Source organism: Lepus europaeus, chromosome X (assembly GCF_033115175.1).
Source record: "Lepus europaeus isolate LE1 chromosome X, mLepTim1.pri, whole genome shotgun sequence".
In the NCBI taxonomy this organism is placed as follows: domain Eukaryota; kingdom Metazoa; phylum Chordata; class Mammalia; order Lagomorpha; family Leporidae; genus Lepus; species Lepus europaeus.
In genome coordinates, this window is record NC_084850.1 from 100,838,221 (window position 1) to 100,894,450 (window position 56,230).

At 53.5% G+C, this 56,230-nt stretch overlaps 4 protein-coding genes and 2 pseudogenes across 13 annotated transcripts; 3 read left to right on the forward strand and 3 right to left on the reverse strand.

Annotated features, from left to right (window-relative positions):
* Positions 1-5,943: 5,943 nt before the first annotated feature.
* On the forward strand, positions 5,944-11,329 carry WDR45 (WD repeat domain 45). 5 transcript variants are annotated; one of them, XM_062184483.1, is made up of 11 exons: positions 5,944-6,111; positions 7,464-7,598; positions 7,709-7,805; positions 7,890-7,994; positions 8,752-8,857; positions 8,964-9,058; positions 9,509-9,588; positions 9,709-9,917; positions 9,996-10,097; positions 10,184-10,329; positions 10,583-11,329. In XM_062184483.1, exons 3-11 carry the CDS (start codon positions 7,748-7,750, stop codon positions 10,690-10,692), a joined length of 1,011 nt encoding a protein of 336 aa, XP_062040467.1. In that variant the 5' UTR covers positions 5,944-6,111; positions 7,464-7,598; positions 7,709-7,747; the 3' UTR covers positions 10,693-11,329. The 5 variants fall into 5 exon arrangements, with proteins under 5 accessions (XP_062040467.1, XP_062040465.1, XP_062040466.1 ...); XM_062184481.1 differs by having other exon boundaries at positions 7,731-7,805; XM_062184482.1 differs by having other exon boundaries at positions 7,473-7,598; positions 7,731-7,805.
* A 71-nt stretch (positions 11,330-11,400) lies between these two features.
* Positions 11,401-14,103, forward strand: PRAF2 (PRA1 domain family member 2). Its single transcript, XM_062184485.1, has 3 exons — positions 11,401-11,656; positions 12,689-12,906; positions 13,331-14,103. The coding sequence occupies exons 1-3, from the start codon at positions 11,478-11,480 to the stop codon at positions 13,468-13,470; spliced, it is 537 nt and encodes a 178-aa protein (XP_062040469.1). The 5' UTR covers positions 11,401-11,477; the 3' UTR covers positions 13,471-14,103.
* A 1,452-nt stretch (positions 14,104-15,555) lies between these two features.
* CCDC120 (coiled-coil domain containing 120) lies at positions 15,556-30,458 on the reverse strand. 6 transcript variants are annotated; one of them, XM_062184478.1, is made up of 11 exons: positions 30,353-30,458; positions 22,111-22,210; positions 21,880-21,934; positions 21,567-21,700; positions 20,745-20,885; positions 20,107-20,401; positions 19,696-19,758; positions 19,184-19,358; positions 18,953-19,051; positions 17,093-18,007; positions 15,556-16,662 (listed from the first exon to the last, which is right to left on the reverse strand). In XM_062184478.1, exons 3-11 carry the CDS (start codon positions 21,890-21,892, stop codon positions 16,548-16,550), a joined length of 1,950 nt encoding a protein of 649 aa, XP_062040462.1. In that variant the 5' UTR covers positions 21,893-21,934; positions 22,111-22,210; positions 30,353-30,458; the 3' UTR covers positions 15,556-16,547. The 6 variants fall into 6 exon arrangements, with proteins under 6 accessions (XP_062040462.1, XP_062040461.1, XP_062040460.1 ...); XM_062184477.1 differs by having other exon boundaries at positions 20,745-20,909; XM_062184476.1 differs by having other exon boundaries at positions 21,844-21,934.
* Positions 30,459-31,308: 850 nt separating this feature from the next.
* On the reverse strand, positions 31,309-31,429 carry LOC133753900 (small nucleolar RNA SNORA31; annotated as a pseudogene).
* Positions 31,430-39,008: 7,579 nt separating this feature from the next.
* On the reverse strand, positions 39,009-41,860 carry LOC133752799 (small ribosomal subunit protein eS7-like; annotated as a pseudogene).
* On the forward strand, positions 41,731-53,592 carry TFE3 (transcription factor binding to IGHM enhancer 3). The gene is given in 11 exon segments (XM_062183409.1): positions 41,731-41,974; positions 44,170-44,209; positions 44,212-44,285; positions 45,299-45,602; positions 46,275-46,520; positions 46,600-46,704; positions 49,156-49,273; positions 49,903-49,959; positions 50,105-50,180; positions 51,259-51,406; positions 51,783-53,592. Coding segments are annotated over 11 exon segments (1,728 nt in total). The 5' UTR covers positions 41,731-41,858; the 3' UTR covers positions 52,227-53,592.
* Positions 53,593-56,230: the final 2,638 nt, after the last annotated feature.

Consider the following 56,230-nt stretch of genomic DNA (forward strand, 5'->3'; position numbering starts at 1 on the left):
TCACTGGCACTCAGGCTTTGGAGCACCAATTGAGAGTTACACTCTCAGCTTCTCTGCTGCTCAGGCCCTTGGACTTGGACTGAACCACGCCACCAGCCTGGCAGCATCTCTGGCCTGTGGACGCTCTGGTTTGGCAATAAAGGACCTAAAAACTCCCTTTCTGGCATCCTGCAAGGCTTGTATTCCATTTATATGCACCTTGCCCTGTCCTCAGGCCTCTAACTTCTGCCTGGAGTTGCGTAGAACTGTGGATTCTAGTTTCTCTTAAATCAGTCCTGGGCTCCAAACAGGGTGCTACATTTTTTTAAAATTTTTATTTATTTCTTGACAGGCAGAGTGGATAGTGAGACAGAGAGAGAGACAGAGAGAAAGGTCTTCCTTTTTGCTGTTGGTTCACCCTCCAATGGCCGCTGCGGCCGGCGCATCGCACTGATCCGAAGCCAGGAGCCAGGTGCTTCTCCTGGTCTCCCTTGCAGGTGCAGGGCCCAAGCACTTGGGCCATCCTCCACTGCCTTCCTGGGCCATAGCAGAGAGCTGGCCTGGAAGAGGGGCAACCGGGATAGAATCCGGCGCCCCGACTGGGACTAGAACCCGGTGTGCCGGCTCCGCAAGGTGGAGGATTAGCCTGTTAAGCCATGGCGCCAGCCGGGTGCTACATTTTTTAATCAACAACCAGGTTACTGGCCATCCATCCAGCTACTCACAAGATTTTCTTTGTATCACTGATTTGGTTTTTTTTAAACTTTTGTCTTATTTTATTCAATATATTTTAAATAATCATTCACAAATTTAACCTATCCTTAAAAATAGCCACTACTCACTCATTTAGTGTGATCCTATTTATGTACAAAACAAACCCTTTACATATTCACACGTAGGTAAGTGCTCAAAACCCATGGATGAGCATGTTAAACTCACACTGGTAACCTCTTGAAGGGTAATGAAGGACGGTCATTTTTTATTCTGTATATTTCTGTAGATTTGAATCTTTCATAAGTAAATATTTGTGGATTATTAACATCAATTTTGTTTAGAACATCTATTCAGTTAAGCCATACTTTCCATCCATTTTTACATATTAAGGCTGCTTTTATCAAAGAGTTCTAAAATTCTGTCATTTCCATACTTCCTCTCTATTTTGCTTGCCCCATTAATATGTTTAATAAAACCTTCCTTACTCATAGGTTAATTCCAGTTCTGTGCTTTAGTTGCAAATACAACTAAAAGTGGTTTCGGCCCCAAGTATCCTGCTGTTCAGACTCAGGAACTTAAAATGTTTGTATCACTGAATCTTAGCAATTGGATTACAATGTATCTGTGTTGGATCCTTCCTGTTTCTTGTGCTACAGTTCTTAGATGAGTGGGTTTCTTTTTTTTAAACTAGCATGGGATGTTGTAGACTTTATTCCTTCACATACTTTTTCTGTAGGTACCCACAGCCTTTCCTTGGAGGGATTCGATTTACCTGTAGGTTGTGTTAGGTCAAATGAAATTGTCCAACAGCTCCTTGATGCTTTTTTTCCGGGATTCTTTTTCACTGTTTCATTTGGTTAGAGTATTCATTATCCTCAGGCCACTTTGTTTCTTCTGAGGTGTCAGAAGTGTGGGGGCCAGCGCTGTGGCACAGCAGGTTAATGACCTGGCCTGAAGTGCCAGCATCCCATATGGGCACTGGCTCTAGTCCCGGCTGCTCCACTTCCGATCCAGCTCTCTGCTATGGCCTGGGAAGGCAGTAGAAGATGGCCCAAGTCCTTGGACCCCTGCACCCACGTGGGAGACCTGGAAGAAGCTCCTGGCCCCTGGCTTCAGATCGGCGCAACTCCTGCCGTTGTGGCTTTCTGCTTTCTGGGAATGAGCCATCGGATGGAAGATCTCTCTCTCTCTCTCTCTCTCTCTCTCTCTCTCTCTCTCTCTCCTCTCTCTGTGTAACTCTGACTTTCAAATAAATAAGTCTTTAAAAAAAAGAAGTCTGGTTTTCATCTGGCACTGTTTTTCGTCTTTAGAAATTCAATTCTTTTTATATCTCCCATGTCTCTATTTAACTTTTTTTTTAAGATTTTTTTTATTTGAAAGGCAGTTACAGAGAGAGATGGAGAGATGGAGAGATGAGAGAGAGAGAGAATCTTCCATCTGCTGGTTCACTCCCCAAATGGCCACAACAGCTGGAGCTTGGCCAGACTGAAGCCAGGAGCTGGGAGTTTCTTCCAGGCTTCCCAGGTGGGTGCAGAGGCCAAGGGACTTGGACCATCTTCCACTGCTTTCCTAGGTGCACTGGATTGAAAGTGGAGCAGCTAGGACTTGAACCAGCGCTCATATGGAATGCCAGCACTGCAGACGGTGGCTTAACCTGCTACACCACAGTGCCGGCCCCTCCATTCATTTATTGTCATGTTTTCCTGCTTAAAAAAAAGTTTTATTCCGATATAAGCCACAAATCACACAATTTAGCCTTGAAAGTGAACAATAAAATGTATTTTCGTATATTCAGTGTCGTGTACCCATTGCCACAAAAAAATTTTAGAACATATTCTTCCCTCCAAGGAAACCCTAGAGCCCTTAGCAGTTACTATGCTATAAATGTACTCCCTGTCTCAGAATTTGTCTATTTTGGGTATTTGCTATAAATGTAACCCTACTGTATACAGTCCTTTGCTATTAGCTTCTTTCACTTAGCATAATACTTTCAAGGTTCACTAATACTGTTGCATGTATCTCCTTCTAATGTCTAGTCATCACTGGATAGCAGACATCATAAATTTGACATTTCTAGGTGTTGGGAGCTTTTCCCCCTAGAGATATTTTGGAGCCTTCCAATGGTTTAAGTGGGTCTGAAGCAGTAAAATTTAGAGCTAAGTATGACCCGTGACTGAGGCAAGACCTTCCGTGTATGTGAGATCCTGTGAGTCAGGAGTTTTTCCAGTCTGGCTGGTGAGAGTAGGTACCAGCGTCGACCTCGGGTGCGTGCCAGGCTGTGTTCCCTCTAATCCACTTGGATGAGTCTTCCATGCATGTATTGACAAGTACTCCGCGGAATGCTGAAGGGGAACCCTCCACAGACATCTGTGGCTCTCCATGCGCGGCTCTCCTGCTACTCCGTCCTTTGAACTCTAGCTGCCGCAGTCTTTCTGGAACATCTCAGCTCAGGGAATACCCCAGGCTCTGCCTGTTTCCTCTTCTGTAGCCACAGTAAGGAAACTCTCTAGACAGTACACGGGGCAATTGTAGGGTTCACCTGGCTTTTTATCTTTCAAGAGTCATTTCCCTTCTGTACCAGATGTTCAGTGTCTTAACAACCATTGCTTTGTGTATTCTGTTTTATTTGGGTATTTGGGGGGTGAGTGTTTCATGACAGAGCCATTTTGGTCTCTGTTACTCCACCTTGACTATAAGTGCATGGTTTTTCACAGTGGGACCAAGAAAATTTGACCATGGAGGGGAATTAGCATGATGTGACTGCTCTTTTTCATTTTTTAAAGATTTATTTATTTATTTATTTATTTGAAAGTCAGAGTTACACAGAGAAGGAGAGGCAGAGAGGGAGAGAGAGGTCTTCCATCCGCTGGTTCACTCCCCAACTGGCTGCAACAGCCGGAGCTGGGCCAATCCAAAGCCAGGAGCTAGGAGCCAGAAGCTTTTTCCGGGTCTCCCACGTGGGTGCATGGGCCCAAGGACTTGGGCCATCTTCCACTGGTTTCTCAGGCCACAGCAGAGAGCTGGATAGGAAGTGGAGCAGCCAGGTCTCAAACTGCCACCCATATGGGATGGAGGCACTGCAGGCTTAACCCGTAACACCACAGCACCATCCCATAACTTCTCAAAAGCTTGAGTGACAAACTGGGTGTTCTGGTGCCAGTGGGTAAGATGAAGAGGACAGGAGGAAGGTGCTTGAAGGAAATGAGAGATCTGCTTGGATGGATAAGCTTTAAAACATCGACAGGAATGTGTCCAAGAGGTCATCACGGTATATGAGTGTGCTGTTCAGGAGGGAGGTCTACTCTAGGGGGCCTACCTTTGCAACAATTAAGACTACCATAGAAGATGAAGTCACCGGCTGGCGCTGCGGCTCACTAGGCTAATCTTCCACCTGTGGCACCAGCACCCCAGGTTCTAGCCCCGGTTGGAGCGCCGGAAACTGTCCCGGTTGCTCCTCTTCCAGGCCAGCTCTCTGCTGTGGCCCGGGAAGGCAGTGGAGGATGGCCCAAGTACTTGGGCCCTGCACCCGCATGGGAGACCGGGAGAAAACACCTGGCTCCTGGCTTTGGATCGGCGCTGTTTGCCGGCAGTAGCAGCCATTTGGGGGGTGAACCAACGGAAGGAAGACCTTTCTCTCTGTCTCTCTCTCTCTCTCTCTCACTATCTAACTCTGCCTGCCAAAAAAAAAAAAGAAGATGGAGTCACCTAGGAAGAGACTATTGGCTCCGAAAGTAAAGGGGGCAGAGTCATAGCTATCTTAGTCTGTTTTCTGTTGCTATCACAAAATACCTGAGACCAGGTCATTTGTAAGAATAGAAATTTGGTTCACAGTTCTGGAAGCTGGGAAATCCAATAGCATGGCACTGACATGTGCTCAGCATTCAGGGAGCGACAGGAATCACATGCAGAGACCAAACAAGAGATCAGGTATGCCCGACACAGCCATTCCCAAAATAACCAATTAATTTCTGAAGCGACTAATCCTGTCCTGAAGGTAGATTCCTCAACATGTAACATCAACATGAATTTGAGGGCTAAGTTCCCACCACATGGATCTAGGAGACATTTTAAAACTACAGGAATACTCAAGATACCATGATATTTGGAAACTGGATGCAAATGGAAGGATAACCAGAGATGGAACAGAAAACCAAGCAAGTGAGAGCAAGAAACTGGATCAGAGCATAGGGTAGAGAAGTTCCCGCTGTTTTGCAAGCTCATTATTCGTCAGTGATTTGGTTAAGAGCAGTCTCAGAGATGTGGGAGGGGCAGAAGCGAAACTGAATTAAGCTAAACAGAGGCTGAGTATGGGGAAGGAGATTGAAGCAGAGCAATGGGGTCATGCCCAGGAGGGTTCTGGGACCAAACTTCACAAGGAAATGTGTTCAGAAGTGTTGACAACACAGGACCTGACATCAATAGGGGGAACAGTGCTACATTGATACCATGAGCCAGTTACAAAGAATGAATTAAACAGATGTCAAATTATGCATTAAGGAACCATCAACAACACTGGGAAAAAAGTAAAGGATGGGTGGGTGTATCCGTGTTAATACCTGATAGTAATAGAAGTGCAGGATTTTCCTGTATTTTTCTTACAGCTGCATGTAATTTGCACTTACCTCAAAAAAGTCAAATGATGAATTAAACACTTCCAGTACCTACAGAATTTGGCACCTTTTGTTTCCACAGTAAGCATTCAGACTTTTTACCAGCAAAGAGCTATTTCTTTCTTTTTTTTTTCTTTTGTAAAGAAGACAGCGAAGGATGGGGTGGGGAGCGCAAAATCCCATCCCTGTCTTTCGCTAGACAAAGAGAGCAAGTCTCACTCAGCCTTCCGGGTCTGCAGGCCCCACTCCCGAGCCGCCCCGCTAGAAGTCTAGAACTCTGTACGTCAATCTGGGGGCGGCTACTCTAGTGCACCTCGGAGGTCCAAGCCTAGTTAGTCCAGAAAGTTAACACATCGAGCTCTCCGTGGGTACCGAATTGGATGCTCCGCCCTTTCCCACTTAGCGAGAGGGTTTCTCTCTTTCTCCTTCCCTTCCTCCCTCCCCCACCTCATCCCTCCTCGGGTATTTCTGTCCAGCCCTGGAGGAGCTTCCCCCGCCTCTGAACCCCCAGCCGCCCTCCCTGCACTTCCCGCGCCTTCCTTAGGAGGAGACAGTTGCTCGCGATGCTCCCAAACCGGCAAAACGGGCGAGAGAGCCGCGGGCTTCTTTTCTGACCAGGGTGCATCATTTCCGGTCACAGCCTCCCTCCCCCGGAAGTAGGGCCTGATGTAAACACGGGAGCCGGGCGCCAAGGCCCGGGAGGTCAGGGAAGCCGGGCCGCGGGCGGCGCCGAGAACCGGGCTTGGGAATCAGAGACGCGGGAGATCAGGACAGAGAAGGCAGAAGGGAGCTGGACCACGATCCCGGGGTAGGATGGCGTCTAGGGGAGGGGAGGGATCTTTGGGAATAGGGGTCTTTGTAGATGGTGGGTTTCAGACCAGGGGTATTGAAAGGAGTATAAGGGTGGTCTTGAAAGGGGTGAGGCATCCCTGGCAGGAGTCCAGAGATAGTGCAGGCATTGGGAATGGGAGGGGGGCAGGGGCGTGGAAACAATGGGGCTTGGGAGAGTGAGGCTGTCCGGTGGAGGATGTTACAGGGGGAGACCCAGGTGGTTTGGGCTTTTGGAGGGTGGAGAGGGGGTGCACCTGGACAGAGGTCTTAGAGGGATGGGGTTTGAAAGGGAGGATGGAGCTCCAGGGCAGGAATCTTAAGGACTGGGTCCTGGGCAGCAGTCTCAGGTTGGTGTTTTCCTAGGCAGGTGTTTTGGGCGCTGTGCCTTTGGCAAGGGTCTTTAAAAAAAAAAAGATTTATTTATTTATTTGAAAGTTAGAATTACACAGAGAGAGAAGAGACAGAGACAGAGACAGAGAGAGAGAGAGAGAGAGGTCTTCCATCCACTGGCTCACTCCCCAATTGGCCGCAATGGCCGGAGCTGCATCGATCCAAAGCCAGAAGCCAGAAGCTTCTTCCTGGTCTCCCATGCAGATGCAGGGTTCCAAGGACTTGGACTGGCTCCTACTGCTTTGGCGGGCCATAGCAGAGAGCTGGTTCAGAAGTGGACCAGCCGGGACTCTGGGGCAGGGTCTTGGGGAGGGAATGGGGGTCTAGGAGGGGAATCTTAGGGAGATGGGGTGGAAGTCAGAATGAAGGAACAGGACACCCCAGCGGTGGGGGATTTAGAGTGCCAGGGAAATGGTGAGGTAAGGTCTTCAGGGCATAAAGGGATGGGGAGGCATCCATGCAAGAAGTTAGAAAGGTGTGAGAAGGGCTTGGGGAAGCCTGTGAGGGAGAAAGGTGTTCAGGTAGAGTTAGAACCACGGGAGGAGGTGTTGGACCAGTCATCTCAGGGAGATGCTGTAAGAGGTGACTTGTCCTAGCACCATTCTCTTCTGTTGACAGGTGAAATTGAGTGCTAGGTTCAGCTGTGAAGCTGGGGAGTGACTCCAGGCCAAGTCACGCATTGGGGCCAAGATTGACTGCGGGTGGGGAGGGACGATTACTGGGGCACCCTCGACCCCATTACCTCCTGATGAGTTAGTGAGAGCCAGCAAGTAAGGAGAAGGGGAGGTTTTCCAGGTCAGTGTGAGAAGACAGAGTTCCTATCCATGCTGTTGGGAGCTTAGAGCAGAGATCTCAGGACTGTCCTCATTGTTGTCGACTTGGGAGTTCTGCTGGGGCCAAGAGGTAGCAGAGTGGAGGAAGAAAATCTGTTGGGGACAGGACTTGGAGGACTTGGAGGGGAGACCCCAGGACACTTCTCGACTGTATGCCATTTGTGACCAGAGGAACAATCTTGGACCATGAGTCAGCAGCCACTTCGAGGAGTGACCAGCTTGCGTTTCAACCAAGACCAAAGTGAGAGAGGCTTCCACCTGTATCCTTGTGGGAGGGGAGAAGGGAGGGAGTGAAGGGTCCCAGGTAGGTCATGGGCCCCCAGCTTCCCACCTGGGCCTTCTTTGAGGCAGTACGGATTCCTACCACCCCCAGGCTGCTTTTGCTGTGCCATGGAGACAGGTGTGCGGATCTACAATGTGGAGCCATTGATGGAAAAGGGGCATCTTGGTGAGCCTTTGACGAGGGAGGAGCAAAGGGCAGAAGGGCTGGGTGTTGGCTGCCACCTCCACTGACACCCTGGTCCCTGTCCAGACCACGAGCAGGTGGGCAGCATGGGCCTGGTGGAGATGCTACACCGCTCTAACCTGCTGGCCCTGGTGGGCGGTGGGAGCAGCCCCAAGTTCTCAGAGATCTCAGGTAAGTGCCCGCGTCACTCCCATGCCCCAGATTCCCCGGATTCCCGGCCTCCCACAGATGCCCCGAGGCATGGAGATGTCAGAGCGTGGAAGCCATGGATCTTGTAGCTTGAGATGCTGGATGTTTTGTTTTTATTAAAAAGGAAAAAAAAAACAACCTGTCTCCTGTATGCCATGTCCTTCCTTAGGTAGTGTTTACTTCCTGTGAGTCTGGTCCTGTTGCCAGCACTTGGCTTGCTTGTCTGAACTCATGGACTCCTCACAGCAACTCTGTTGCAGGAAGTATCATTCATCTCCATTTTTACCAAAGAGGAAACTGAGGCCCAGTGGGGTTAAGTGACTTATCCAAGGTCACCAAACCAATAGGTTTTAAAATCTTGGGACATGGCAAGAGATACTGTAGGAGAGCCACTGAGCCCTAGAAGGCCTCATGGAAATCTCCTGGGACTATGGACTGGGACCCTGGAGGCAGAAATAGTTGCTGAGGGGAGATTACAGACCTGGATATGGGTCCCTACTTTGCCAGACACTCAACCCTTTCAAAGCTCCATTTCCATAGCTGGCAGTAAGTATTCTGCTTCTAGACCTGGTTCTCTGAGGCGTCAACAAGCATTTATGCTGTGGGAGGCTCATCTTAGGTGTTTTCGGTGAAAGGTTAAACAAGGGAGTTAAGGTTCTGTGGGGGAGTAGAGGTGTGCCCTGTGTCCCCTCACCATAAACCTTGGCTTCCCAAACCCACCCACCTACCTGCCCGGCAGTGCTGATCTGGGACGATGCCCGGGAGGGCAAGGACTCCAAGGACAAGCTGGTGCTGGAGTTCACCTTCACTAAGCCCGTGCTGGCTGTGCGCATGCGCCATGACAAGTGAGCCTGAGGCAGAGTGGGGTGGAGGGTAGGAGGTCCTTCCCTGCCCTCCCAACACCCTCCCCCTCACGGCTCGTGGCCACGCTGTGTTGTGTGATGCCCCCAGGATTGTGATCGTGCTGAGGAACCGCATCTACGTGTATTCCTTCCCCGACAATCCTCGAAAGCTGTTTGAGTTTGACACCCGGGACAACCCCAAGGGTGAGAGGGCCCAGATGTGTGGGTGTAAGGGCAGGAGACAGCGCATGGAGCAAAAATGAGCGAGAGGAAGAGACACACATGCTAGAAACAAAGAGGCAGGAAGTGTCACTGCAGAGATGCCCACACTCAGTCTACCCGTCTCTCTGTCCTCAGCCAGTTCCCTCTCCCCATCCAAGACCCCGCCCCACCCCTAGGTGCCCCAGATGGCAGAGCAGAAGCACCTGGTGAGGACACGGGTGGGTGTGTCAGAGAGCCCTGGGCCTCCAAGGAGCTCACAGCAGCTTCCTGGAATCCACAGTGGCATGGGGGGGATAATTCGCCTTGCTTGTGGAGAAATGGCAGCTGACCTAAAGTCCCTGAGGGTTGAAGTCTGGCCCATAACCTAGCTCTGTCCATTCTGAAGCCCTGCCAAGCCCCTGCTTCCCTTTGATCTCCCCCTCCCCCCACCAGGGCTCTGTGACCTCTGCCCCAGCCTGGAGAAACAACTACTCGTGTTCCCAGGACACAAGTGTGGGAGTCTACAACTTGTGGTGAGCTGTGCAGTAGCTGAGGGGACCGGCCGGGTAGGTGGGCAGGCTGGCTCCACCTGTTGACTCTCAGCCCCTCTCCTCCATGCCCCTCCAAGTCCCAACTGCTCCCTCCTACCCCAGGACCTGGCAAGCACCAAGCCTGGCACCTCCTCCGCTCCATTCACCATCAATGCCCATCAGAGTGACGTGGCCTGCATGTCCCTGAACCAGCCAGGTACCGTAGTGGCCTCGGCCTCCCAGAAGGGCACCCTTATTCGCCTTTTTGACACACAGTCCAAGGAGAAACTGGTGGAGCTGCGCCGAGGCACTGACCCTGCCACCCTTTACTGGTGAGCACAGGGTACACATGGTGAGCTGGTGACCCCACTCATGTGACACATGGACATCACTGCTGGTCTGTCTTCCAGCATTAACTTCAGCCATGACTCCTCCTTCCTCTGCGCTTCCAGCGATAAGGGCACAGTCCATATCTTTGCTCTCAAGGATACCCGCCTCAACCGCCGCTCCGCGTGAGTACCCACCTGCCCCCCGACCCGCCATGCCCCCATCCCCCTGCCTGTATACCACACCTGGGCTTAGCCAGTACTGCCTGCAGGCTGGCTCGCGTGGGCAAGGTGGGGCCCATGATTGGGCAGTACGTGGACTCTCAGTGGAGCCTGGCGAGCTTCACTGTGCCTGCTGAGTCAGCCTGCATCTGCGCTTTCGGTCGGAATACTTCCAAGAATGTCAACTCTGTGATTGGTGAGTGGGAACCGCCGCTCGTTTGGGGGTACTGCATGGGCAAAAGGCCTGCAGGTTGGACCTCAAAGAATTCTAGGGCCATGGGAAGCCTGAGGGGGATAGTGTGTGACTCAGCTCCATCAGTAAGGGGTAAGGGGTACTTTGGCAAAGATCTGGATGTAGACCCTAGGCTATGGGACACCTGAGGGGGCTGGACTGTGTGTCTGTGCATCTGTGCCGTCTCTAACCTTGTACCACCTCTCCCCCTCCCCAGCCATCTGTGTAGATGGGACCTTCCACAAATACGTCTTCACTCCCGATGGAAACTGCAACCGAGAGGCTTTCGACGTGTACCTTGACATTTGTGATGATGATGACTTTTAAGGACCTTAGGGGCTGTGTTAGGGACCTGCCGTGGCAGGTTGTGGGAGCTGAGCCTTGGGGGCGGGGTTTGCTGTGGAAGCCACCAGCTAGCAAGCATTAATGGGGCCTGTGCCCACTGCCCCCCTCAGCAGAGCTGTGTCTAAATAAAACAGCTCACTTCCCCAAGTATTTCTTGATGACTGTGTGCCCAAAGGGCCAGGCCAGGAACTCGGGGAGGCACCAGAACCGCCTGGAGAATTGCGGGAAACCTAGAGGGCAGAGCCTAATCCAACCTGGGGATTTTTAAAAGCTTCCCAGAAAGAGATGATCTCTGATGCAATGAATATGAATAAAAGGTTCTTTAATGGCATTTATGGCTTGTGCTCAAGGGTGGGGCATGGAGTTTCCAGGAGAGGCGTGACCCTCTTGGACTCTGACAGGAAGGAAGTAAAATCCCGCCCTGGTCCTTCTGACAGTCCCTGCTGTCTTTTCTTTGCCTGTCTGGAAACTTTGAGCCGCCGCCCAGAACTGTCCTGCGTGGCGCCTCACCCGGGAACGGCTAGGAATTTGAAGAGCTGGGAGCGTCCCGCCTCGTGGCTGAGGTTTGATTTCCCGGCAACCCTTGCTGCCTCACTATACGCCGTTGTTTACGTTTCCCGTCACGTGGGTAACGGCGCCTGCGCAGCTCACCTAGGTCACTAAGCCCGCCCAGTCCAGACTTCATTTCCCAGTGTGCCTCGCGGCGTGCGGGGACTAACGGATGTTGTAGTCCGGCGGCCTTTCAGGCTGGTCCAGCAACCGGCAGGATGTCGGAGGTACGGCTGCCACCGTTACGCGCCCTGGACGACTTTGTTCTGGGGCCGGCGCGTCTGGCGGTTCCTGATCCATGCGACCCACAACGGTGGTGTCACCGTGTCATCAACAACCTGCTCTACTATCAAACCAACTATCTTCTGTGCTTCGGCTTCACGCTCGCAGTGGCCGGGTGAGGGGAGGGAGCGAGGCGCCGGTTGGTCGGAGACGCCTTAGAGGACGGGGAGGGGGAACCTGGTGAGGGAGGGGGAGAGGGAAGGGGCCACCAGGCCGGGAAGAGCGAAATTGGTAGGGATGGAGGGTCTGAGGGCTTTTGAAGGAGGTGGAACCTGGTTATGAGAGGGCCTGGTGGGGATGGATCGTGGCCGGGGAAGGCCTGTGGAGAACGGAGGGTCTGGTGGGAAGACCCGGGAGGGATGGAAAAAGTGAGGAACTGAAGGGGGGAAGTGGGCTGGGAGGCGGACCTGAAAACAAGGAGGCTCCGAAAGAGGGGTTGAGAGTCTGTAGGGGACGGCGGGGAGGAGTCAGGGCAGGACCAGGGACGCGGTGAAGTTGAAGGGTTTGTGGGAGGTGGACCTGTGTGGTATCCGGACCTGGAGGGGGAGCCTAGCTGTGACCGGAATGCACCTCGAGCCAGTGCCTGGGGGGGAACTTGGGCCCAGAGGGAAGACCAGATAAGGCTGGAGGATCTGGAGGAGGGACTTGGGCGGGAACCCAAAGCCAGGAGAGGATTCTAGCAGTGCTGGGGGGGGGGGTGGAATCTCTAGGGAAATGCGAGACTGGAGGGGGCGTCCGGCAGGGGTCCTGTGAGGACCCTGGGCCTGACGAGAGGGAAAAGTGTGGGGACCCAGGGTCCAGAGGAAGCTTCTCTGGGACTGGGTGAGAAATGGGGGACATGGGCAGGTTGGGGGGCCCCCGCAGGGTAGTCAGAAGGAAAGACCAGGGAAGTGAGTGTTGGGAGCCCGAGGGGTCTGGCGGGATGGGATGACTTCAGGAAGGTGGTAAAGTAGGGTAGGAATGACACGGAGGAAACGAGGGCCCGCAGGGGGTCTGAAGGCAGCGGAAGCCCTGGAGGATGGACCTGTAGGAGACAAGACTAGCGGGATTGCTGCATCGGAGGGCCCAGAGACGGGGGACCCAAGGGTCTTGGGGCTCAGGATCGGGTGGATGGTGGTCCGGGCAACTAGTTCCCTTGTCCCCACAGATACATGAGCCCGCAACACACGCTCCTTGGCGCTCTGACAATGGTGGCAGCCCTCGGCATACTGACGTGGGCAGCCGAGTCCCGTGCAGCCATACGCCGCTGCCGTCGCAACCACCCTGCTGCCTGCATGGCCGCGGTGCTGGCCTTCAGCCTCCTGGTTCTCTGGCTCGCCGGCGGCGCTTACACCTTCCTACTCAGCATCGCCACGCCAGTGCTTCGTGAGTCTCCACTACTGCGGGAAAGGGCCAACCTGTACTTAAAGCGCCAGGCCTGGCCTGCCCTAGTTCCTGGGCTGAGGGGGCTGGGAAACCCAGGAGGCATGGCTTAAAAGTGCCTTTCTTGTCTTGACTCCCCACCCCCACCCCCTTTTGGGAAACACCCCTCTTACTGCCACCTCTTTGGGGATCACTCCTGGTGTTAAGTGCCTTCCACTGGCCAGGTCCCCGTTACAAAGAGCCCTCCCTGGCCACGCCCCCCCCCCTTGCAAAGAGAATTATTCCACCACACTTTCATGATCAGAGCTACCCTGGCCACTCACCATTCCATCACTCTACCAGGGCACCAGTTCCCTTCTGTGGGCCCCAACTGGTGTGGGCTGAGGACTCATCCCACTGACCCCACCCCTCTTGGTACTGCCCACAGTGATCCTGGTGCACGCCTCCCTGCGCCTGCGCAACCTTAAAAACAAGATTGAGAACAAGATCGAGAGCATTGGTCTCAAGCGGACACCAATGGGGCTCATCCTAGAGGCACTGGGACAAGAGCAGGAGGCTGGATCCTAGGGGCCTGGGATCTGTGCCCCAACGTGGAGAGTATTAACTCCCAACCCCACCCAAGACCCTGAGCCCTTTCCCAGCCCTCAAACTAGTAATCTAGAGTCCCTTGCCCTGCCCTTGCCCCCCCCCCAAAAAAAAAAAAAAAGAATAAGACATCTATATCAGCCCTGCCTTGGTCTCAAACTAGGCTATTCCTTTCTCACACACACACCCATTACCCCTGGTTCCTGAACCACAGTCTTCCCTAGCCCTAAACTTGGGAACCAAAGCCACCACATCTAGCCCCAAATCTGGGGCTTAAGACCACAACATCCATGGCCAACATCAAACTGTGGACCCAGAGACACTCCTAACCCCAATGTGGGACTGGCCCATCTCCCATGCTGAGCCCCAAAGCTGGGGTCTGGGATAAGGTATTGTGACATCTTGAACCAAAGCCCCATGCTCAGCCCATCTCTGGGGTGGAGTCAAACATCCTGACCCTGTTTGAACTTTTGGTCCCAGGTGATCCCAACCAGTCCCCTTACCATCCACTCCCTCCCATGTTCCACAGTGGCCAGGACCAAGGAGTTGAGTGGAGGTGGGGCATATATATCAGTATTACCGCAACAATAAAAGCTGTTGCATCTTCCAAGGCAATCTGGGCCTCCTGGGTAAAGTCCTTATTTATGTCAATGAGGAAGTGGCCTAGAGACTTCTGGCTGGCTGTCAACTATGTGGGCTGAATGGGTGATCTCTGAGGCCCTTCCTCAATCCTGTTACCTCCGGATCAGTGTGAAAGCCTAAGGAAGAAGTTAGGGGCACTGTTTACTCTCATCATTAGCATTATTAAGAGTTCTTGTTTGAGGTTGGCTGTGAATCTGAGCAGAGGCAAAGGAGTTGCCCCACGTCACAGGGCAAGCCACAAGCAGATGGCTTAGGCTACTTCCATGGTATTCTTCTTCCTGTAAAAATATGAGGGGAGGCTGGGCATTGAGCACGCTGTGTTAAGCTGCCCCTTGAGAAACCTGCATCCCATACTGGAGTGCCTGGTTCCAGTCAGCTGCTCTGCTTCTGAACAAGCTCCCTGCTAACGTGCCTGGGAGGCAGCAGGTGATGGCTCAAGTGCTTGGGCCCCAGCCACCCATGTGGGAGACCCAGATGGAGCTCCTGACTCCAGGCTTTGGGCCTTGCCCAGCCCTGGCTGTTGTGGGTCTCTGGGGAGTAAACCAGCAGATGGAAGATTCCCCTGCCTCTCCTTCTCTGTCACTCTTTCAAGTAAAATAAACCTCTTTTAAAAATTATGAAGTCTTCAAAAGCTTAATGGAAAGTGACTATCTTTGAATTCTATTTTCCATGAACTTTTTGAAGTACCCTAATATATTTTCCAGTCTTTTATAAAACTTATTTGAAAGGCACAGTAAGAGAGAAAGAGAGAGGTCTTCCATCCGCTAGTTCACTCCCCAAGTGGCTGCAATGGCCAGGTTGGGCCAGGCTGAGCCAGGAGCCAGGAGTGCCAGGAACTGCAGGTCTCCCCCATGGGTGCAGGGGCCCAAGCACTTCGGCCATCTTCCATTACTTTCCCAGGTGCATTAGCAGGGAGCTGGATCAGAAGTGGAGCATCCAGGCCGGCACCGCGGCTCACTAGGCTAATCCTCTGCCTGTGGCGCCGGCACCCCAGGTTCTAGTCCCGGTTGGGGCACCGGATTCTGTCCTGGTTGCTCCTCTTCCAGTCCAGCTCTCTGCTGTGGCCCAGGAAGGCAGTGGAGGATGGCCCAAGTGCTTGGGCCCTGCACCCGCATGGAAGACCAAGAGGAAGCACCTGGCTCCTGGCTTCGTATCGGCACAGCGCACCAGCCGGTAGCAGCCATTTGGGGGGTGAACCAACAGAAGGAAGATCTTTCTTTCTGTGTCTCTCTAACTCTGCCTGTCAAAAAAAAAAAAAGAAGAAGAAGAAGTGGAGCATCCAGGACTTGAACCGGTGCCTGTATGGGATGCCAGCACTGCAGTCAGGGACTTTACCTGCCATGCCACCATGCTGGCCCCTATTTTCCAGGCTTAATTAAAGGTGTGGCCTACAAAACAAGGCAGAGGAGTAGCACATGGATTCGGTTTACACATTTATTATAGAAATCCCCTTCCAGTGTGAGTAGTGTCTTGGGCCCAGATCCATTTGTACAAAAAGAAAAGTTTTAATACCAGGTCAAGGGGGGAGGGGAACCCCCAACTCCAGTTAATCACAGACAGGTATCATAGAAAACACAGCTTGTGTGATTTGTTTAAAAAGTGAGTGGAAGGAAAGCCAAGGAAGACGTGACGTGGCCTGCGGCCCATAGCCAGACGTCACCTGAGGATTTTACTGGCGTCTTCTGATGCCAGGTTCAACCACAGCAGCATCCCAGGACACAGCACACCCGAGGGCTCTGCCCCTTGCTCCTCCTTTGGGGCCTCCTGATTGGCACGGTCAGGGCAGAGGCCCAGGGCACAGGCAGGGATGCAGCCTCCTTCAGGGACCACACCCAGAGACTTCAATCCTTCCAAGTGTAGGCAGAGCCCAGCTCCCCCAAAACTGCCCTGGTGGGGAGTGGCAGGGAGTTCTGTGCACACCAGAGTCTCCTGGCTGCCCCAAACAGGGCCCTGAGACCCTACATGGTCCGTTTTGTGGAGGGGGTTCCTGAATGGAACAGGCTGGGCATGGGGACAGGAATGAACCCAACCAGGACAAGATCACAGTTTCCCTTTTATAAAATGCCTAGTGCAGGGTGGGGGGCGGGGGGGAAGACAGTGAATACCTAAATCACAACTGTAAACAGAAATGGAGGAGGAGCGTGGAATCCCCAGGACATCACTCCCATCTCCTTTAAGCTGGCTAGGGTCCCCCAGTCCCCAGCCCAGTGTGAGAGGAGAACCAGGGTGTCAGACACCTTCCCAGGCCCACGCAGAGCCAGGGAGGGGCGTTGGAAGATCAGCTGGGTGCCCTCCCCGCCCCCCGCCCCGCCCTGCCCAAGACTGAGAGCAGCCACATCTCAGGGCTCAGCGAGGTCAGCTGTGTGCTCCCCAGACTGGAGTCATGCCCAGGCCAACGTGAGATGTATCAGAAGGGGTCAGACCAGCGTCCCCGGGGTCTGGGGGTCAGAACTGGAGGACTGCTCCCCCTCTAGCGTCAGGTCACTTAAACGAGCGCTCAGCTCCGGGGGGTACAGGAAGTCCGCGTAGTATCTTTGGAAGGGGTAGCAGGAATCCGGAAACAGGTAGAGGAGAGAGGAAAAGACAGACAAGACACAGAAAGAGAGAGGAAGAGGTTCGTTAAAGAGGTGGAGGCAGGCACAGGACAGTACCTCCAGGCTCCCAAGCACGGGGCACAGAGAAGAGGAAGAAAATGATGAAGGGCACGGGGTGCCCCTTCCTCTCAGCACCCTGGCTTCAAGGCTTATCTTCACCTGACCAGCACTAGCGAAAACCTACTCTTCTACAGCTCGCGGAAGACCTGCTGCTACCAAAGCCCAAGCTCTGCCTCCACCAGGACCCCAAGTACTAATGCGGGTTGTGCCCGGCCATTAGCTCTCATGCCTGGCTGCTCCCTGGCCTGGGTAACCTTACCATCTGCCTCAAGAGACCCCGAACCCATCAGTAAAAGCAGCCTCCATACCTGCCAGAGACAGGGGGCGCCGTGAAACTCCTCGAGTGTGGGAGAGGTGCCTGGCTGGGAGCCCCGTACAGCGCCTGGCCCACCTCATAGCATCGGGCGTGGAGGAAGGACGGGTGTGGTGGGCCCATGTGGGGGGGCACAGGCCGGCGCTGGGGCCCCGCAGCCAATCCCGAGTTCCGGATGTACCAGTCCCGCAGCCCCTCCAGGGCGAGATTCTTGTGGCCACTGCGCTCGCCGGCAGGTGGGATACGGGTGGGTGGGGGCATCCACAGCAGAGGGTTGGGATGGACCTCCGGACCCTCGGCAGCCTCTGGGGCCAGGCCACAGGGCTTGGTGCGGGTAGCACGGGTGTGGGGGTCCTTGCTGCGGAGGAGGGGGCTGCTGCCGTCAGCTGCATACACAGGTGGTGGGCCGGGCAGCATGGCCAGGAGCCCATCCCGACGGGAGAGGGGTCCTGGGACCTCAGCTGCAGGCAGCAGCTCCCCCCAGCCTGCTCCGCTGCCACCGCGGGGCAGGCCCCGGTCAGGGGAATAGTCCAAGAGGAAGTCCCCACACACAGGTGGGAGCCGGGGGACCCCGCGGGAGGCAGGGGCAGCTGAGCTCGGCCGGGCGGCCCGGGGAGGGTCTGGGGGGCCAGCTGTGCGGGAGGAGAAGGCAGGGGCTGGTTGGGGACGCTCATACAGCACCTCACTGCTCTTGCAGACTGGGGGACCAGCAGCAGGGGGAGCCAGAGGGGCCGGTGGGGAGCCAGCTCCCCCTCCAGCCGCCCGGTCCACCAGCAGGGCCTCAGAGCTGTTGCTGCGGCGAGTGCGAGCTGCGAAGAGGGAGGCACGATCGGAGGCAGGGTCTGCCCGGGGGAAGCCCATCTGGGAGTCCTGGCTGCCGGACCACTGGCGAGAATGGAGGCCTTCGGGTCTGAGGTGCAGGCGGGGGTGTAATGAAAGTAGGGTCAGAAAAATCAGGCAGATGGCCCGCTCCCTGCCTATCTCAGCCCTGAGTCTCTGCTTTCCCATCTCCAAAATGGGCCCCAGGTTCCAAGCTGTGGAGTGGCACCAAAAGGCAGCTGAGGTTTCTTCCCAGGCTGGAGGGCTCAGGGGGTCCTGGGGCAACGAAGTATAGAGCTAGAGATGAAGCCAGCACAAAGCGTTCTTGGTAATACACCTGCTCCTTGGGCCCTGCCAACACCCTTCTCGTGGCTCTGTGCTACTCCCAGGACGCAGTCCTAGTCCTCCTAGGCTAAGAATACAAATCCCTGCCGGAAGTCTCTGTCCCACCAAGAATATGACCCACCCAAACCACCGCCCACCCCAACAGCAGTCATTCACAGAATGCAAAGCCCACAGGCACAGCCTAGGGCAAGTGGGCACTCCTAAGTACTTGGTTCAGCAGCAGCAGGACGCTGCTAACAAGCAGGGGACTCTTGACTGCACTGAAATCCCAGGACTTCTGTTTGCTAGCAAGTTACCCGACCTTTGTGTGCTGCAGTTTCCTGTCTATCACATGGGAATAATGATAGCACCCCCAGCCCCCACCTCGTGGGGATCTTGGGATGATTCGGTGAGCGGACAGCATGTAACATGCCCAGTTACTAGCAGGTGTCGGATAAGGAACCTACTACTCCCAGGCCTTTGAAAGGCCGCTTCACAAAGGAGGAGGGAAATGACTTGTCCACCATGCACAGACTCTGGTGCTTCTGCCCCCAATCCCCATCCTGTTTTCCATCAAGACAACTGCTTTTCACCTTTCAAACTCCAGCCTCCTGTGCCCTATGCCTTTTGAGAAGTCCCTCCCCAGTGCCTCCGGTTAGAAGTAACGGTGCCCTCCAATGATCCTCAAATCCCCCCCTCAGAGCCTTCTTACTTGCAGAGCTGGGGGCCAGAGCCCCGGGTGAGCACAGGAGTGGCAGGCACACTTCGCCCCTCAAAGCTGGAGGCACTCCTGGGCAGCGAGCGTGTGGGGCTAGACAGAGACGGGCAGGCCCAGGCCAGGGCCCTGGTTAGAGACTGGACACCCAGCAGGATCTCCTGCCGGCGGAGGCTCACACTCCCATGCCCGGCCCCTGGGGAAAGGAGGCAAGGGTCTCCTGCTCACCTGGTGGGGCTGGCCACAGAATTCCGTCGGCTCTTCAGATCCCCATAAAGATCTGACGGGGGCGGTTTCCACGGGGTTCGCCGCTCAGGGCTCCCCCCAGATACTGTCCGCAGCTGGTCCCAAGCCTTGGGTGGCGAGGGGCGTTCAGCCAGGGAGAAGCATCCACGAGGCTCCTCTGGGCGGAAGAGAGGAAGTGAGGTAGAATCCAATGAGAGGGGCCTACTGCGGGCAGGACAGGTTGTGGCTGCAAAGCAAAAGGTTAGGGGACCAGCGCAGGAGGGGAGGGGCAGGTGCTAAGACAGGCGTAGGCAGACTGGGGAGGAGCTAAGGGATGAGACAGGGCAAAAGGCGTGGCAGAGGGGCTGACAACTAGGTCCTGGGAGTGACGGGACAGGGGCAGGATGAAGCTGCAAAGATGGGGGGCTCACAGGAAGACAGAGCACAGCTGAGGACGAGCTGAAGGGGTTAGCGGAGGGGCCGAAGGGACAGAGGAGTTGGGGACAGGTCCTCACCGTTATCATGGCTGGCCCCAGACTCTGACAGGGAGCTGCTCTCCGAGTGCAGAACTACGTCCTCTACAGGTGAGAAGAAGGAAAACCTGGCCTCACACTCCAAGGTCTCAGAACCATCCCCTATGCCATCAGACTGGACAGGCTCCTCCTTGCCCTGTGCCCTTGCCAAGAGTCCACCTTGACCTGAATCCAATACCACCAGCAGCCTGGTTCCTCATGCTCCTAGTACCTACAGGTCAGGCCCCCTTGGCCTGCCCTTTCGCAGTACCCAATTTATTCCAACTCTTCCTACAGGTTGGGCCCCTTAAGTTACCTCCTGGGCTTCACTGGCTGTTCACCCACGCCCCTTAGCCATCAGACTCACTAGCCCACTCTCTCACTCCCTGGTGGGCCACAGTGGGCCAGGCTCACCTTGGCTGAGCTGAGTGAGGCGCGTGCCCAAGCAGACTCCCTGGGTGGGGACGAGTGCACCTGTGGATAGTGGCAGGGGCTGGGGCGGCGGGAGCCCTGGGAGGCCAAGGCACGCCCGGACGTCCCCGAGCTGCTCCTCCAGCTCATGTAGCCTCCGCAGTGCATCGGCCTGCACCTGGCGCCGGCGCCGGCGTTGCTCGGTGCTCAGCTCAGGGGCCAGGGCCAGGCGGCGGGCAGCGGCTGCGATCTGCTGCTGCACGGATACCTCGCGCTCCAGGGCCTCAAGAGCCAGCTCCTGCAGGGCCCAAGAAGGGTGGGACAGGATGAAACATTGGAAATGGCGGGGCCCAGCACCCGGGCAGGTCCTCCCTGGGGGTGGGCCTATTCACCAAGGGGCGGAGCTCATTAGTCCTCTGGGGGTGAGACCTAGCTAAATGAGGGGCGTGGCCTGTCCATCTTCCTGAGGGTGGCAGCTTGTCGGGACAGCATTAGGGACCAGCATCCTCCCACTTAGCAGGAACCCACTTCTTCAAGCCCTTTCCCTTTCCATCTTAGCCTCCCCCGCAAGATGCAACACCCAGTGTCCGCTCCTATGCCTGTCCCCTCCCTGCCATCTTGCTCCTGACCCATCTGCTCACCTCAGCAGGGCACAAGGAGTGATGTGCTGGGTTGGGGTGTGGCGGAGGGTAGGCGCGGGCTGCAGGGGGCCGCCGGCGGACCAACTGGGGCCGCTCACCAGGCTCCAGTGGGCACTCAGGGGGCAGCTGGCCTGTCAGCTCCTGGGAGGGGCGGGGAGGCAGAGACTACCAGGGGTTAGCCGGGGGGAGAGGGGATGGGGCAAAGCGGTGATGACGCCAGGAGCTACAGAAGTCCTCCTAGGAGCCCAGCCCTGCTCGGCCCCTCACAATCAGTATCTTTCTCCCTCCTCCCAAGAGCTCCACCCGGCAGGTCTGCTGTGTATACCCTCAGCCCCTCACTGGCCCAGACCCTGGGGTGGCTGGCATGGGGAGGCAGGGAGACCTACTTTGCAATCTGGAATTCTTTTGGTTTATAAAGGTGCACAGTCTATATACACTGATATGACCACACATTCCCTGCAGGGACTGGGGCCACCTGGCTTCCACCACATTATTTCTGGCAAACTCTGGACACGCCAGAAAGGGGGGAAATCGAAACCATAAATCACCCCGTATCAGTTCAGGGCCACCTTTGCTACCAACCTTTGGAAATAACTTTTGTTTTTTGAAGTTCTGGGGATTCCAAGTTGTAAACAGGGGCCCATGGGCCTGTATTCCTATATGTCATTGATTCTGAGCTATGTAAGCCAACCTTGAAGGAGTGCGAAATGACAGGGAATCCACAGTCCAGACAAGTGGCTTGGCAAGTGCTACCACACTCCAGCTACATGGGGGCCCGGGCTCCTCACCCCCAACCTGACGCCCCTCGGGCCAGGCCCTCACCGCCTCCTGGAGACACACTTTGCGGAGCTCCTGAAGCTTCAGGCTCAGGGCCTCCTGCAGGGCCCGCTGCCGGTCAAGCAGCCCCCGCAGACGCTCTGACTTCACCTGGGGGGCAGCCTCTCCAAACGGGGCAGCTAGACACAGAGGGAGCAAAGATCAGCGGCATGGCCAGGGTGTCGTGGTGCTGCTGTGGGGCCGGGGACCCATCTTTCCCAGGGGGGCAGGTGGTGACTCCGAGCAGGGAAGGAGGCAGCAGGAGGGGGAAGCAGCTGCTGACCTGGGGCACTGAAGGTAGGTGAGCTGATGAGCTGACCTTTGACTTCCATCCTGCTGCTGTCCACAGGCCGTGGCTGGTGGCTGGACAGGGCCTGGCAGTGATGCAGAGCGCCATGAAGGAGGTTCATCCTGTGATACCCCAGGCCCCTGCCTGCCCCAGCTTTTCCCACGCCTCAGCTGGAATAAGGAGTACCCTGACCCCACCGCCTGCTCGATCTGCCCTCTGGGAATGTGTGTTGCCGTCTGGATCCCCCTTGGTCCCCAGTACCTTGGCTCCCTTCCCATTGAGTGGGAGCACAGCAAGTGGGGAGCTGGGCGGACTTCCAACGCCTCCTCAGAGGCCCATGGGCCACAGCCAGGAGTCTTGCCTGGGGAGAGAATTCATGGCACAGATTCAGCCGAAGATAACAACAACCCGTACTCATTAAGCACCTGGGTGCCTGGAACAGCTACCCACTGTGCTGCGTTTAATCTTCACAACCACCCGCTGAGGTGGCTTTCTGATTATTGCTGTCCCTCTTTTAGAGACGATGGACATTAGGAAGGCAGAGAGGTGATGTTACTTGCCCACGGCCAAGGATATAGATAAACCCACTCCTCTGGTCGTACACTCCCTCGCTATAGCTGCTCCAACCCCTCCAACTTCCTAAGCTCCCCAAGTCCATCAGGCCTCAGGGCCTTCATCTAGGTTTTTGGCAACTTTTCACCACTCCAGCCCCTGCTTCTCACTGAGTATGCTGGGACTTCAATGTAACTGCCAGAAGTGGGCCCCCTGTGATGGGGCCCGCACTGTGGCATAACGAGTAGAGCCTCTGCCTGTGGTGCCGCCATCCTATATGGGCGCCGGTTCGAGTCCTGGCTGCTGCACTTCTGATCCAGCTCTCTGCTGTGGCCTGGGAAAGCAGTAAAAGATGGCCCAAGTCCTTGGGCCCCTGCACCCATGTGGGAGACCCAGAGGAAGCTCCTGGCTTCGGATCAGTGCAGCTTTGGCTATTGTGGCCATCTGGGGAGTGGACCAGCAGATGGAAGACCTCTCTCTCTGCCTCTACCTCTTTGTAACTCTGCCTTTCAAATAAATAAGTAAATCTGAAAAAAAAAAAAAAGAAGTGGGCCCCTGTGTTGGGTCCTCTCACACCTGCTGTCCAGTTCAGAGCTCATGCCTCTCCCAGGCGCCCATGAGGACAGGACGTACATCTGTCCTCTGCATCAGTATCATCGGGAAGTCCAATGCCCTGAACTGCACACAGCAAGTGCTCAGTGCGTATCTGCCAGCTCAATGAACGATGGCAGTAAATGAAGTAAATGGAGGCTGAGGCAGATAGATGGGCCAGGGTTCAAGTCCAGATTGCTGGGTCTGTAACTGTCACAACTGCATCTCACAGCCCTGGTGCAGCCAGCAAACTGTTCCCTTGCCACCCGGGGGGCCCTCTAGCTCCGCTCCCTCCCCCAGCCTGGCCTAAGACTAGCATGGGGAAGTCACCCCGCAGGGCTTTGTGAAAAGCAAAGTCCACAGCCACAGATGACAAACCACCTGCCTCCTGCCTCCTTCTCTGTCTCCAGACATGGCCGGCAGCCCATGGAGCCTCCCTGGCTGGTCTCCAGCCCTGCCCTTGTCCCCTTGTCTGGAGTTTACTCCCTCCCTCCCTTCCTCCCACATCCTGCTTGTTCCCCAGCCGGGCAGCCGGGTGACATCACCTCCTACCACCTGGCCTAACCTCGGTAGCAAGTGACTGAGAGGCCCTCACAGGGCCACAGAGTTCCCATCTCCGCCTACCTTGAAATCCACAGCTTGTCCTGACAGGTTAGCCAGGTATGGGGAAGACCCAGGCAATCAACGAGGCCTGGGCCCAAGCCCCTTCCACATCTCTACCTCTACCGATTTCACTGCGGCCCCGCCCCATAGGCTCTGTGCTTATCCCTGGAAGCACTGGTGCCTTCAGGGCTCATTCCCTAAAGCTTTCTCCTAGTGCAGGCCCAGAACACTTTGCAAGGCACTCCCTAGCCCACCCTGTCTAAGATCTGATGTTTCCCAGTGCCTTAGGGCTTCCTCCATGCCTCAGCTCAGCCTCCTCGGCCCTTTGGCTCCTGAGGCCCAGACTCTCCCAGGCCCCATTTGGGCTTGGGAAACTGTCCCAGGGCTCCCCTGAATCTTCTCCCACCCCAACAGGAACCCAGTTTCCTCCCCATTCACCAGGGTTGGTCCCACATCCCATGCTGGGCTGCCTCAGTCCTCCCTTCTCTGGGAACTCAGAATATCCTGGAAGTCAACACGGGGTCCAGACAGGAATCCCAGCCCCACCCTGCCGGCCTGACCTCGGGGACATAGCTAGGCCATGAGTCATGGGGTCACTGGGCAGGCTAGACCCAGGGTCAACGCCCCACACCTCCACAGCCAGCTCCAGAACCTCTGCCTCTGCTCGCCTGACATCTACGCACTTGCCTTGGGGCCGGGGCTGCCCTGTCCCCACAGGGAGATGGTGAGAAGGGGACCCTAGCAGCCCCCTCCCCAACACTGCCCCATACCAGTCCCTGGGTCCCGCTCTGGTGACCCCAGGGCCCATCGCAAGAATGGCTACAACAGAGGAGCTGCAGGGGGCACCCCCCCCACACACACACCCAGAGGCGGGCCCAGCAGGTTTTTCAGGTCTGCTCTCTGCCACTACAGCCAGCCGAGAAAGAAATTCCTGGCTGTAATGACTGTTTACAACCAAGACACCTCACCTGGGTGGCACCCCAACACTGTCAGCGAGACCCCCGCTTCCGCATCCTGCTGAAGCGCATACAAACTGCTGAAATCTGGACTGTTCCTCCCCCCCCCCCCCCCCCCCGCCTCCTCCTCAAGGTGGGCAAATGGGGGAGGGAAGGCAGGCAGGTGCCGGGACAATGGTTTCCCAATAGTCCAGTCTGGCCTCGGGGAACTGAGCCCTGGGTTAGGGACAGGCAGAGGCTACTCCTGCACAGGAGGAGGAGGGGAGGAAGTATGGGGGGGGTGGAGTAAAGAAGGGGGACCCAAGCTTCCCTACTCTCCCATCGCTCGGCGTCCAGTTTGTCCATTTCCGGCCAGGAATCAGCTTCCTGCCAGAAAAGAAACTAGACATTTGGGGCTTCTGCCCCTCTACTCAGGCCCTCCTTCCTGGCTGGACAGCCCCCACCCCATCCCCACCCACACCACCCCACAGCGTTAGCTTACCTTTCCCACAAGCTCTCTCCCAAAGGCACTCCGTGTACCTCCCCCAACTTCCATGCCCTTGCCCCCCCACCCCCGTCCACTCCCTGGCCCACTGCTCCCAGGTGCTCACCAAAAGCAGAGAGTGCTGGGGTGGGGGGTAGCCTCAGGTCTCTCAAAAGCACAGTTGTCTCTACCAGGCCCTGGCTCCGCTGGTAGAGGCAGTGAGCAGCAGTGGCGGATGCCTTGGCCGCCTCCCACTAGGTAATGGCCCAGCCTACCTGGCCAGAAACTGGGCCGTCCCACACCTTTTAACCCTTGCCTGCCTACCACCAAGGCGAGGGCCACATCCTCTTTGGGGCACACGGCTTGGCCATGAAAAGAACCAGGAACCCTCACCTCACTCGGGACACACAGCAGAGAACTTACCAGAGACTCCTGGCCGAGAACTGGGGAAGAAGGGCTCAGAGTCATGGGAGTAGCAGGTGCCCCTCCTGCTGCCTGAACTCCCAGAGAGTTAGAGCCTGCCCACCCAAGGGTGTCGGCTTGGCTTGGGGAGGGGCAGTGCTCAGTGGCAACACATTCCTGAGACCCCGGCCCTGTGCCCAGGACAAGAGAAGTGGGGTGGGAGAAGGCCTTGGGGCAATCAATTCCCACCCTGGCTGGGGGAAACAGCTCTCCAGGCTGGGGCCATGTCTCACAACCCCAGCCCCCTTCATAGCCCCCGAAGGAAGAACTCTAGTAAACTGACAGTTTCTGCCCTACAAAACACGTGTGTGTTTCAACGCCTTGTGGGCCCTACACACCTGGGAGGACGGCACAGACTGGATCTCCACACAGCCCTCTTCTAGAAGTGGAAGCTGACGCTTAGAGAGGTGGAGAGGCTGATTCAGGGCACGGTGGCACAAGAGCAGATGGAATCAGAACTTGGGGGTGTGGGGGCCTGGGCTGGAAGCAGACAGAGGCTACTCCTGCAAGGGAGGAGTTGGGGGGAGGGGAGGGGGCTCAGGTTTCTCCACATCCTCACTGGGTCTCTCCCCAATTCCTCCCCCTTGGGCATTTCTGGCCAGGAGTCTGGCCTCATGCCAGACAAGGCAATCGAGGGCTGTGAGTCCCCACAATGGACTGTCCCCCCCACCTCTGCCCTACAGCACCACAGGGCAGACACCACACATCCTATGCTCTATTTGGGACCATCTGCTATATGACCTCAGAGCCCAAACTCAACCCAGGCCCCTACAGCAGCCACTGCTCTGAGCCAGGATGTGAGACACAGAGTGAGGAAAGCTCCCTCCCTACTTGGTGGGTGTGTCAGGCCTAGAGAGAGGCTCCCCCTAACACACCTATTTAGGCCTCCTGCCATCCCTGCCCACCTCCCCCCCACCCTTGAGCTTTCCAGCATGGGACACAAAGGCCCCTTTCATCACCCTCCCTGCTTCCCCTCCTTCACTGCCTGGGGCTGGCGGAGGCAGGCAGGGCAAGGTGGGCAGATGGCTGTTGGTGAGGAGTGGCCTCTCCGCCATAGCCTCCCCCACCTCTTGTGGGCCACCAAGGATGCTGGGAACAGAGATGTTTACACAACTGGGGCCAAGAGGGCCAAGGCAATCTGGCTGACAATGCAAAACTGAGTCTCAGGGCTTGGGCGTCCTCTGTAAAGTGGGTAAAAGGGGGTTACAGAGACAACAGAGGCCAAAGTCATTCTGGAAGGCATAGCCTGGTGTAAGGAAACTCACACCGTGTCATTAATGACCGCTAGTAATAACAGCAGTAAACTCACGCAGAAGCGGGTAAGTAGGGGAGAGCAGGTAACTGGACCTCGTGGGCTAGGCTGACAAGGAGGAACAGGGACCCACACACATCACTGCCCTGGTCCACAGCTTTCAACAGTCTAGAAGATGGCCCCACCTCTATGCCCCATCGCAGCCGGGTCCTCAGCTTCACCAGGCTCTGCACAGCTAATAAATGGTGGGTCTGCCACTTAGTGACCATGTCATTGCTTGGACAAGTTATTTAAGCTCACCATGTCTCAATGTCCTTATCTGTTAAATGGTTATGATAATAATCTGTAAGCTCACAGGATTGTTGCGAGCATTAAGTGAGTTAATACATTGAAAGCTTGCCGTTGCACAGTGCCTGGCTCAAGCTTGATGCTTAATATGTGCAAGCTGTCATCATTCAGGTATTCCTCTTTATATAAATGCATGTTTTTTTCTTTGAGACAGAGCTACATGGCTAACTTGTGTCAACTCCCACGATCCAAAATCAGCAACTCTATGTATTCAGAGGCATTTGAGGCAGACAGAGCTGGTATCCCTCAGTCGCCAAAACCCTCTGTATTTGCTGTCCAGACATGGAAGCCTTGTGCTTGCCAAATCAGAGGTATTTGCAACAGAGCTGTTTTCCCTCATTATCTGACCTCTCCCTCCTCACCACTAAGATGGCAGGAACCAAATACATTCAGACACGTGATCTCAAGTCTCACTATCTAAATACAAGAACTGAATGGACTTTGATATATTTCTGAGCTAGAACTGATACCCTCTCTCTTGTGCACACCTTACTGATCGGGCAAAATGCAGGAACCCCATATATGTACCCAACAGGGTGCCCTCACTAGCCCAACTTCTTGTCCCTGGGGATCAGGAGACTTAACAGCAGAGATCTGGACCCATTTCCGAGCTAGAGCATTATCTGAACTTTCCCTAGTCATTATGTAAGAGATGACAACTGAAGACTTTCAGGTGACTTGGTATGTTTCAATATTTGAACTTCCAGAACGCCCTCTCAGAACACAGGTGCCAGGTAGATTGAGACAGTGAAGAATACCTGTGTGTTAGAAATAGGTTTGGATAAAGGCTTTGGGTAAATAAGATGGGTCTAGTACCTCGTTATTTGAGCTCACTACTCTTCTATGAAAAATGTAAGCTTGAGGCCAACGATGTGGTGTAGCAGGTTAAGCCTCCACCAACAGCAACCAGCACCCCATTTGGGGGCTGGTTCGATTCCCAGCTGCTCTACTACTGCGCCCTCCTGATATGCCTGGGAAAGCAGTGGAGGATGGCCCGAGTCCTTGGGCCCCTGCACCCACATGAGAGACCTGAAAGAAGCTCCTGGCTCCTGGCTTCAGCCTGGCTCAGCCCTGGCCATTGCGGCCTTTAGGAAGTAAACTAGCAGATATAAGATATCTCTCTCACTCTTTCTCTTTGTGCCTTTCAAACAAGTAAATAAATCTGTATTAAGATTTATCTATTTATTTGAAAGGCAGAGCTACAGAGAGGCAGAGGTAGAGAGAGAGGTCTTCCATCCGCTGGTTCACGCCCCAAATGGCTGCAATGTCCAGAGCTGTGCTGATACAAATCCAGGAGCCAGGAGCTTCTTGCAGGTCTCCCACGCGGGTGCAGGGGCCCAAGGACTCGGGCCATCTTCTACTGCTTTCCCAGGCCATAGCAGAGAGCTGGATCGGAAGTGGAGCAGCCGGGGCTAGAACCAGCGCCCACATGGGATGCCGGCACTGCAGGCAGCAGCTTTACCTGCTACATTGTTGGCCCCATAAGTAAATAAATCTTAAAAAAAGAAAAAATGTAAGCTGAAGACATAATTGAGTAACATATTATGCTCCAAATTCTCCTCATCCATCCTCAGAATCAAGGAGACTGAAGAGAGAGGGCGAAGGAAGCTCATGGTATTGTTGTTATTGCTACTGCTGGATAGACCTCACTCTCTCAATCCAGTGCTTGCCTGTCTCCCCACCTCCCCAGACCAGCCTCCCAGAGGTGAGGTGAACTTAGCAGCAAGATGTTTATTGCCCACTTCCAAGAAAAGGGGAATAAACCCCTACCAAGTCCTGAAGCCTCTGGCATAGAATAGATTTTTTTTTAGGGGAGGAAAGTAAGGGATCCCACACCCAGGATCAAGGTCAGGGATGGAGGTAACATGATCTAGAAGATTCAGACAAACCCCTAGGGCCCTCAGTCCTGCATATTTTGTAAACCCTTCCTCCCAATGTGAGGCAGCCCCCAAAAAAACACAGCTGGAAACATGACGCAGACCTCTCAGGCTCTCCAACTTCTAGAGAATCAATGAATAATTGAGGGTGTTCTTTCACATCCGGGGAGGGCAGGGGGCTGATGGACAGTTCCAGGCCCTCCTAGGGCAGGACGAGAAATGCAAGGTCTATGTGAGATCACTGGGGTGCAGGTGTGGGAAATCCCATACAAAAATCCTATCAGCCACACAAGACTCACAAGGCTGCTTCTTCACGCTAAGGAAAGCACTTACGATGTACTTCAGAGGTCTTAAGACCCGTAGAACCTTCAAGTTTACGGGCAGGGAATAATGGGACCCCTGCCCTGAGCTCAGAGGGGATGGGAAGTAGGTATTAGGAAAGGAAAAAGGGAGATCTGACAGAGTGTGGAAGAGGGGTCTAGGGTTGGGATGGGATAAAGCGACAGGAAGGGAAGGAGTACAGAGGACAAGACAGAAACATCTTGGGATGGAGGTCAAGAGGCAGGACAGGAAGTGAGCCAGAACACTGCTCAGGGGATGGGATGGCTAAGATTCAAGACAGGGTTAGAGGCAAAATACAACAAAACAGCAGGGCGGGGGACAGCATCCATACAGAACAGAAGCCAGTTGTCAAGGGAGGGAACAGGAAAAAGGGCAGGTTAAGGATAGAGGTCAGGAACAGGAAAAGACCAGGAGAGAGTGAGGATTGGAATGAGAATGGTGATGGGACAAGAAAAGGGGGGAAAATAGGACAGGATTGGGGCCAGGGCAGGAGACAGAGGGGGACATGTACAGGTGGTAAGCTGGGATGAAGACTGGAGTAAGGAGAGGGACTAGGGGCACAGTACAGGGCAGGGTGAAAGTACCTAAGTCAGGTTAGGAATCAGGACAAAACTGGATCAGGTTGGGGTTAAGGGAACAAGAGGGGCGGAGGTTCAGAGACTGGATAAGAGTTAAGGTCAAGCACCAGGACATAACAAGATGAGCCTCAAAGCTGAGACAGGCTCAGGCAAGCATCAGAGATCAAGTCAAGGATGCTAAGGACAGAACTGGATGGGGTTTGGGGTCCTGACTGGATTTAGGGGCACAAAACAGAGGATGAAGATCCCACCATCCCAGAATGTGGTTAGGTTAGGGGTCGGACCACAGGTCCTGAGGCCAAAGCTGGCTGGGGTTGGAGATCTCAATAACATGTAGTCAGGTCAGAGGGGGTCAGGGGTGAGGCTACGGGGTCAGAGGTCATGAATGCCAGCGCAGGTATATCTTCGCCAGCGTTTCCGGGCCCTCAGCCCACCCAGTCCCCTCCCTTTCCAAGTGTGTGCGGGGGGGTCTTACTCACCGAAGGTCCTCACCCAGAGGCGTAGGCGGGGCCGGTGCAGGCCGGCAGGGCTAGTGGGCGCGCCCGTCCCTCGCTGCGCCCTGCTCGTCCCCGGGCGCGCGCCTTCTCCTGTTCCGCGCCCTGCCCGTGGGCCGCGTTCCGCCGCGCGACCGTTAGCCGTGGGGCCAGACGGGGGGCACCCGGGGGGTGGGAGAGGAGCGCCGGCCAAGCCGCCGGCGCTGGGCCCCCGCCCCCCACCCTGCACTCGGGTCCGCCCGCTCCCGGCGGCACGGCCACCGCCGCCGCTGAACGCGAGCTTCGGGGTGGGGGGTGCGGGGGGCGGGGCGCGAGACCACAGCAGCGGCGAGGACGAAGTGCGCAGGCGCCAGGTCGGCTCTTCGATTTTCCTGCCCTGGGAGCGCCAGGAGCGAACAGGCTGGGAGCGCGTGCGCACAGACTCTTGAGGGCGATGGAGTCCTCCCCCAGCCCTGCCAAGGCCACGCCCCCTCGGCGAGCAGATAGGCACCCCCCCACAAGTCACTCTTCACGGACCCCCAGGCGGTACGAGCAGTACCCCACGCTGCTCTCCATAAGCCATCACCACACCTCTAAACTCTCCCAGCTTTCCTTGTCGCCATCCCCAAATGCACCCCAAACCACTCTCCATCACCCCCAAAGTACTGTCCACTGATCCCAAGCAGGACCTCTGATTTATCTTCCACGGACATCCAAGCTGCACTAATAAACCACTTCCCATTGACCTTCAAGCTGTGCCTAAATCACACTACATTGACGCCAAACTATATTCCTTAAATTACCCTTCATGACTATCAAAATTACACCCAGATCGCCTATAGAATCTCCTGGTGCACCCCAAACCGTGTTCCCACGATCTCCAAATCACTCTCCATTTATCTCTGAATTTCAATCTTCAAACTATCTTTCGTTCTTTCTTTCTTTCTTTTTTTTTTTTCTTTAAATGTATTCCCCAATTCAATGTAGGCTGTCACAAAGAGAAAGTGCAGGGATTTTTCTTCACATCCTGGTGCAAACCAAAAGAACAACAGCAAATTGTTCAAGGTCTATCAGTGGACACAGCAAACTATCTTTCATCATCCCCCAAATTATGTCTTCAAATTACTGCCCATTGATCCTAAGTAGTACCTCCAATCCATCCTCCATGGACTTCCAAACTGCACCAAAACACTACCTTCCATTACTCCCAAATTGTTCCTCAAACCGTCTGCAGCTAGCCCTGAAGCCATTAGCCTTCAAACAACACTTCCAAATCATTCTCCAAATGCCTCCAATGTGCACCCAAAACACTGTCCATTGATCCCAAACCACTCTCCATGTACCCTCCAACCATACACCATGAATCCACTACTGGCTCTGCAACAGTCCCCAACACCACTCCAAATATTACCAGCTACCCTCAATGTGGGCTTCACTTGCACCTCAAATCAATTCCACCTGTCACCTGCTCTGTCTCCAAACCATGCTCTATGGTTTCCACTACCATCAAACAAACGACCTTCCATTGACCTCCCCTCCTGTCCTCACAAAATTGCCTTGTAGAACCCCCAATCTCTGTCCTGCATACTCTTGACTATGTGTGGTCTCCCAACTGCACTTCAAGCCATCCTGTCTCTTCCTGTACACTGCCAAGTCGCTCTCTACTGACCCAAACAGTACCCCCAAACTACCTCCAACAATCCTCAACCACACCTTCAAATAACCACGAATGATTTTGCTGTATTTACCAAACTAAGCCCCCAGATCATACTCTGGTGGCCCAAAATATGTCCTCTAACCCTTGCAATGACCCAGGTACACCCCAAACCATACTTGAGTGATCTTTTCTAAAAACAACCTAATTGAGACATATTTAGGTACCATAAAAGTCATCCATTTTTAAGTTGTACAAATAAAAAAAAAGTTTAGTAAACTTACTGAAATGTGCAATAACCAGCCCCAGTTTTAGAGTATTTTCATCACTCCACTAAGATTGTTCATGACTAAATACACTTAATCCTCATATCATTCCGAGCCTTAGGCAACCACTAATCTACTTTCTGTCTCTATAGAGTTATCTTTCCTGAACATTTTGTACATAATATGTTGATATTTTTTAGTTGGGTTTTTTTCACTTAGCATAATATTTTTGAGGTTCATCCATTTTTTTAAATATTTATTTATTTATTTGAAAGTCAGAGTTACACAGAGAGAGAAGGAGAGGCAGAGATGCCTTTATTTATTTATTTATTTATTTAGTAAGTTACTTTATTTTGGGCCAACACTGTGGTGTAGTTTTTTTTTTAAGAGTTATTTATTTATTTGAAAGAGTTACACAGAGAAGAGAGGCAGAGAGAGAGAGAGAGAGAGAGAGAGAGAGAGAGAGAGGTCTTCCATCCCCTGGTTCACTCCTCAATTGGCCACAATGGCTGGAGCTATGCTGATCCGAAGCCAGGAGCCAGGAGCTTCTTCTGAGTGTCCCACATGGGTGCAGGGGCCCAAGGACTTGGGCCATCTTCTACTGCTTTCCCAGGCCATAGCAGAGAGCTGGATTGGAAGAGGAGCAGCCGGGTCTCGAACTGGCGCCCACATATGGGATGCTGGCACTTCAGGCCAGGGTGTTAATCCACTGTGGCACAGCGCTGGCCCCTTGAGATATCTTTATTCCATAGGGAGGTACCTGGGTTTGAATCCCAGTTCTGCCTCTGATTCCAGCTTCCTGCTATTGTACACCCTGGGAGACAGCAGGTGACAGCTGAAATATTTAGGTCTCTGCCACCCATGTGGGAGATTCAAATTAAATTCCAAGCTTTGGCGTGGTCCAGCCCTGGCTGTTGCTGGCATTTGGGAAGTGAACCAGCAGATGAAGTCTCTCTCTCTCTCTCTCTCTCTCTCTCTCTGTCCTTTTCAGAAAATAAATAAATAATTTTTAAAAGATGCTTGAGTCTTGTGTCAGAGTACCTGAGTTCAATGCATACCCAGCTTCCAGCCTATGACTCCAGATTCCTGCTAATACAGCCCCTGGGGAGACAGTGGTGATGGCTGAAGTAATTGGGTTCTTGGTACCCATATGACAGACCTGGATTAAGTTGGGGCCACAACCACTCCTCAAGCAAATAAACAAGCAGGCCCCCAAACTCCTCCGCAAATCACACCCACAAGCTCTCAACTGTGCCCTCAATCCAGTCATCATTAAACTATCCCTCCAGAGCCTCACCTTTATCCCTAATCCACCTCCCAGCATCTCCCACCACACCCTCAAATGGCCTTTTATCAACTACCAAGAGTATCCCAAGTGTCTTTTTTTTTTTAAAAGATTTTGTCTTTATTTATTTGAAAGACAGAGTTACAGAGAGGTAGAGAGAGAGAGAGAGAGAGAGAGAGAGAGAGAGAGAGAGAGGTCTTCCATCTGCTGGTTCACTCTGCAGATGGCTGCAACAGTCAGAGCTGCGCCATTCCGAAGCCAGGAGCCAGGAGCTTCCTCCGGGTCTCCCACATGGATGCAGGGGCCCAAGCACTTGGGCCATCTTCCACTGCTTTCCCAGGCCATAGCAGAGAGCTGGATCGGAAAAGGAGCTCCTAGGAAAATTACCCTTCCAAAAATTACCCATCTGAATATTCACTATCTTCTCTTGGTCCCGTAACTGCAGTCCCAAACTATAACCCCAAATCACTCGGTGATGAGCACCATGCCCAACCTTGGTTTAAATTATATGCAACTATACCCACAAAAATCTAGCAGTATTTTCGCAAACATCCACAGTCCCAACAACTCTGAACTACACACTAAACTGTCTCTCAATAATCCCTAATGCTAACCTATAAACATTCCCCATTTGCCTTCCCAGTCTCCAACTACACCTCCAAATCACTGCACCGTGCAGTAACCACCCCACTGCAATCTTCCCTTTGATAGCTCCAACTGCACGCAAATAAATATTTTCCAATGACCACTAATGATATGATCAAATGACCCTCAATAACCCCCCCCAACAGATCCCTAAGTCCCTCCAGTGACCTCCAACTCTGCCCCCAATCCATGTGTAGTAGTTTACTGCTGCTGCTATAACTGATTACCACAAACTCGGTGACTTGAAACAACACACATTTATTCTTTCACAGAAAGCCTGAAGTCCAAAATCAGTTTCAGTGGGTCAAAGTAAAGTGTCAACAGTGCCAGCCCCCCTTTGGAGCCTCTAAGAGACAATCTGTTGCCCTTTCCAGCTTCTGGTGGCTGCCGGCATTCTTTGGTTTGTGGCGCAATCTCTGCCTCCATGCCCACGTTGTCATCTCCTTCTCTGTTACACAAATCTGCTTCTACGGATCTCTTTTTGTTGCTGTTGTTAAAGATTTATTTATTTACTGGAATGAGGGAGAGGGAGAGACAGATGGAGAGGGAGGGGGAGAGGGACAGGGACAGGGAGAAGGGGGAGAGAGAGAGAGAGATTGATTTTCTATCCACTGGTTCAGTCCCCAGGTGGCCACAATGGCCAGGGATGGACTAGGCTGAAGCCAGGAGCTTCTTCCAGGTCTCCCACACAAGTGCAGGGGCCCAAACACTTGGGCCATCTTCTACTGCTTTCCCAGGCCATTAGCAAGGAGCTGGGTGGGAAGTGGAGCAGCTGGGACTTGAACTGGTGGCCATAAGGGATGTCAGCGTGGCAGGCGGCAACTTAACCAGTTATGCCACAATGCCAGCTCCTCTACCTACCTCTTATAAAAGCATATGTGATTGTAGTTAGAGTCTATCTGACAATCCAAAACAATCTCTCCATTTCAAAACTCTTAATCCTATCTGCCAACTCCTTTTTTTTTTTTTTTTTGCCATATAAATTAACACTCTCATGTTCCAGGGATTAGGATGTGGACATCTTTTGGGGAACCCCATTTAGCCTATCACACTCAGACTATTACACTATCCTATGACAATTAACAGTTCTACTCTTTAAACTCCCTTACCAAAGACTCAACTCTCAACTAAACACCTGCTGTCTCCCTATGATCCTCCCAACTGCACCCTACACTATCTTCCAATGCCCTAACTATATCCCCAATCCACCCTCCAATAGCTCCCGCCTGCACTCTAAAACTATCCTCTAGCAGTTCCACTCTTCCTGAAGTCCTTTACATCCAGGATCTTTCAACTGCATGCAAAGTGTCCTGTCAGAGACCCCAATATCACCCCAAGTCACTCTAGATCACCACTTACATTTACCTCTAAACACCACAACTTAGCCATCCAACTGGCTTTCCTTCTCCGTCCACAACTCCTTTTCATCCAACCCACAGTAGTCTTGCAATGAAACCCCAGCTGCGTCAACAGAGGCACAGCAGGTTAAGCCACCTCTTGCAACAGTGGGTGCCAATTCAAGTCCCAGCTGCTCTGCTTCTGATCCAGCTCCCCGCTAATGTGCCTGGGAAAGCAGCAGAGGATGGCCCAAGTGCTTCAGAGACGAGGATGGAGTTTCTGGCTCCTGCAGCTTTTGGGGGAGTGAAGCAGTGGATGGAAGATTCTCTCTCTCTCTCTCTCTCTCTCTCTCTCTCTCTCTCTCTCCATCCACACCTCCCCCCCGGCCCGCCCTTCCCTTCCATCCCGTGTCATTTTGAGGTTCAAATAAGTAAATAAATCTTTCAGGGCCGGCGGCTGTGGTATAGTGGGTAAAAGCCACCGCCTGCCGTGCTGGCATCCCATATGCACATCAGTTTGTGTCCCGGCTGCTCCACTTCCAATCCAGTTCTCTGCTATGGCTTTAGGAAAGCAGCAGAAAATGGCCCAAGTCCTTGGGACCTGAATCCACATGGGAGACTTGGAAGAAACTCCTGGCTCCTGGCTTCGGATTGGCCAATTGGGGAGTGGACCAGGGGATGGAAGACCTATCTCTCCCTGCTTCTCCTTCTCTCTCTGTGTAACTCTGACTTTCAAATAAATAAATACATCTTTTTTTTTTTGATAGAGTTACAGACAGTGAGAGGGAGAGACAGAGAGAAAGGTCTTCCTTCCATTGGTTCATCCCCAAATGGCCGCTACGGCCAGAGCTATGCCGATCCGAAGTCAGGAGCCAGTGCTTCTTCCTGGTCTCCCACGCAGGTGCAGGCACCCAAGCACCTGGGCCATCCTCCACTGCCTTCCCAGGCCACAGCAGAGAGCTGGACTGGAAGAGACGCAACCGGGACTAGAACCCGGCGCCCATATGGGGTTCCGGCGCTGAAGGCGGAGGATTAACCAAGTGAGCCACGGAGCCGGCCCCTAAATAAATACATCTTTAAAATAACTAAATAAATTCATCTTTAAAGAAAAGAGAGGAGTATTGATCAAGTTGAGAGGAAGAGATTACAAAAAGAGAACCTGAGAAAGACGAGGCAGGCATATTGTGCAGCCTATGTGATAGGGAAGCACTTGTCTCACTTGTCATAGAGACATTTGAGATGTGTGTATAAAGCTGGTGTTTGTAGGAAGAGGGTGTGTGACAGGATAATTGATCTGTAGATCTAATGCTTTAAATATTTGCTCCCAGTCTGTTGCAAGTCTTTTCACTTTGTTTGTGGCATCTTTCATCACACTGTAATTTTCTATTTTGATGTGGAATGGAGAGACTATAGAGCATAGTGGGGGTGGGGGTGGGGGTGGGGATGGAGGAGGAGTGCCTGGCTTCAAAGCCCAGGTTTGATGATCTGCAGTGACCTCAGTTGGGGAAGTGACTTCAGCTTGCTGTACTTTGGTCTCCTGATTTATAGGTTGTATCTCAAATAGAACCTTCTTCAGAGGTCTGTTGTCAGGCTGAAGTGAATTAATGCAAATAAAATGCCAAGGATGACCAATAACTGTTGTTTATTATTTTTTTATATCTTTTGCCTTTTCTTTGGTGTTTTGCTTCTTCTCTGCCCAAAACCTTAAAATGCTTTTCAAAAACATTTTGTTCCAACAGTTTTATAGCTTTGCTTTTTTATGTTTACATTTTTTACCCAGACTGGAATTAATTTTTCTGAATTGCAAAATAAGCATCTAATCCCTCCCCAAAAAGATAGTGATTTGTCCCCAAGCCACTTTTTTAAAAGATTTATTTGTTTATTTGAAAAGCAAAGTTGCAGAGAGGAAGAGGCAGAGAAATGGAGAACGAGAGAGAGTGAGAGAGAGACAGAGAGAGGTCTTCCATCTGCTGCTTCACTCCCCAAAAGGCCACAACGGCCAGAGCTGGGCTGATCCAAAGCCAGGAGCCAGGAGTTTTTCTGGGTCTCCCACACGCGGATGCAGGGGCCCAGGACTTGAGCCATCACCCACCACTTTCCCAGGCCATAGCAGAGAGCTGAACTGAAAGTGGAGCAGCTGGGACTCGAACCGGCAACCATATGAGATACAAGCACTGTAGGTGGTGGCTTTACCCGCTAAGCCACAGCACAGCCCCTCCCCCTCGGCCCTTTTTTCATAGTGCTTCTCTCTCCCAGTGAACTGAAATATAATTTTTACTAATACTAATTCCCATAAATACTCAGGTTGACATTTGGATTTCTGTTCCTTTTTAATTGAAAGGCAAAGAGAGATAGAGATAGAGATAGAGATAGAGATAGAGATAGAGATAGAGATAGAGATAGAGATAGAGATAGAGATAGATAGAGATAGAGATAGATAGAGATAGAGATAGAGAGAGATAGAGATAGAGATAGAATCTTCAGTCTGGTAATTCATTCTCTCAAATGCCTGCAATAGCCAGGGCTGTGCTGGGCTGAAGCCAGGAGCCCAGAACTCAATCCGGGTCTCCCAGGTGTGTGGCGGAGACCCTGCTTCCTCCCAGGATGTGCAGTAGCAGGAAGCTGGATGCAAGAGAAGAGCCAGGACTTCAACCCAAGCACCCCAATGTGGGATGCAGATGTTACAAACTGCCAAACACCTACTCTCAGTTTTTAAAACATTCTTTTTTTAAAAATGTCATTTGCTTCATTTTTTGAAAGGCAGAGAAAAAAAAAGAGGCACACAGAAATGTCCTATCCATTGGTTCATTCTCCAAAGGCTCAAAACAGCTGGAGCTGGGCTAGGCTGAAGTCAGAATCCAGGAACTCAATCCAGGTTTCTCACATGAGTCGTAGGAACCCAAGTATTTGTGCCATCACTGCTGCCTCCCACAGTGCACAATAGCAGGAAGCTTGAATTTGAAGTGGAGTTGGGACTAGGACACAGGCATTCCAATTGGGGAGGTGGGCATCTTAATCACAGACCAAGCCCCACCTGGATATACTTTTTTAAAAAAAGATTTATTTATTTGAAAGAGTTACAAACAGAGAGAAGGAAAGGCAGCGAGAGAGAGGTCTTCCATCAGCTGGTTCACTTCCCAATTGGCCACAACAGCTGGAGCTGAGCAGATCCGAAGACAGGAGCCCAGGAGCTTCTTCCTGGTCTCCCATGTGGGTTCAGGGGCCCAAGCACTTGGGCCATCTTCTACTGCCTTCCCAGGCCATAGCAGAGAGCCAGATCGGAAGTGGAGCAGTCGGGACTCGAACCGGTACCCATATGGGATGCCGTATGAGACCTTCAGGCCAGGGTGTTAACCCACTGTGCCACAGCGCCAGCTCCAGATGTGGGCATCTTAACCTCTGTGCCAAATAAATGCCTACTCATGGGGAAAAAAAATTTTTTTTTCGTGAACCATACTTTATTTAGTCATTTTTTTTACAACTGAAACTCTGGGAATTCAAAATTAAAACCCTTACCTGTGAACGTCTTATAGACACCAGAGAACGTTTCCACTTTATGTTCCCCATTATTCTGCTCTGCTTTGTCCAGATGAACCTTTATGAGCTGACTGCCATCCAGTGTCCCATGGATTCTCTTGCCCACGATTTCACTTGGGAAGACCAGATCTTCAAGGATCGCAATGTGCACGGCTGTCAGAGTGCGGCTCCCAGGGTGCTTTTGCTTACTTTTCATTTTGTTTTTCTGAGTTGGTTTAGGCGGAATTCTCCTCTGGGCAATAAAGACAACATGCTTCCCACGAAACACTTTCTCCAACTCATGTGCTAGCTGGACTTGAATTTATTGGAAATATTTTAGTTGAGGAATGGGAACAAAGATGATGATAACTTTTCTTTATTTTTTTAAAGATTTATTTATGTATTTGAAAGTCAGTTACACAGAGAAGAAGAGGTAGAGAGAGAGAGAGAGGTCTTTATCCATTGGTTCACTCCCCAATTTGCCGCAACAGCCAGAGCTGTGCCAATCCAAAGCTAGAAGCCAGGAGCTTCTTCTGGGTCTCTCTCACTGGTGCAGGGGCCCAAGGACTTGGACCATCTTCCACTGCTTTCCCAGGCCATAGCAGAGAGGTAGATTGGAAGGAGAGCAGCTGGGACTCAAACTGGCGCCCATATGGGATGCCGACACTGCAGGCAGTGGCTTTACCCGCTACGCCACAGCACTGGCCCCGATGATAGCTTTTCAGCCACCACCAACTTGGATTTCCTTGGTAGCTGTGATGTCCAGCTCCCCTAACTGAACCTTGAGGTCTGAGTTCACCTCCAACCTGGGGAGTGCCTGGGAGAGGCCCAGCTCAAACTCATTCCACTTCTCACCTTTTTTTTTTTTTTAATTTGACAGGCAGAGTTAGACAGTGAGAGAGAGAGATAGGAAAGGTCTTCCTTCCTTTGGTTCATCCCCCAAATGGCTGCCACGGCTAGAGCTATGCCGATCCAAATCCAGGAGCCAGGTACTTCCTCATGGTTTCCCACACGGGCACAGGCGCCCAAGCACCTCGGCCATCCTCCACTGCCCTCCCAGGCCACAGCAGAGAGCTGGACTGGAAGAGGAGCAACCGGGACTAGAACCCAGTGCCCATATGGGATGCCGGCGCCGCAGGCAGAGAATTAACCAAGTGAGCCACGGTGCCGGTCCCTCACCCTTGGGTTTGACATGGGTTCTCTTGGTTCAGTATCAATATCAACTGAGGAACAGCTGGGGGGGGGGGACTTGTTTGAGAGGCAGAGAGTAAATTAGTAATTCTCACACATTTAAAGCACCGTCAGAATGTTAACATCGGTTTACAAGTTCCATTTTGGAATTTTGATTGGAATGTACTCATTTTTTAAAGGTCAGTTTGGGCAAGAACTGTCATCTTTATTACATGGAGGTTGTATGTGCACGCATAGATCGGCTTGTTTATCAAGCCAATGGACAGATCTGGGAAATAAAAGTGCTAGCCACAAGAAGGTGCAAGGCAAACAGAAGCCCAGTGAAGTTTCCGCAGGCCCAGCTGAAGAAAGAAAGGTTGGGTGTACAAGGTGTTTTGCAAGCTATGTGCACCTGAAAATATGAACAGGAGCTTCCACTGCGTGTAACACCAATGGTAGTCGGAGGGGCTTAGTACACGTTGGATGAACGAACAAATGAGCTAAACAGTTTCTGGAGAGCTTCTTATATGCCAAGCAACCTGCTAGTGTTTTTCATGATTTATCACTAATCCCAGCAACCCTGCCAGACAGGGGGTATGAACCCCTTGACAAGAGCCAGAAAAGCTAAGGCTGGCAGAGGGGCTCCTTATGATCCCAGAAGTCAATCACCGACGGGACCAGATCTAAATCCCATCCATCTATCCATGCATCCATCCATCTGTCAAGGATTTATTAAGCATCTACTGTGTGGCACAACGACCATAGTACAACAACCGCTCGAGATGCCGTGCAAAGGCGAAAGGCTCCCTAGAAGCCCAGATGGGCGGCTGGACTGAAAGTGCTGAAAGGGCGGAGTTTCTGACTCGCACCTCCAGGGAATGTCGCTGCCTCTGTCTCATAGTTATGGCTTTGGCCAGGGAGCAAGGCAAGATCCAGGCTGGAGCGCTGTCTAGGGCGCAAATTATTACAAATATTGGCCGGGAGGGAGCGCACTTCCACAGCCATAAACTTGACCTAGACACCCTTTAGGCACCGACCGGTCACCAGCGCGCAGGCGCGGGGCAGTCGAGGAGCAGCTTAACGTTGTGCGGGGAGGTGGAATAATTTGAGAGGAGGGGGAGTGGCTCAGAAAGTGACGTAAGCAGGAGGTGTGGCTTAATCAAATTACATTTTGCCTATTTGCTCCTGCCACTGAAGGCGGGGCCTAGGTGCTCCCTTCTCGGAATGAGGCTGGGCCAAATGTAGTTTTCCCTTCGCGTAGGAGGCGTGGCTTAGGGTGGGCCTTCGAACCGCACTCAGAGATAGGCCGCCTCACTAGGAGGTGTGGCCCGATGAGCCGTCCATCGCCTGTGTGGTCACTTCCTGTGGAGTTTCCCCAGCCCCGGGAGGAGGGGGAAGAGGACGAGGGGGAGGAGGGCGGTCGTCCGGGGTTAGGTTGGGGGGTGTCGGTCCGTTCAGGGCGGGGGATGACTCACGGCCCATCCCATCTCTCCGACGCCGCCCGCCCGCGCAGAACTGGCTCCATGGCTTAGCAGAGGAGGAGGCGGTGGCGAGCGGGGGGGAAGGGGACTCTTATTTTGTTAGGGGGACCGGGCCGAGGCCCGACCGGCCTGGCAGGGCTCGCCCGGGACCGGGCGTCATGTCTCATGCGGCCGAGCCAGCTCGGGACGGCGTAGAGGCCAGCGCGGAGGGCCCCCGAGCCGTGTTCGTGCTATTGGAGGAGCGCAGGCCAGCCGACTCGGCCCAGCTGCTCAGGTGCGGGGCCGCCTGGGGCCGGGAGTGCAGACTGGGGTCTGATCTGGGGGCAGCGGGAACTCCAGACTAGGATTCTAGGCCCTTGGCCTAGCCCTTGAGGACATCGGGGTACCCGTCTTGGTTCGGGGTGGGGGGGCACCTAAGGAATCCGGCAGTGGCCTGCCTGACCGAGGCTTAAAGCAGTAGTGGGAGTGCAGATTTGGGGGGCTCTTGACTGAGTCTAGAGGGTCGGATTCTGGAGTACCCAGAACCTGGTGAACTTGGGGGACTGGGATTCTGGTTATAGGATAAATTTGACGTCTTTGGGCCCGGTGTGAGGGGAATGAATTTGAGGGGACACTGTCAGCCGAGGCACTGATTTTAAGGAAATCCTGGAATCTTTTTCCTTCTGTGTTGCCGAAGGGGTCCTGGGGGGGACAGAGGTGCTGTCTTGGCAGCTTGGTGACTCCCAGTGGCTGGTAACTGTGTTTGGGACTAACATGAATCGGGTCGGTTCGGGGGTGTCTCCGATGTGCCGTGCGAATGAGTATGCGTGAACGAGCAAGAAGAGCGAAACATTCAGCAAGACTTGGGCAGAACACTCCTTTCACCTCTGCCCACCCAGCCAGCCGGGGCAGATCTCAGGGACAGTGGGAAAGCCCTCTTCCCATACTCCTTAGGGGCTTGAATGGGAAGCAGCCTGGCAGACTTGAGGGCATGGAGATGATGTTACCTCTTGGCCCAGAAAAGGCCTCAGACCTTATTTGGGAACCCAGAGGAGGGTCTTGTTGCTACTGTCACTCAGCCGGCCCTGCCCACACGCCCCTCTGCTGTTGACCTCGCCCTCCTTGTCCATCCCTCCCTTCCTGGGGAGGTGATCTTGACTCCCGTCTAGAGCTGGAGTGAGTACCGACTAGGCTGTCCCTGCCTGGGTGGGTCTTTGCTGGCCTCCTCTCATCTAGTGGGCTTTGGCGTCCCAGCCCTCCTGTCCACACCCTTGCCCACTCCCCCCCCACGCCCCTCTCTTCCAACTTCTGTGCAGGGTGTGTGTGTGTGTGTGCTCCTGGGAGGGGGGCTTTGCCTCTTCTCTGCCCTGGATTGTGCTGAGCTCAGCGGCTCCGGGAGCTTCCTCTTCCTGGGTGGTTTTAGGGCCCCATCTGAGGGTGAGGAGAGGAAGGAAGACAGATCCTTGGGGAGGGGAGAGAATTCTTGTCAAGTGAAGTCACAATCTCTGAGGGACTGAAAGTCTTGGACTGAATTCCAGGGTGCACGTGCGTGGTAGTGGCCCCCCCATGCCAGGGTCCTGGCACCCAGCGCGGAGGGCTGAGCAGGAGCCTCTCAGTATATATCAGTTCAGTGCCTTTGAACTCCTTTGTAACAGCCTGGATCACAGCAGTGGGCAGACTTGAAAGGGAGGGGCGTTTATGACTTCTTACTTTGTGTGCCAGTGGGTGTTGGCGTTGGGGGGGAGGGTTGTGTTTTGATCTCTGCAAAAAAAAAAGCAGGTGAGGGCAGGGCCGGCTCCTGTGGTGAAGAAAAGAAAAGAATGCTCTATAAAGCAGATCATCCACTCAGATCGATCCCCCTCGTGCAAACCCAGAGTGTGGAAGTCTTTGATATTTCCATTTTTATATTTGGGTGTGTGTTGGCAGCCCATGAACTCTGGCTGGGGCTGGGAAAAAACTCCTTTGGGAAGTGGTAGCTTCTTACGTAAAGCAAATCACAGACCCCGGGTTCTCTTTGGGATGCATTCAGTGTTGTGTTTACAAGGGACTGTTCTGGTTGAGGGATGCCCCCACCTGGTGTGTGTGTGTGTGTGTGTGTGTACATGCATGTGGGCTCACATTCAGCTGTCAGGAAAACAGTCGAGGGTGTGGGGGCTGGGAGGACTTTGCAGAGTCAGGGATCCTTGTGTCAAGTGAATTGGCATTCCTAACTCCTTTGCTTTTCCTCATGCCCAGGTGGTTGTCACAAGTGATTGTTAGAGTGAGGGGACTGGATCCAGGCACCCATTATTCTGACTCTTAGGGATGGGGGGTTGAGGAGGGGAGAGGGCTGGCAGATGTGGGGATTCTTGGTGGTGGTACCCAGCAGGGTGGCCAACTCTATAGGTCTCTCTCTCTCTCTCTCTCTCTCTGTCGGAGGGAGCTGAGGAGAAGAGAATGAAGTATTCATACAATCATTGACCCTCACCCCTGCCTACCCCCCACCCTCAGCTTGAACTCTCTGCTTCCGGAATCCGGAATTGTTGCTGACATATCGAGTTAGAAAACATCCTCGATCCTGATAGCTTCTACGAACTCAAAAGCCAACCCCTACCCCTCCGCTCCAGGTATGACTCCGCCCCCCAACCCCCCCCCCCCCCCATTCCTCAGCCTTGCTTCCCCCCAGTGCCAGCCCAACCCTTTCTCCCACCAGCCTGCATTTTCCAGATGACAAAATTAGAGGCCACAAAGAGCCCTGCCACACCGGATAGCAAGTGGCCAAGCTAGGTGGGCCTTCCGGACCTCCACTGCCTCCCTCCACTCCACCTGCAGAGCCATTCATATACAAATATGCCAGCCAGCCTGGAGTCTCCCCACACAGGATGTGGTCTGCTTAAAGGCACCCCAAGGTGGGCGGAGCCACAGCCCCAGCCCCTGCTCAGCCCCCTCCCACACTCTGAGAACCCACCACTCTCAGCCCATGAGGATCCCCCTATGGGTCTCTTCTCCCTTTTTCTCTCTCCCACTCCACGCTCCCCCCCCCCCAGATCGGAAGTCTAAATGTGCTGAGTCATCGGCCTGGGCTCTAAGAGAGGGGAGGGGACCTGGAAGAGGGGGCCGGAAGGGAGGATTGTGAAATCTCTGAGATTTTCAAGACTGCCTAGCTCCCGGGACCAGAGGCTCAGGCAGGGGGAGGAAGTCTGGCCTGGGGCTGCCCCTCTAACCTGGCCCCTCCCCACTCCCCCCCCCCACCACTATCACCAGGAGCTCACAGAGCATCTCCAACCCCAAGTTGGGTTTAGGAGCCCTTGGCATTTACCTTCTCCTCCAGGGCCTCAGTTCTGCTGCTGCACACCTCGAAATGGAGCACATCCCCTCTGGCAGGGCACATCCCCTCTGGCATCATCACTTGACATGGGAACAGGCTCACATCTAGGCTCCACCACGAGGTCTGAGCGCTAACATTCTTCCACGGACCTGTGACCTCTGACTGCCAGGACCCGATCCAGTGCCCAGGTCTCCCCCATCAGACTATGACCCCCTGAGGGCTGCAGCCAGGCTTGGGTCCTGCATCCACCCCACCTTAAGCTTGGGACAAGACTTTTAGCTTACATGTGGCCCCGTATTTCCCATTCCACAGCCTCCCAATATCACTTCAGGCTACACCAGCCACCCCAGCGACACTCTCTGCGTCGTCTTCTACAGGGGGCTCCAGGACCCCTGCCATGTCGTCGGCTTCTTCGTCTCGGGTGTTGCTGCGACAGCAGCTAATGCGGGCCCAGGCACAGGAGCAAGAGCGGCGTGAGCGTCGGGAACAGGCTGCAGCCACTCCCTTCCCCAGCCCTGCACCTGCCTCTCCTGCCATCTCCGTGGTTGGCGTCTCTGCTGGGGGCCACACATTGGGCCGTCCGCCTCCTGCTCAGGTGCCCAGGGAGGTGCTCAAGGTAAGGTGAGATCCAGAGGCCCGGGACCCACTCCTTGTGACTGCTGAGCAATCCTTGGAGCTTGGAGGGGGGCGGCCCTGGGGGGTCTTGGTAAGCTTTTGAGCAAAGTCTCAAGGACGTTTAAGGAAGGTCTCTGATTCTGTTTAAATTATCTTTTCGTGTCCTGTGCATTTAGGATTCTTGAGTTATTGTTGGGGAGCTGTAAGAGGTTCTTGGGGGCCCCAAGGATGCCTTGGTGGACCATGGGGGCTTTTAAGTACCCTGGGGGCCCTGGGTCTGTAGGATGAGCTTCCTGTGTGCATGTGATACATTAAAAGTTCTTCTGCCCTTGCAGTGTTGGGAGAAAGCAGATAGGGTGCCTAGGCCTGTCAGGTGGAATCAGAATACGGGGAGCTAAGGGGCAGTGCCAGGGTGTTCCAGAAACTGCAAGGAAGGGATCCTGTCAATCATAGGTGGACCTTGGGGGCTGTGAAGGAGTTCTGAGATTTTTGAGAAAGGGTATCTGGGCCCAAAGAGGGACTCTCACAAGTACTTGGGGGGGGGGTTCATATTTTGTACCCAGTTTGTCTCCCAGAACCCAAGAGCAGATGGGTTAGGAAGCTCAGAGTCAGCCCTGAGCCTTGCTTTCCTTTGTCGTCTCCCCTCTCCTGCCCGTCCCCCTTCATCACACAGGTACAGACCCACCTGGAGAACCCGACGCGCTACCACCTGCAGCAGGCGCGCCGGCAGCAGGTAAAGCAGTACCTGTCCACCACACTTGGGCCCAAGCTGGCGTCCCAGGCCCTCACCCCACCGCCGGGGCCTGCGAGTGCTCAGCCGCTCCCTGCTCCTGAGGCTGCCCATGCTACCGGCCCCACAGGCAGTGCTCCCAACAGCCCCATGGCGCTGCTCACCATTGGGTCCAACTCAGAAAAGGAGGTAAGAGGCTGCAGACAGTGCTCCTGTGCCCTGCTCCCAAATTCGTCCAAGCCTATAGCACATTTGCTTCTGCCCCCAGATCGATGATGTCATTGATGAGATCATCAGCCTAGAGTCCAGCTACAATGACGAGATGCTCAGCTATCTGCCGGGAGGTACTGCAGGGCTGCAGCTCCCCAGCACGGTACGTCCTGGGATGGGGGATTTCCCTTTATCACTAAGACTGCACCTGCAGTAGCTGTAGATGGATGAGGCCCTTGTGCATTTTACTAGAATGGAGAGGGAGTCCTTGCGATGAGAATGGGACATACCCATACTCTTGGGCCTTGTGTTGGACTAGATCAAGAGGTGAGCCTGTAGACATTATCATTATTGTTGTTATTATCAGTAAGCAGGCCAAGTTTAATGGAGAGAGTCCACCTGACAGACCAGGTAGACATCTTAGGAAAGAACTGAGAACCCAGTCTGTATTCAGACTGGAGTTGTTTTTTTTTTGTTTTTTTTTTTTGTTTTTTTTTTTTTTGACAGGCAGAGTGGATAGTGAGAGAGAAAGACAGAGAGAAAGGTCTTCCTTTTTGCCGTTGCTTCACCCTCCAATGGCCGCTGCAGCCGGAGCATCTTGCTGATCCGAAGCCAGGAGCCAGGTGCTTCTCCTGGTCTCCCATGCGGGTGCAGGGCCCAAGAACCTGGGCCATCCTCCACTGCCTTCCCGGGCCATAGCAGAGAGCTGGCCTGGAAGAGGGGCAACCGGGACAGAATCCGGTGCCCCAACCGGGACTAGAACCCGGTGTGCCGGAGCCGCAAGGCGGAGGATTAGCCTGTTAAGCCATGGCGCCGGCCAGACTGGAGTTTTTATGGATGTGGAAATAGCCTTTTATTTTTTTCTTCTCCCCTCCCTTTCTGGGATATGGCGAGGTGGAGGGCTTTCTGGGCATGGAATTCCTGAAATTCCTCCCAGAACTTTATCATGGACCTCATAGCCCCCTTGATGTAGGACAGGGAAGATGCAGCCTTGTAGACTTTGATGTACGTGGTGTGGGGAATGCATGGTGATGTTAGGCATATCAAGGCACTTGGGCTTTGCTTGGGAAGTACCAAGACTTGGGAATCTTTTTAGCAATTTAAACGTACAATGAAATTCAGGTCATTGGGACATACCCAGACCATGTTGCAATTGGAACACACCAAAAGTCTCCAAAGTTGGTATGGATTATAGTAAGTGGTTGAACCTCCTAGTGACTGGAGTATCCCAAGTCTCTTGGAGTGAAGTGGGCCAAGAGGATGTGTCCTTGTAGAGTGGCCAAAACATCCTAGAGCAAGGGATTGTAATGTTTCTAGAACATTCCAGGAATCTTATAATTTGCTCTGGAACGTACAAGCTGCCTATAGCTTTCCTTTTTATCCAACTTACAAAGAGGATAGCAACATCTATATAAATGGTACTAATTTCTGGAAGTTTCTGTTGAGTTGGACACAGAAATTGAGACATTGTCTTAGATCAGCAGGCTGGAGGGGGTTTCAAGAGATGCAGACTCTTCAAGAGGTGGGACTTGGATGTACTTAAGAGATTCCATGTACTGGCCGGCGCCGTGGCTTAACAGGCTAATCCTCCGCCTTGCGGCGCCGGCACACCGGGTTCTAGTCCCGGTTGGGGCGCCAGATTCTATCCCGGTTGCCCCTCTTCCAGGCCAGCTCTCTGCTATGGCCTGGGAAGGCAGTGGAGGATGGCCCAAGTGCTTGGGCCCTGTACCTGCAAGGGAGACCAGGAGAAGCACCTGGCTCCTGGCTTCGGATCAGCGAGATGCGCCGGCCGCAGCGGCCATTGGAGGGTGAACCAATGGCAAAAAGGAAGACCTTTCTCTCTGTCTTTCTCTCTCACTATCCACTCTGCCTGTCAAAAAAAAAAAAAAAAGAGAGCGATTCCATGTATTATGGTAGAGTATATCCAGGATAGTGTGAAGAAAAGGAAAGAAAAACCTGAGGCTGGCATAAAAGCAGGCTGAGTTGAATACTTAGTGAGGAAGAACACTGAGCAGGAAACCTCTGGAGTCAGCACCTCAGTGCGTGGCAGCAGGAGACCGTGGTGCCTAGCTGGTGTGACTTTATCAGAGCAAAAGACTGGAGATTAGGTTGGAACTCTCCAGCAGCCAGATTTTGGGTAGAATGTTGCCATGACAATTTACCAAGGTCTGAGAAAGGTTGGGTTGGAGCGCTCCAAGAATGCTGGATTGGAATGTGGTGCGGGGAGGAGCTAACGGACTGGAATGTCACATCGGAGCCGACAGTGACCTGAGAAGAGTGGTTTTCCAGTATTTGTTCCCAGAGGCAGCCTTGGAGTTGGAAGAGGGGCATCGGAGGTCACTGCGAAATTTTTTATTTTGTCGGCGTGGGGGGGGGGGGAGGCTGCAGGATGAGCAGGCCAGGCAGGCTGCAGTCCCCCTGCAAAGCTCTGCCCTCTGGGTTGCGTGTGAAGTCACCTTGAAGGCCAAGGAAGCGTGCTTCCTTGGCTGACTCAGCCAAGCCTTGCCTTAGAGGGCCCCATCTTCGGCTTGCGTGCAGGGTCAGGAGCCTTGTTCTGAGGAAGAATGGTGCCAGGGGTCTGTCTCAACCATTTCTCTGCCCTCCCTGCCCTCAGCTGCCCGTGTCAGGGAATCTGCTTGATGTGTACAGTAGTCAGGGTGTGGCCACGCCAGCCATCACTGTCAGCAACTCGTGTCCAGCAGAGCTGCCCAACATCAAGCGGGAGATCTCTGGTAAGTGCCAGGGTATTGGCCCTGTACCCTCATCTGGATCCCCGGGTGAACCCTGTGCCTAGCAGCTCTGGAACGGAGCCTGATCTGGGGGCATTCAGAGCACGAAGGAGTACGAGCTGTTTGCCGTCTTTTTCCGTATGGCCCCTGGCCTGCTTTTACCCTGCTGCCTCTCGCGTTCTCTCCTCTTGGGTTGAACCATGGCTTTGTAAACAACTGGGAGGCAGGCATTGTGGTACACGCCTTCCTTTGGATCCAGCTCTCTGCTAATGCACCTGGGAGGCAGCAGGTAATGGCCCAAGTACTTGGGTTCCTGCTACCCGTGTGTGGGAGACCCAGATGGAGTTCCTGGCTCCTGGCTTTGGCCTGGCCCCATCCCAGGATGTTGCAGGCATTTAGGGGAATGAACCAGTAGATGGAAAATTTCTCTCTCTCTCTCTCTCTCCTCTCCCCCCGTTCCCCTCCCCTCTGTCACTCCACCTTTCAAATAAATAAATACATTTTTAAAGAATCGTAAAAACAGAAACACTTTCTTTAAAAAGTCACTTCTCCTGCCTCTGCCCAGCACCCCTACCCCTGGGCTGTTGTCTTCCATGGCTGTAGAGGCCCTGACCACTGCTGTTCTCTTCTAGAGACCGAGGCAAAGGCCCTGTTGAAGGAACGGCAGAAGAAAGATAATCACAATCTGAGTAAGCCAGAGACCTTGTGCGCTTGCCCTGCCTTGCTGCGTGCCCTGGCCCCTGCCTGCAATAACCCCACAGCCTCTCCTTTGTCCCTCCTTCACCCATTGACCGCTCTTTCCCACTCTTTCTTTCTCTCCTCCCACCTCTGAAGTCGAACGTCGCAGGCGATTCAACATTAACGACAGGATCAAGGAACTGGGCACCCTCATCCCCAAGTCCAGTGATCCGTGAGTCTGGCTTGGGAATCCAGGGCCAGTGGGAGATGGGGTGGGCACCAGGCTTTCTTGCCCACGTAGTTCTCCTCTGGCCCTTTCTCAGCCTGAGCACGGTCATAGACCCCCGCTATGCACCCTGGGATGGCCTGTGTGCCCCATCTGCTCCCTGTAGGACATGTGCCCCCCAGTTTGCTGCTAGTGCAATACTCCCTTTATTCTTCCATGACTTACTTGTTGAGCCTCTGCCTCTGTGCCAGGGATCAGAGGGCATGAAACCCGCAAAGATCCCTGACCTCATGGACCTGCTGTTTTAGTGGGGGCAGACAGACAGCAGGCCAGATAAGTAAGTCAGAGGCTTAGGATGGACCCCTTGGAAGAGAATGAAGAGTGAAAGGAAGATGGGGGTATGTTGGGGAGGGTGACAGTCTGGAGTGAGGCACGTGGGGACAGGGCAGGCTGCGACTGACCAGGCATAATAGGGCCTAAAAGGCAAGGCAGGCAGCCACATGGGGGTCTAGGGGAGCAAGTTCAAGGTGCAGGGCACAGCTGAAAAAGAGGCCAAGAGACAGGAATGGCTGTCCATGTCCTAGGAGCACTAGAGGCCAGTGTGACTGTCGTGAGCTGAACCAGAGAGACCCGAGTTCAAGAAGGGGCTTCCAGGGCTCAGGGTGTGATGGGGCACTGTTGGAAGATTCCAGATAGAGGGTTTTCCTCTGAGCGTTCTCTACCTTCTGTGTGCCCCCACCTCAAGTTCTAGGCCTGTGCTGTGGTGCTCTTTCTGCCTGAGTGTGCTGCCATTCCCCTTAGCCCCAGAGAGACTCCCCTTACGAGTGGACTTCAGAATGTTCGCAGAAAAATGGAATTAGGCGATATGTTTGTCTTGGTGCAAAAAAATGTTGAAACCCACGCATATGAGGTCGCCTCAATAATAAGGAGCTCATGGATAACACATGTCGTGACAGAACTATGCATGGATTTCAATTTTTTTTTTTGTATCAAAATAATCGTTATCTTTTCATGCCACTTTCCACCAACTTTTTGAAGTCCCCTTATGCAGCGCTTTGTCATTCCTCCCCATCGGGCCCCACAGGGAGATGCGCTGGAACAAAGGCACCATCCTGAAGGCCTCTGTGGACTACATCCGCAAGCTGCAGAAGGAGCAGCAACGCTCCAAAGACCTAGAGAGCCGGCAACGATCCCTGGAACAGGCTAACCGTAGCCTGCAGCTCCGAATTCAGGTCTGGAAGGAAGAGACAGTGGCAGGGGGTGGGGTGGGGGCAGGGGTTGCTGCAAGGAGAGGCAGAGGGAAAACAGGCCAGGGTTTCCCCTCCCGGCGTGGCGTGGCATGGCATGTCCCCGGTCTTCGCCACTCACATGGTGATGATCACGGTTATGATAACGGAGATTCCTAACCTCGACAAGGAGGATAAAGAATATTACCTGGTGCGCTTTGTACTGAGTCTAGGCCATGCACTGTAACAAGAGCTTTTGATTCATTCGCTCATTTAATCTTCACAACAACTCTGGGAGACAGGGCCTATTGTTATACCCATTTTACAGATTGGGACTCTGAGGCTCAGAGATGTTAAGTGACTTGCCCTTGCTCTTTTGCAGGAGCTGGAACTGCAGGCTCAGATCCATGGTCTCCCGGTGCCTCCCACCCCAGGGCTGCTCTCCCTGGCCACAACTTCGGCCTCTGACAGCCTCAAGCCAGAGCAGCTGGACATTGAGGAGGAAAGCAGGCCAGGCGCAGCAACGTTCCATGTAGGGGGGGGACCGGCCCAGAGTGCCCCCCCCCAGCAGCCCCCGGCACCACCCTCGGACGCACTTCTGGACCTGCAGTTTCCCAGTGACCACTTGGGAGACCTGGGGGACCCCTTCCACCTAGGGCTGGAGGACATTCTGATGGAGGAGGAGGAAGGGGTGGTGGGAGGACTGTCAGGGGGTGCCCTGTCCCCACTGCGGGCTGCCTCTGACCCCCTGCTCTCCTCAGTATCCCCTGCTGTCTCCAAGGCCAGCAGCCGCCGCAGCAGCTTCAGCATGGAGGAGGAGTCCTGATCAGGCCTCACCCCTCCCCTGGGCCTTCCCCGCCCAGGAAAGGAGGACAAGTCTGGATGAGGCCCTGCCTTTTCCCCCACCCTCCCGTGAGACTGCCCTGCCCAGGTGTACTGGGGGGAGAGGAGATGTGATCAGGCAAGGAGGAGGAGGAGTCAGATGAGGCTCCTCCCCTTCCCCAAAGGCCCAGCTCAGTGCAGGTATTTCAGAGGGAGAAGGCACCCCAAAGTGGTGAGGTCAGGGCCTGTGCCCTGCGGATCACAGCCTCGCCCCTGCCGCCGTGGGACCTGCTCTTGCCCAAGTGAAGGAAGGAAGCAGGATGAGGGCCTGCCCTGTACCCTGGGGACCGTCCTAGCTCGATCTCCCAGGAAAAGAAGGTGTCAGGATGGTGCTCCATCCCTTCTCAGCAAACCGCCAGTCTAGTCCAGGCTACCAGGGAAGAGGAGTCAAAATGATGGAGGTCCCACTGCCGGGGGCTACAGCCCTGCGCCTTCCCCTTGAATCCTGCCCTGCTCAGGCAAGGAACAGAAGTGAGACTGAGACATGGCCCCTTTGCCTAGGAACTCGGTATTGGCCTTCTAGGAATGGAGGCGCTAGGCCCCTTCCCTTTCCTGTAGTAACAGCCCAGCGCAGGCATTTCAGGTGTAGAGGACCCCGCGTGGAGGTCACAGCCGCCGTGCCCTTGGCCCATCAGCAGCATCCCACCCAAGCATTCCACGCTGCAGGGAAGAGCGGGTACTTAAGCTCCCCTGCCTGAACCTGGGACCAAGCCCACCTAGCTTAGGAGGGCTCTGAGCCGACCTTGCTCTAGAGGAAGGGGACAAGATATTGCAATCATACGGGTTGACTTTGCAGACCGAGGTGGGGAGTGAGACTCGGGCCCCGACCCTTGGGCAGACTCCTGCCTTCTTCCTCGCAGCAGTGTGAGGAGGGGATGGGGGATAGCGGGGACTGAGGCCAGGCATCCAGAATCGGGACTTCAGGGCATAGAGGGACACGATGAAGGAAGGGGACATTTCTGCAAGATCCACAGCCCAGGAAAAGGGTGGAAACCTCTTCCACCGAGGCAGAGCCCTGGAGCGTGGGTCACAAAAGCATATTGTTTCCCCTCATTTTTTTTAACTCCCCTATTCCGAAACTAGGTTACCCCCAGCCTCTGGGCCCCACCCCATTCTCCATGGGGAGGGAATCCCTCCATTTGAGATATCCAGAGACACTCCCCACCCACTGCCCACCCCTCCCACCACTTACACCCAAGGCTGTCGGCTTTGGATTGCTGGGGCCAGGCCCCAGGGAGGGTGTGCTGAGGGGTCTGTAGGTTTGGGATCAAAATAATAAATGCTAGGCGTGTTTGATGCGCTTTTAACTTTGGCAAAGAGTCTCCTGTCCTCGTTTGTGACGGTGCAGTGAACATGACCCGTGTAGGCCACAAAGGCTGAAGGTTCTTGGAAGAAACAGATTGGAGAGGGATGGATGAGAGGTTGGAGATGGGAAGCGAGGCGGCAGGAAATCAACCTCCAAACAAAGGCTATTGGCCTTGCAAAAGACCTGCCAGGCCCCATTCGAACTGCTGCCATTTGTTTCACTTGATTTGTTTCTCTTAGGAATGTTGGTCAGAATGTGCTGTTTCTCCTTCCCATTTCCTGCTTGAAGAAGCCTGGTGGCAGAATTTAAGTAACTCTTCTGAAGGTGGGCAGCCTGAAATACTGAACAGTCAAGTTTGGCGAGTGACGACTCCAGATTGAAAACATCACTGAGGGCAGAGTGGGAGAGGAGATTTCTGATTAAAAAAAAAAAGTTTATTTTTATCTACTTGAAAGGCAGAGTGCCAGAGAGAAAGGGAGAGAGAGATACCTTCCTTCCACTTATTCACTCCCCAAATGGCCCCAACAGCCAGGACTGGGCCAGACTGAAGCCAGGAGCCAGGAGCTCCATCTGGGTCTCCCACTTGAGTTGCAGGGGCCCAAGCACTTGGACCATCTTCCACTGCTTTTTCAGGTGCACTAGCAGGGAGCTGGATTGGAAGTGGAATCCAGTATGGGATGCCTGGGTTATAGGCAGTGGTTTAATCTGCTATACCACAATGCCTGTTCCTGGGAGAAATGATTTTATTGGAAATTTAATTTACTTATCTTTTACTTATTTAATTCATTTGTTTGAGAGACAGACCTAGAGAGCTCTCAATCTGCTGGTTCACTCCCCAAATGTCCACAACAGGCTGGGGCTGGGATTGGCCAAAACCAGAAGCCAGGAACTCAATCCAGGTCTCCCATGGTGGGGGGCAGGAACCTTAATCACGAGGCCAAACACCCACTCACAAGTTCACATTTGAAACTGATAAGGAAATATATTGGGGCCAGTGCTGTGCCATAGTAGTCTAAGCCTCCACCTGCGGTGCCATCATCCCATATGGGTGCCAGTTCATGTCCGGGCTGCTGCTATGGCCTGGGAAAGCAGTGGAAGATGGCCCAAGTGCTTGGGCCCCTGCACCCACGAGGGAGACCCAGAAGAAGCTCCTGGTTCCTCACTTCCGATCAGCCCAGCTTTGGTCGTTGTGCCCAATTGGAGAATGAGCCAGCGGATGGAAGATCTCTCTGTCTCTCCCTCTCTCTATCTGAAACTCTACTTCTCAAGTAAATAAATAAATCTTTTTTTTTTAAAAAAAAAGTATATGAAAATGTCACCTGGAAGATAACACAGGTGTTCAAAATGGTAGGGTGAAGAGAAAACTAAAGGTCAAGGAATAGGCAAGCAACTCAATTTTGGAACAAGATGTTGCTATTTGGGAAGCATTTAAGTGGAAATGAACAGATATAAGTTTTCATGAAGCCTGGGAAATAGTATTTTGTGAGGAATTCCTCAGCCATACCCTGGCTCCCAGGCATCAGGCCTGATCCCTGTGTCTCCCCCACCAGACAGTGAACCCAAACGGCAGGCATGGGCGTGGTCACCATGACTCCCCTCACGCTTGTGCTTCTTTTTATTTTTTAAAGATTATTTATTTATTAGAGAGGTCTTCCATCCACTGGTTCACTCCCCAAATGGCCGCCATGGCCAGAGCTGGGCTGATCCAAAGCCAGGAACCTAGAGCTTCTTTCGGGTCTCCCACGAAGGTGCAGGGGCTCAAGGACTTGGACCATCTTCTACTGCTTTCCCAGGCCACAGCAGAGAGCTGGATCGGAAGTGGAGCATCCGGGATTCGAACCAGTGCTCATATGGGATGATGGCACTGCAGGTGGCAACTTTACCTGCTACACCACATTGCCGGTCCCAATCTTTATTTTATAAACATAACATAGAGTGACCAGATTTTTTTTTAAGTTTTTATTCTGAAGGGTTTTAAATGTCCAGAAGAATTACAGAGCCATTAGACAGAGTTCCCGTATGTATCACTCATCTCCTAGCGTTAACATCTTACATAGCCATAGAAAATAACAGAGGCAGAGTACTTTTAACCTCAGACTTTATTTAGATTTACCAGTTTTTCTGATGATGTGATGATGTCTTTTCTATTCTAGGCTCCAAGTAAGGGTATTGTATTCATTACCTATGCCTGGTGGTTTTTTTTTTTTTTTTTTTTTTTTTTAGTTTATTTTATTGATTTGAAAGGCAGAGTTACAGAGAGAGAAATAGAGATCCTCCATCTGCTGGTTTACTCCCCAAATGACCACAATGGCCAGGACTGGGCCAGGCTGAAACCAGGAACCAGGAGCTTCATCTGAGTTTCCCACATGGGTGCAGGGGCCCGAGCAGTTGGGCCAGTTTCTGCTGCTTTCCCAGGCACATTAGCAGGGAGCTGGATCAAAAGTGGAACAACCAGGACTCAAACTGGCGCCCATAGGGGATGCCGGCATTCAGCCCCTATTACCTATGCCTATTGAACAAATGACCACAATGTTAATGACTAAAAACAACACACATTCATCATCTCTTGGGTTTTGAGGGTCAGGAATCCAGGCTGGGCTCAGCTGGGTCCTCAGGGTGACAGCATAATCAAAGAAGGTGTC

Excerpts from the sequence above, each read along its gene's own strand:
- PRAF2 (XM_062184485.1), top strand. The coding sequence starts at position 11,478 with ATGTCGGAGGTACGGCTGCCACCGTTACGCGCCCTGGACGACTTTGTT. Across the intron at positions 11,657-12,688 it reads TTCACGCTCGCAGTGGCCGG|ATACATGAGCCCGCAACACA; the intron begins GTGAGGGGAGGG and ends TTGTCCCCACAG. Across the intron at positions 12,907-13,330 it reads CATCGCCACGCCAGTGCTTC|TGATCCTGGTGCACGCCTCC; the intron begins GTGAGTCTCCAC and ends TACTGCCCACAG.
- CCDC120 (XM_062184474.1), bottom strand. The coding sequence starts at position 21,892 with ATGGAAGTCAAAGGTCAGCTCATCAGCTCACCTACCTTCAGTGCCCCA. Across the intron at positions 19,359-19,695 it reads TGGGGCCAGCCATGATAACG|AGGAGCCTCGTGGATGCTTC; the intron begins GTGAGGACCTGT and ends TCTTCCGCCCAG. Across the intron at positions 18,008-18,952 it reads TCTGGCCCCCAGCTCTGCAA|ACCCGAAGGCCTCCATTCTC; the intron begins GTAAGAAGGCTC and ends CCTGCACCTCAG.
- WDR45 (XM_062184481.1), top strand. The coding sequence starts at position 7,544 with ATGAGTCAGCAGCCACTTCGAGGAGTGACCAGCTTGCGTTTCAACCAA. Across the intron at positions 7,806-7,889 it reads GATGGAAAAGGGGCATCTTG|ACCACGAGCAGGTGGGCAGC; the intron begins GTGAGCCTTTGA and ends GTCCCTGTCCAG. Across the intron at positions 8,858-8,963 it reads GTGCGCATGCGCCATGACAA|GATTGTGATCGTGCTGAGGA; the intron begins GTGAGCCTGAGG and ends TGATGCCCCCAG.